This window comes from Palaemon carinicauda, unplaced genomic scaffold, assembly GCF_036898095.1.
Source record: "Palaemon carinicauda isolate YSFRI2023 unplaced genomic scaffold, ASM3689809v2 scaffold343, whole genome shotgun sequence".
NCBI lineage: Eukaryota > Metazoa > Arthropoda > Malacostraca > Decapoda > Palaemonidae > Palaemon > Palaemon carinicauda.
Window position 1 is genome coordinate 119,285 of NW_027171114.1, and position 50,715 is coordinate 169,999.

Sequence of the window (50,715 nt, forward strand, 5' to 3'; positions counted from 1 at the left end):
TACGAGGGTAGGAAGTGATTTGAAAAATAAGAAGTGGGATCAACATAAAAACTACAAAATATAAAAGCTACAATGAAGAGAATAAGTAGTAGTTTTGGAAAGAAGTGAAGAGAGTAAGGAAGGCTGGCTCAAGAATTGAAGAGACAGTGAAAGATGGAAATGGAAGGTTGTTAAAAGGAGAGGCGGCAAGGAAAAGATGGGCGGAATATTTTGAAAGTTTACTGAATGTTGAGGATAATAGGGAGGCAGATATAATTGCTGTTCCAAGTGTTGAGGTGCCAGTGATGGGAGATGAGAATGAGAGAGAGATTACAATGGGTGAAGTGAGGAGAGCACTAGATGAAACGAGAGTAGGAAACGCGTCTGGTATGGATGGTGTGAGAGCTCAGATGTTGAAGGAGGGGGGTGTGACTGTACTTGAATGGTTGGTGAGATTGTTTAATGTGTGTTTTGTGTTGTCAATGGTACCAGTAGATTGGGTTTGTGCATGTATTGTACCACTATATAAGGGTAAGGGAGATGTGCATGAGTGTTGTAATTCAAGAGGTATTAGTTTGTTAAGCGTAGTTGGAAAAGTGTATGGTAGAGTAATGATTAATAGGATCAAGGATAAAACAGAGAATGCAATCTTAGAAGTACAGGGTGGTTCAGATTTTTACAGTAAGGCAGATATGCAAGAAATATTTAGCAAAAGGTATGGAGGTGTATGTTGCGTTTATGGATCTGGAGTAAGCGTATGATAGAGTTGATAGGGAAGCAATGTGGAATGTGATGAGGTTATATGGAGTTGGTGGAAGGTTGTTGCAAGCAGTGAAAAGTTTCTACAAAGGTAGTAAAGCATGTGTTAGGATAGGAAATGAAGTGAGTGATTGGTTTCCGGTGAGAGTGGGGCTGAGACAGGGATGTGTGATGTCACTGTGGTTGTTTAACTTTATGTTGATGGAGTGGTGAGAGAGGTGAATGCTCGAGTGCTTGGACGAGGATTAAAACTGGTAGACGAGAATGACCATGAATGGGAGGTAAATCAGTTGTTGTTTGCGGATGATACTGTACTGGTTGCAGACAGAGAAGAGAAGCTTGGCCGATTAGTGACAGAATTTGGAAGTGTGTGTGAGAGAAGGAAGTTGAGAGTTAATGTGGGTAAGAGTAAGGTTATGAGATGTACGAGAAGGGAAGGTGGTGCGAGGTTGAATGTCATGTTAAATGGAGTTACTTGAGGAGGTGGATTAGTTTAAATACTTTGGGTCTGTTGTTGCAGCAAATGGTGACGTGGAAGCAGATGTACGTCAGAGTGAATGAAGGATGCAAAGTGTTGGGGGCAGTTAAGGGAGTAGTAAAAAATAGAGGGTTGGGCATGAATGTAAAGAGAGTTCTGTATGAGAAAGTGATTGTCCCAATTGTGATGTATGGATCGGAGTTGTGGGGAATGAAAGTGATGGAGAGACAGAAATTGAATGTGTTTGAGATGAAATGTCTAAGGCAGTGGTTCTTAACCCCTGGGTCGCGACCCAAATTTCGGTCGCCAAGCCATTTAAATGGGTCACCAAGGATTTGTGGACTTCCTATTTTCCCAATATTCCTATTCAAAATATCATCAAAGTATTAATCCTGAATGTAGAATTCTTAAGTCATTATTATCTTATGTTAAGCAAAACATTGAGACAGACGATTTGATCGAGGTGAAAAAACTACCAACATCTCCTCTTGCCTTTTAAATCTAACCGTTGGTGGAGGGAAGGAGGAGGGGGAGGTGGAGGAAGTCAGGAGCTGATGTGTCAGTGTCCAGAGTTGGCAACTGAGCGCTTTTGGTGCTAGATTTAGTGCTTTCAATGCAAGGTCGTGATCAGACATTGGTTGAGCTTTCTGAGAAGCTATTAGCATTCAAAGGAAAACTGAAGTTGTGGATGAATAAAATAAAATCTGGGAAGACTGCATCATTTCTATCTTTTAAACTACTTCTGGAGGATGACAGATTTTCTCTCATCCAAGTCCAAGGCATTATTGAGGGACATATATCTGAGCTAATTAGAGTGTTTGATCATTACATTCCAGAAAATACGCTCAACTACAGTTGGGTAAGATACCCCTTCAACATTGAAGCTGAAGACTTGACTGATGATATCGCAAACATCAGCAAGCTACAGGAGGAGCTTATCGAGATCCAAATGACGCAACACTTCATTACAATTTCAAAAGGCAAAAGGAATCACTGAGCTCATTTTGGATCAAAGTTCACAAAGAAAAGCCCAATCTTGGAGGTGAAGCCCTGAAAACGCTAATTCCCTTTGCTACAACTTTCCTGTGTGAGGCAGGATTTTCAGCTCTCACATTCATAAAGACAAAATACAGAAACCGTTTGCAACCAGAGGATGACCTAAGATGCAGCCTATCATCAAAATCATCCAGATTTGAAGAGCTGACCAAAACAATCCAGTGTCAAGGATCTCATTGATTTTAACCACTTCACTACGGACGAAGGGACGAGGAGGAGGAGGAATGGAGGGAGCGAAAGAAGGGGTGAAGGAAAGGAGACAGAGGGGTAAGGAATGGACAGATTGAAATGAGGGATGAAGGTAGGGAAAGGGACAATTAGGAACAGAGGAATCGGAGAAACAAAGGAAGGAAGAGAAGTGGAGGGCAGAAGCACGGATGGAAGGGGTTAATATGTTATTTTCATTAGTAAAATAAATTTTTGAATATACTTACCCGGTGATCATATAGCTGTCAGCTCTGCTGCCCGACAGAAAAACCTACGGACGGAATACGCCAGCAATCGCTATACAGGTGGGGGTGTACATCAACAGCGCCATCTGTCGAGCAGGTACTCAAGTACTCGATGTCAACACAGAACCAATTTTCTCCTCGGTCCACTGGGTCTCTATTGGGGAGGAAGGGTGGGTCCTTTAATTTATGATCACCGGGTAAGTATATTCAAAAATTTATTTTACTAATGAAAATAACATTTTTCAATATTAAACTTACCCGGTGATCATATAGCTGATTCACACCCAGGGGGGTGGGTAGAGACCAGCATATATGTTAACATTAAGAGCTAAGTATTTCGTATTTCATTTTAGCAGTTATTCAAAATAACAAACATAAAATTAATAAGTACCTGGTAAGGAAGTCGACTTGAACAATTACTCTGCCTTTTTAAGTACGTCTTCCTTACTGAGCCTCGCGATCCTCACAGGATGCTGAGCGACTCCTAGGAGCTGAAGTATGAAGGGTTGCAACCCATACTAAAGGACCTCATCAAAACCTCTAATCTAGGCGCTTCTCAAGAAAGAATTTGACCACCCGCCAAATCAACCAGGATGCGAAAGGCTTCTTAGCCTTCCGGACAACCCAAAAAACAACAATAAAAAACATTTCAAGAGAAAGATTAAAAAGGTTATGGGATTATGGGAATGTAGTGGTTTAGCCCTCACCCACTACTGCACTCGCTGCTACGAATGGTCCCAGGGTGTAGCAGTTCTCGTAAAGAGACTGGACATCTTTAAGGTAAAATGATGCGAACACTGACTTGCTTCTCCAATAGGTTGCATCCATTACACTCTGCAGAGATCTGTTTTGTTTGAAGGCCACTGAAGTCGCGACAGCTCTAACTTCATGTGTCCTTACCTTCAGCAAAGCATGGTCCTCCTCATTCAGATGGGAATGAGCTTCTCGAATCAAAAGTCTGATATAATAAGAAACTGCATTCTTCGACATAGGTAAAGAAGGTTTCTTAATGGCACACCATAAAGCTTCTGACTGTCCACGTAATGGTTTAGTACGTTTCAAATAGTACTTAAGAGCTCTTACAGGGCATAGTACTCTTTCTTGTTCATTTCCAACCAAATTAGAAAGGCTTGGAATCTCGAACGATTTGGGCCAAGGACGAGAAGGAAGTTCGTTTTTGGCTAAAAAACCAAGCTGTAAGGAACATGTAGCCGTTTCAGATGTAAATCCAATGTTCCTGCTGAAGGCGTGTATCTCACTGACTCTTTTAGCTGTTGCTAAGCAGACGAGGAAAAGAGTCTTCAAAGTAAGATCTTTAAAAGAGGCTGATTGAAGTGGTTCGAACCTTGCTGACATAATGAACCTTAGTACCACGTCTAAGTTCCAACCTGGTGTGGCCAACCGACGCTCCTTCGAGGTCTCAAAAGACTTAAGGAGGTCCTGTAGATCTTTGTTGTTGGAAAGATCTAAGCCTCTGTGACGGAAGACTGTTGCCAACATGCTTCTGTAACCTTTGATCATGGGAGCTGAAAGGGATCTTTCCTTCCTTAGGTATAAAAGGAAGTCAGCTATCTGAGTTACAGAGGTACTGGTTGAGGATACTGATTTTGACTTGCACCAGCTTCGGAAGACTTCCCACTTCGACTGGTAGACTTTGAGAGTGGATGTCCTCCTTGCTCTAGCAATCGCTCTGGCTGCCTCCTTCGAAAAGCCTCTAGCTCTCGAGAGTCTTTCGATAGTCTGAAGGCAGTCAGACGAAGAGCGTGGAGGCTTGGGTGTACCTTCTTTACATGCGGCTGACGCAGAAGGTCCACTCTTAGAGGAAGTGTTCTGGGAACGTCTACTAGCCATTGCAGTACCTCGGTGAACCATTCTTTCGCGGGCCAGAGGGGAGCAACCAACGTCAACCTTGTCCCTTCGTGAGAGGCGAACTTCTGCAGTACTCTGTTGACAATCTTGAACGGGGGGAATGCATAAAGGTCTAGATGGGACCAATCCAGAAGAAAGGCATCTATGTGAACTGCTGCTGGGTCCGGAATCGGTGAGCAATAATTTGGGAGCCTCTTGGTCATCGAGGTTGCGAACAGATCTATGGTAGGCTGACCCCATAAGGCCCATAGTCTGTTGCAAACATTCTTGTGAAGGGTCCACTCTGTTGGGATGATTTGACCCTTCCGGCTGAGGCGGTCTGCCATGACATTCATGTCGCCTTGAATGAACCTCGTTACTAGGGATATGTTTCGATCTCTTGACCAGGTGAGGAGGTCCCTTGCGATCTCGTACAACGTCATCGAATGAGTCCCTCCTTGCTTGGAGATGTACGCCAAGGCTGTGGTGTTGTCGGAGTTCACCTCCACCACCTTGCCTAGAAGGAGGGACTTGAAGCTTCTCAAGGCCAGATGAACTGCCAGTAGCTCCTTGCAGTTGATGTGCAACGTTCTTTGATCCGCATTCCACGGGCCCGAGCATTCCCGACCGTCCAATGTCGCACCCCAGCCCGTGTCCGATGCGTCCGAGAAGAGAAGGTGGTCGGGGGTCTGAACAGCCAGTGGCAGACCCTCCTTGAGGAGAATGTTGTTCTTCCACCAAGTCAGTGAAGACTTCATCTTCTCGGAAATAGGAACCGAGACCGCTTCTAGCGTCTTGTCCTTTCTCCAGTGAGCAGCTAGGTGAAACTGAAGGGGTCGGAGGTGGAGTCTCCCTAACGCGATGAACTGGTCCAGTGATGAAAGCGTCCCTATCAGACTCATCCACTGTCTGACTGAACATCGGTCCTTCTTCAGCATGGACTGGATGCATTCTTGGGCTTGACTGATTCTGGGGGCCGACGGAAAAGCCCGAAAAGCTTGACTCTGAATCTCCATTCCTAGGTATACTATAGATTGGGATGGGACGAGTTGGGACTTTTCCAAATTGACCAGGAGACCCAATTCCTTGGTCAGATCCAGAGTCCATTTTAGATTCTCCAGACAGCGACGACTTGACGCAGCTCTTAAAAGCCAGTCGTCCAAATAGAGGGAGGCTCTGATGTTTGCTAAATGCAGGAATTTGGCAATATTCCTCATCAGTTTGGTAAAAACTAGAGGTGCCATGCTTAGGCCAAAGCACAGGGCTTGGAACTGGTATACAACCTTCCCGAAAACGAACCTTAGAAAAGTTTGGGAATCTGGGTGGATGGGGACGTGAAAGTAAGCGTCCTTTAGGTCTAACGAGACCATCCAGTCTTCCTTCCTGACCGATGCTAGAACCGACTTTGTCGTCTCCATGGTGAACGTCTGCTTTGTGACAAAGACATTCAGAGCACTGACGTCTAGCACCGGTCTCCACCCTCCTGTCTTCTTCGCCACTAAGAAGAGACGGTTGTAGAAGCCCGGGGATTGATGGTCCCGGACTATGACTACCGCTCCCTTTTGTAGTAAGAGAGACACCTCTTGCTGTAAAGCTAGCCTCTTGTCCTCCTCTCTGTACCTGGGAGAGAGGTCGATGGGAGTTGTTGCTAGAGGGGGCTTGCGCAAGAATGGAATCCTGTACCCCTCTCTGAGTAACTTCACAGACTGGACGTCTGCGCCCCTGTTCTCCCAGGCCTGCCAGTAGTTCTTGAGCCTGGCTCCCACTGCTGTCTGAAGAAGGTGGCAGTCAGACTCTGCCTTTAGAGGACTTGGAACCCTTCTTCTTGCTCCCGCGTTGACTTCCGGCATGAGCACCTCCTCTGCCGGAGGCTCTGCCACGAAAGGGCGGAATGAACCTTGACGCTGGAGTGTCCATCCTGGGTCTAGGTACGGAGGGCAAAGGGTTGGCTTTGCGTGCGGATGACGCCACCAGGTCATGAGTGTCTTTCTGGATCAAGGAGGCGGCAATCTCCTTGATCAACTCTTCAGGGAAGAGACACTTCGAGAGCGGAGCAAACATAAGTTCCGACTTTTGACAAGGGGTGACTCCCGCTGACAAGAAGGAGCAAAGGTGATCCCGCTTCTTGAGGACCCCGGACACGAAAGAAGCCGCAAGCTCACTAGAACCATCCCGTATGGCTTTGTCCATGCAGGACATAATGAGCATGGAAGTTTCCTTATCAGAAGGGGAGGTCTTCCTGCTCAACGCTCCCAAACACCAGTCCAAGAAGTTAAAGACTTCGAATGCACGGAAAACTCCTTTCATAAGATGGTCCATATCCGAAGGAGTCCAGCAAATCTTGGAGCGTCTCATAGCCAGCCTGCGGGGAGAGTCTACCAGACTTGAGAAGTCGCCCTGGGCAGAGGCAGGAACTCCCAAGCCGAGAACTTCTCCCGTGGCATACCAGACGCTAGATCTGGAAGCAAGCTTGGCCGGGGGAAACATGAAGGTTGTCTTCCCAAGTTGCTTTTTGGACTGCAACCACTCTCCCAGTACCCTTAAAGCTCTCTTGGACGAGCGAGCGAGTACGAGCTTCGTAAAGGCAGGAGCTGCTGACTGCATGCCTAAAGCGAACTCAGAGGGAGGCGAGCGTGGTGCTGCAGACACAAACTGATCCGGATATAAATCCTTGAACAGCGCAAGCACTTTCCTAAAGTCTAAGGAGGGAGGCGTGGTCTTGGGTTCGTCGATGTCCGAGTGTTGGTCGTCAAGATGTGCAGCTTCGTCATCATCAGAGTCCATCGTCTGAATGTTGAGGAGGAAGAGGCAACGGAGTAGGTAAATGCTGGACGGCTGAGTCCGGCAGCACGGGTGCATGCGTGGCTGCACTGGACCCAACATCATGCCACTGTTGGTCAGTCTGAGAACTGGCAACAACCATAGCTGAGTGGGGGCGCAAAGCGTCTACTCCCGACTGTGGTCGGATAGCGGAGACCACCGTGGGTTGCGGAGGCTGACGCACCGCGTCAAAACACGGCAGCTTAACTCCACCCTCCTGTTGTTGTGGTAGCACACGCACGTCAACGGAGGGTTCCGTGCGTCTGTGAACGTCATCATGCGTCTGGCAGGGTCGACTGCGCATGGGTGGAGGAGCTCTCACAGCTGGAGTGTGGGAGCAGGCAGCCTCAGCGTCTGCTGGGCGCACAACCGTGGTTGGTTGTAGGCTAACGGGTGAAGCGTCAACCTTCTCCGCACGAAACTCCTGCATAACAGCAGCTAACTGAGTCTGCATAGACTGCAGCAAAGACCACTTAGGGTCTACAAGAGCTGGTGCGGCAACAGACGGAGTTACTGCCTGTTGCGGTACCACTTTGCCTCTCTTAGGAGGTGTGCAGTCGTCGGAGGACTGCAGCGAGTCCGAACTGACCCAGTGGCTACACCTGGGCCGTTGGACTTGCTCGGAAGGGACCTTGCGTTTAAGAGGCCGTGAGACCTTGGTCCATCGTTTCTGGCGAGAAACCTCTTCCGCAGACGAGGAATGAACGGGCTCACTCGTCTTCTTGTGGGTGGGACGATCTAGGAAAGATACATCCGAAACCACGGAGGGAACGTCTGTCCGCTGATTAAAGCCTGTCGAACCCTTTGGTCGTACGACATTGCTTCTCCCCTGGGCTTGGGAGCTTGCAAGAGGTCCCGGACTGGGAGGACGACAGGCATGAACAGACGCACCCTCATGCGTAACACTGACACTTTTCACTGCACTGACACTCACTTCACTTCCCACTGCACTTTTACCTTTCAACTCCCTGACGTCAGCCATGAGTTGATTGCGGTCATTCGCCAATGACTCGACTCTCTCACCTAGAGCCTGGATGGCACGCATCATATCTGCCATTGAAGGTTGATGAGAGCTAGCAGGGGGGTCGGGTGCAACCACTACAGGGGAAGGAATAGGTTGTGGGGCATGGGGAGAGGAAAAATCAATTGAGCGAGACGAACTCCTCCTGATCCTATCCTTCTCTAGCCTACGTGCATATTTCAGGAATTCTTGAAAATCGAATTCCGAAAGCCCAACGCATTCCTCACATCGATCTTCCAATTGACAGGCTTTACCCCTACAATTGGAACAAATGGTGTGCGGATCGATAGAGGCCTTCGGAAGACGCCTTGAACAGTCCCTAGCGCTACACTTCCTGTACTTGGGGACTTGAGAAGGGTCAGACATCTTGAATTAGTCAAAGGGGGGAATTCAAAATCTATCCAAGTCGTCAACAAATAATCCAAAATCCAATAAAAGAATGCAAGGAAGTATTGAAGATAACTTCTGCACAGCGATAGCTAATAACCAGAAATGAATACTTCACCAAATAACGTGAAAATCAATCCAGAAAACAAGAGCGTATTTAGCAGGTCTTGCCGGTGGCACGACAGAGAGAAAATTGGTTCTGTGTTGACATCGAGTACTTGAGTACCTGCTCGACAGATGGCGCTGTTGATGTACACCCCCACCTGTATAGCGATCGCTGGCGTATTCCGTCCGTAGGTTTTTCTGTCGGGCAGCAGAGCTGACAGCTATATGATCACCGGGTAAGTTTAATATTGAAAAACTATATTTCATGTCAAATAGTCTTGTATGAATAATTTCCCTTTTCAACAATGGTAAATTATAGCCTAATTATACATTTTTTTTATATTAAGAAACATTTTAATTTTTATTTAAAAAAATCTCAGTGCTCTGTTTTATTTCTCATGGATCATTATTATATAGATGCACTACTTGCATTAATAAAAATTTTGGCAAGTGATTTTTGTTTCTGTCACACGTTTTTGCAAGCACAAGTATTTTATAATTTAAATCAAAGTATTTATGAAGGTAAGGGTCGCCATGGTTGATCTGGACAGGATTTTGGGTCGCAGCCATAAAAGGTTAGGAACCACTGGTCTAAGGAGTATGGCAGGTGTATCTCGAGTAGATAGGGTTAAGAACGAAGTAGCGAGGGTGAGAACGGGTGTAAGAAATGAGTTAGCAGCTAGAGTGGATATGAATATGTTGAGGTGGTTTGCCCATGTTGAGAGAATGGAAAATGGCTGTCTGCTAAAGAAGGTGATGAATCCAAGAGTTGATGGGAGAAGTACAAGAGGAAGGCCAAGGTTTGGGTGGATGGATAGAGTGAAGGAAGCTCTGGGTGATAGGAGGATAGATGTGAGAGAGTCAAGAGAGCGTGCTAGAAACAGGAATGATGGCGAGCGATTGTGATGCAGTTCCAGTAGGCCCTGCCGCTTCCTGCGGTGCTTTGGATGACCGCGGAGGTACCAGCAGTAGGGGATTCAGTGTTATGAAGCTTCATCTGTGGTGGATAATGGGGGAGGGTGGGCTGTGGCACGCCTAGCAGTACAAGCCGAACTCGGCTGAGTCCCTTATCAGGCTGGGAGGAACGTAGAGAGGAGAGGTCCCCTTTTCTGTTGCATTTGTTTGATGTTGGCTAACCCCCAAAATTGAGGGAAAGTGCCTTGGTATATGTAGTTAACCCCTTCAGTGAAGAAGAATTGTTTGGTAATCTCATTGTTGTCAGGTGTATGAGGACAGAGGGGAATCTGTAAAGAATAGGCCAGACTATTCAGTGTATGTCTAGGCAAAGGGAAAGTGAACCGTAACCAGAGAGAAGGATCTAATATAGTACTGTCTGGCTAGTTAAAGGACCACATAACACTCTTAACGGGTGGCTGGTGCACTGGCCAACCCACTACCTACATTACAAGGTCTTCAGGGGATTATCTTTAATACTTCTCAGAAGTACCTGAAACCACAAATTAATTCATCATCATCATCATCGACTATGCCTATTGAAGCAAAGATCCTCATTAATTAAACAAACTAATAATGTTACCACATATCTTGCAGAATTTTAGAGAGAGAGAGAGAGAGAGAGAGAGAGAGAGAGAGAGAGAGAGAGAGAGAGAGAGAGAGAGAGAGAGAGAGAATTCCTAGCTATAAAGATCTAAATATTATACTCACTATGCAGTTATTGAGACTACCAGTCCTTTCAGATCCCAAGGTATTTTTTTTCATCTCTCAGTTCGAACCTTTTCCAAAAGATGAAGTTTGTCGATTCTTTGGCCTTCACTTCAGCAATGCCAATCTTCACGACCTGTAAATGAGAAAAATTGTCAATATTTCTCTCTTGAAAACCACAAGAATATTAAAACATGATCTTGCTATGATAACTGATCCAAGTACAGAACTTGTTCATGGTGTCTGTACATTACAAACAACACATGAAACGGCAAAGTATACTTTTTAAATGCATGTTCCATAGAGTACAAACCAATCTCTGCCTATTTTTTTTTACAAACCAATATCTGCCTTACTTTTGTAAACGCGTTGGACCAGAAAACTTTTTAAAGGAGAACCTCTAATATGATCTGGTCCATTAACTTAGACAATCATTGAAGATCCAAGAGAAGGAGGGCACTCCAAAATCAAACCATTGTTCTCTAGTCTCAGGTAGTGCCATAACCTCTGTACCATGGTCAACCTCCACTATCTTAGGTTGGAGTTCTCTTGCTTGAGGACATACTCAGGCAGACTATTCTATGTTTCCTTATTTCCTTTCATCACTGGACTATTTGTCATTTTGGGCTTATAGCCTCCTGCTTTCCTAACTAGGGTTGTAGCTTAGCTAGTAATAATAATAATAAAGACAAGAACAGTTATGAACTCAGGCTCAGCCAGGGGTAAAATGGCAGGACCAAGAGAAGTTGAAATTGCCCCAAAGACGATTTACCAGAAGATTGATACCTGAAGAATGCAGCAGTTTCCAAAAGCATATAACCAACAAAACCATTGGGATAGAAAGCAGAAAAAAGGAGGCAAAGATCTGTGTCATGGGGTTGGACATATTTCTATCTAAGGGATCAGATATATTACTGTATTAGATTTTGTATGATTACTGATGCACTTTCTCTTTAGATGATGATAATTTCAAATCACGACGGTATGGCGATTCCTTAAAATATACTAGACGCAGATGATTCTTGAGCTTCATATCCTGCATACTGTCTGAGGAGCAGTCAAACCAAGCAGAGTAAGATTACAGGCCAAAAAGTTACTGCTTATATTGCTTAACCCTTTTATCCCCAAAGGACGTACTGGTACGTTTCACAAAACTCGTCCCTTTACCCCCATGGACGTACTGCTATGTTCTTGCAAAAAACTGCTGTTTACATTTTTTTTTTTCCATATTTTTGATAATTTTTTGAGAAACTTCAGACATTTTCCAAGAGAATGAGACCAACCTGACCTCTCTATGACAAAAATTAAGGCTGTTAGAGCAATTTAAAAAAAATATACTGCAAAATGTGCTAAAAAAAAAAAAATAACCCCTAGGGGTTAGGGGTTGGAAATTTCCAAATAGCCCAATGACGGGTTAAGTAATTATCCTTAATTACAAGTTTAGAAAAACCAGATAGATTTCTAAAGTAATCACCCACCATATTGTGGTTCACCTATTGATTTCTCAGTAAATCTTGGATTTATGAATAACTGTAAATCTATATCAGACTTCTCTTTATATACCAACTATTTTATTGTTAAGTGACTTTATTGAGTTTATAAAAAGCTTCAAGTTATAAGGCTAATCAATAAAAATGAAAAATTATATAAAAAAATACGGAAAAAACCATCTTGGATATCTGCATGTACTTTAGAGCTTTCACAGAGGGACTTGGAACATAACACTGAGATAGCCGAGAGATTACTGTACTGCGCTGTGGGAATAAAAGGCACCTTTACTTTACTCACTAAAATAGAGGATGAGAAAGAAAAAATGCTGTTGGACCAACATAAGAAAATAATAACCGAATGTGATACAGGGAAGAAAAATTAAACATTAATTCTAGATTAACCAACAAATTAAAATAGATAGCAGTAACAGTTCTAGCTTAAGGTAACCAAAAGAGGATTATTTTGTATAAAAATTGCACCATAACATAGAGTTGGTACAAATAAGATAACCACCACTATGTAAGGATGCAAATTAATGAGGAAAACGATGTAGCTTGTGGCTATAACAAGACAGCATGCCAAGAGAAGATGGAAGCCTTTGAGGTCACAGGGGAAAGAGTTCATTATAAGGGTGATGTATCTGGACATTGCCAACTTACAAAAGGAATGAAGCTCCCAAGAGAATACCTTCAATTGAGAGTTCACAGAAAAACACATGTAACACCCAAGTACTGTATTGCTTAATAAAAGAAAAACTTCAATTAAATAAAAAATATCAGTCATGTTACATTAAGAGTGGCACTTCTCAATGGTAACGAGGATCAAATGGAAAGAATTAAAAGTTGAAAGGCAAAAAATTGAATAACATATTGCCAACTATTTTGGACCAAGCACCTTCAAAAATGAACAAGGAGAAGTTTATCCAAATGGGCTAAATCTTCATTTAGAGGGCAATCACATAAAAGACTGCCAAGTATATAACCCCTAAACATTTTACATTACCAACTGAATAGTCGACCAAAAGGAAACCAAATGAACCCAGAAGTTTATCAAGACAGAACTTGGAAAGACATAAGATGCAAAATTATCAAGACTGGTATGAGTCTTTCGGTCATACTGACATATACATACATACATATACCAAAGGCACTTCCCCCAATTTTGGGGGGTAGCCGACAACAACAAGAAACAAAACAAAAAGGGGACCTCTACTCTCTACGTTCCTCCAGCCTAACCAGGGACTCAGCCGAGTTCAGCTGGTACTGCTAGGGTGCCACAGCCCAACCTCCCACATTTCCACCACAGATGAAGCTTCATACTGCTGAGTCCCCTACTGCTGCTACCTCCGCGGTCATCTAAGGCACCGGAGGAAGCAGCAGGGCCTACCGGAACTGCGTCACAATCGCTCGCCATTCATTCCTATTTCTAGCACGCTCTCTTGCCTCTCTCACATCTATCCTCCTATCACCCAGAGCTTTCTTCACACCATCCATCCACCCAAACCTTGGCCTTCCTCTTGTACTTCTCCCATCAACTCTTGCATTCATCACCTTCTTTAGCAGACAGCTATTTTCCATTCTCTCAACATGGCCAAACCACCTCAACACATTCATATCCACTCTAGCCGCTAACTCATTTCTTACACCCGTTCTCTCCCTCACCACTTCGTTCCTAACCCTATCTACTCGAGATACACCAGCCATACTCCTCAGACACTTCATCTCAAACACATTCAATTTCTGTCTCTCCATCACTTTCATTCCCCACAACTCCGATCCATACATCACAGTTGTTACAATCACTTTCTCATATAGAACTCTCTTTACATTCATGCCCAATCCTCTATTTTTTACTACTCCCTTAACTGCCCCCAACACTTTGCAACCTTCATTCACTCTCTGACGTACATCTGCTTCCACTCCACCATTTGCTGCAACAACAGACCCCAAGTACTTAAACTGATCCACCTCCTCAAGTAACTCTCCATTCAACATGACATTCAACCTTGCACCACCTTCCCTTCTCGTACATCTCATAACCTTACTCTTACCCACATTAACTCTCAACTTCCTTCTCTCACACACCCTTCCAAATTCTGTCACTAGTCGGTCAAGCTTCTCTTCTGTGTCTGCTACCAGTACAGTATCATCCGCGAACAACAACTGATTTACCTCCCATTCATGATCATTCTCGCCTACCATTTTTAATCCTCGTCCAAGCACTCTAGCATTCACCTCTCTCACCACTCCATCAACATACAAGTTAAACAACCACGGCGACATCACACATCCCTGTCTCAGCCCCACTCTCACCGGAAACCAATCGCTCACCTCATTTCCTATTCTAACACATATATGATTTATGAATTTGGGCTATATAAGACAATACTGGGGTCTGTGAACCCATTTCCAGTGCAGGAAAACTGAGCAGCTGTGATAAACAGTAAAGGGTAAGAGACTGGACAGCAAAGACGGAAGAAAGGAACCCGAAATTGAGGTAAAGTAGAACAATACATGGAAGGTGCCGATGGAATGCTGCGAAGACTTAAGCAATGCCTACAGTGCCCTGGAGGAAGAGCACTGATGGCACTACTTTCCTAAGAGGGAACACACACATGGAATGTGTCAACGTGGTAGTCAAGACATCAATTTTATAGTAAACTGGAAGGAAAATATTTCCATTGTAGCTTAGGAGCTGTGATTTATGATACAGAATTTGAGCTATAAGACCCAGAGCTCTAAATGGGGAGATCCTTCAGAGCAGAGGTGCAACTTGGAGGAAATCCCCGCTGTTATACAATTAAGTTTAAAGACATCTGATAAAGAGGAGAGAAATTGTGAAAGGAAGTATGGAGCAGCCAAAATCCAAAATGACCCTTGTAACATGCAGTGCTATGATGTTGGACCCACACATGGCTAAGATTAAAATTATTTAACTTCAGTACTCACCAAATACACTGAAATAAACAGCCTATGATTGTTTGGAACTAATAAGATTGTCAGAGATCAATTCCCTCCTCACTAAAGTAAACTTTATAATCATAATTTATGTAATTATTACATTTTACCAAAGCATTAAAAGTTACAAAAATCTAGCATTTCTTAATCAAATATCAAAGGACATCAAGTGATGGAAAATATTAAAGGTAAAACCTTCATCAGACGTGGTGCCCCATGCTACAGTTACATTAAAGGAGATGAAATCCTTTAATATGTACCACCGCCAGGTTTCCACATGCAGAAGTCACCATCCAGGAGACACAAAATACTTTAAGGAAAAGCCAGCCTCGGAAATTAGTTTTAATCACATTGATTTATCTTTATTTGAAAGCCTTTTGTGTCTTCCTGGGGGACCACCACTACTGCCTGAAGGTAATAAACTCACCACTTTATGTTAAGATCCAATAGGTACTAGGCCCAGATCTGCCCCTGGTAGTATGCTGTTGGAGGTGGCTTCCTTAGACATTTGTCATAAATTTTAAAACAGGTTCACATAAGATTCATTAAAACTTCAAATGTGACAAAAAGCAAGATAATCCTCTGTTAACTTCCAATAATATTGAAACCTATCTTTCACTTGTTAAGATCAGACATTTAGTACTATAAAATTTAGTCATTACTGTATTGACAGGCTGTGGCTTGACACACAGCATAAACTAACAGGTTATAATAAAGTAAATGAAAACTTTAACATATGATGAATCAAAGAATACTAACTACGCCATCAGTGGATTCAAGGCAGAAATCTACGGTTCCTCCCCCTCGAGAAGCTTCGGCTTCTTCCTCCTCTCCCCTGAAGAGGAAGCGAGGAGTTCTTCATCAGGTACTCGCCTAGAGTCCAGCTGACTCGTTTACATCTAAGCGGAGGCTCAGCATAGTCGTTCCACTTCCAAAAGCTTGATAGTGTATAGATCTGAAAGTAAATAAATTATTACTCCAAATATTACATGTAAAGTACACTGTCAAGTGATTTACATAATTTATAAAGAAAAAATTAGTAATTTCTTCACACAGACCTTAATGACATTTTTGTCTTGATTTGTAATTTATCAAGTTTCATTCAGTATCATTAAATTAATTCATCTCAAATCTTGTATACTAGATGCAAACCTAGTTGGAAAATCAGGATGCTAAGCGCCCAAGGGCTCCAACAAGGAAAATAGCCCAGTGAGGAAAGGAAATAAGAGAAAGAACGTTGTGCCTAAATGTACCCTCTAGCACAAGAACTCTAACACAAGACAGTAAAAAACCATGGTGCAAAGACTACGGCATTACCCGAGACTAAAGAACAATGGTTTGATTTTCATACCCCACTCCATGTGAGGGACCTATACTGTTTTTCTTGAATGTTTCTTCTCCTCCTGCTGCCAAATCTTCCAATCAATCCATCTTAGTCATTTCTGGGCCAAATGACTTGAAATTTGGCACAGAGGTCGAGTGGGTAAATACCCAGATGAGTTTGCAGGGATGAGATTTTGGGGATGAGATTGCGGGGATGAGATTGCGGGGATGAGTTTGCAGGGATGAGAATATTGGGGATGAGATTTTGGGGATGAGATTGCGGGGATGAGATTTTGGGGATAAGATTGCGGGGATGAATTTGCAGGGATGAGATTTTGGGGATGAGTTTGCAGGGATGAGATTTTGGGGATGAGATTGCGGGGATGAGTTTACAGGGATGAGATTTTGGGGATGAGATTGCGGGGATGAGTTTACAGGGATGAGATTTTGGGGATGAGATTGCGGGGATGAGATTGCGGGGATGAGATTTTGGGGATAAGATTGCGGGGATGAATTTGCAGGGATGAGATTTTGGGGATGAGTTTGCAGGGATGAGATTTTGGGGATGAGATTTTGGGGATAAGATTGCGGGGATGAATTTGCAGGGATGAGATTTTGGGGATGAGTTTGCAGGGATGAGATTTTGGGGATGAGATTGCGGGGATGAGTTTACAGGGATGAGATTTTGGGGATGAGATTTTGGGGATGAGTTTGAAGGGATGAGATTTTGGGGATGAGATTGCGGGGATGAGTTTGCAGGGATGAGATTTTGGGGATGAGATTGCGGGGATGAGTTTACAGGGATGAGATTTTGGGGATGAGATTGCGGGGATGAGTTTACAGGGATGAGATTTTGGGGATGAGATTGAAGGGATGAGATTTTGGGGATGAGTTTGCAGGGATGAGATTTTGGGGATGAGATTGCGGGGATGAGTTTACAGGGATGAGATTTTGGGGATGAGATTGAAGGGATGAGATTTTGGGGATGAGTTTGCAGGGATGAGATTTTGGGGATGAGATTGCGGGGATGAGTTTACAGGGATGAGATTTTGGGGATGAGATTGCGGGGATGAGTTTACAGGGATGAGATTTTGGGGATGAGATTGAAGGGATGAGATTTTGGGGATGAGTTTGCAGGGATGAGATTTTGGGGATGAGATTGCGGGGATGAGTTTACAGGGATGAGATTTTGGGGATGAGATTGCGGGGATGAGTTTACAGGGATGAGATTTTGGGGATGAGATTGCGGGGATGAGTTTACAGGGATGAGATTTTGGGGATGAGATTGCGGGGATGAGTTTACAGGGATGAGATTTTGGGGATGAGATTGCGGGGATGAGTTTACAGGGATGAGATTTTGGGGATGAGATTGCGGGGATGAGTTTACAGGGATGAGATTTTGGGGATGAGATTGAAGGGATGAGATTTTGGGGATGAGTTTGCAGGGATGAGATTTTGGGGATGAGATTGCGGGGATGAGTTTACAGGGATGAGATTTTGGGGATGAGATTGCGGGGATGAGTTTACAGGGATGAGATTTTGGGGATGAGATTGCGGGGATGAGTTTACAGGGATGAGATTTTGGGGATGAGATTGAAGGGATGAGATTTTGGGGATGAGTTTGCAGGGATGAGATTTTGGGGATGAGATTGCGGGGATGAGTTTAAAGGGATGAGATTTTGGGGATGAGATTTTGGGGATGAGATTGCGGGGATGAGTTTGCAGGGATGAGATTTTGGGGATGAGATTGCGGGGATGAGTTTACAGGGATGAGATTTTGGGGATGAGATTGCGGGGATGAGTTTACAGGGATGAGATTTTGGGGATGAGATTGAAGGGATGAGATTTTGGGGATGAGTTTGCAGGGATGAGATTTTGGGGATGAGATTGCGGGGATGAGTTTACAGGGATGAGATTTTGGGGATGAGATTGAAGGGATGAGATTTTGGGGATGAGTTTGCAGGGATGAGATTTTGGGGATGAGATTGCGGGGATGAGTTTACAGGGATGAGATTTTGGGGATGAGATTGCGGGGATGAGTTTACAGGGATGAGATTTTGGGGATGAGATTGAAGGGATGAGATTTTGGGGATGAGTTTGCAGGGATGAGATTTTGGGGATGAGATTGCGGGGATGAGTTTACAGGGATGAGATTTTGGGGATGAGATTGCGGGGATGAGTTTACAGGGATGAGATTTTGGGGATGAGATTGCGGGGATGAGTTTACAGGGATGAGATTTTGGGGATGAGATTGCGGGGATGAGTTTACAGGGATGAGATTTTGGGGATGAGATTGCGGGGATGAGTTTACAGGGATGAGATTTTGGGGATGAGATTGCGGGGATGAGTTTACAGGGATGAGATTTTGGGGATGAGATTGAAGGGATGAGATTTTGGGGATGAGTTTGCAGGGATGAGATTTTGGGGATGAGATTGCGGGGATGAGTTTACAGGGATGAGATTTTGGGGATGAGATTGCGGGGATGAGTTTACAGGGATGAGATTTTGGGGATGAGATTGCGGGGATGAGTTTACAGGGATGAGATTTTGGGGATGAGATTGAAGGGATGAGATTTTGGGGATGAGTTTGCAGGGATGAGATTTTGGGGATGAGATTGCGGGGATGAGTTTAAAGGGATGAGATTTTGGGGAAGAGATTTTGGGGATGAGATTGCGGGGATGAGTTTGCAGGGATGAGATTTTGGGGATGAGATTGCGGGGATGAGTTTACAGGGATGAGATTTTGGGGATGAGATTGCGGGGATGAGTTTACAGGGATGAGATTTTGGGGATGAGATTGCGGGGATGAGTTTGCAGGGATGAGATTTTGGGGATGAGATTGCGGGGATGAGTTTACAGGGATGAGATTTTGGGGATGAGATTGAAGGGATGAGATTGCGGGGATGAGTTTGCAGGGATGAGATTTTGGGGATGAGATTGCGGGGATGAGTTTGCAGGGATGAGATTTTGGGGATGAGATTGCGGGGATGAGTTTACAGGGATGAGATTTTGGGGATGAGATTGCGGGGATGAGTTTACAGGGATGAGATTTTGGGGATGAGATTGAAGGGATGAGATTGCGGGGATGAGTTTGCAGGGATGAGATTTTGGGGATGAGATTGCGGGGATGAGTTTGCAGGGATGAGATTTTGGGGATGAGATTGCGGGGATGAGTTTGCAGGGATGAGATTTTGGGGATGAGATTGCGGGGATGAGTTTACAGGGATGAGATTTTGGGGATGAGATTGAAGGGATGAGATTGCGGGGATGAGTTTGCAGGGATGAGATTTTGGGGATGAGATTGCGGGGATGAGTTTGCAGGGATGAGATTTTGGGGATGAGATTGCGGGGATGAGTTTACAGGGATGAGATTTTGGGGATGAGATTGCGGGGATGAGTTTACAGGGATGAGATTTTGGGGATGAGATTGCGGGGATGAGTTTACAGGGATGAGATTTTGGGGATGAGATTGCGGGGATGAGTTTACAGGGATGAGATTTTGGGGATGAGATTGCGGGGATGAGTTTACAGGGATGAGATTTTGGGGATGAGATTGCGGGGATGAGTTTACAGGGATGAGATTTTGGGGATGAGATTGCGGGGATGAGTTTACAGGGATGAGATTTTGGGGATGAGATTGCGGGGATGAGTTTACAGGGATGAGATTTTGGGGATGAGATTGCGGGGATGAGTTTACAGGGATGAGATTTTGGGGATGAGATTGCGGGGATGAGTTTACAGGGATGAGATTTTGGGGATGAGATTGCGGGGATGAGTTTACAGGGATGAGATTTTGGGGATGAGATTGAAGGGATGAGATTTTGGGGATGAGTTTGCAGGGATGAGATTTTGGGGATGAGATTGCGGGGATGAGTTTACAGGGATGAGATTTTGGGGATGAGATTGCGGGGATGAGTTTACAGGGATGAGATTTTGGGGATGAGATTGCGGGGATGAGTTTACAGGGATGAGATTGCGGGGATGAGTTTACAGGGATGAGATTTTGGGGATGAGATTGCGGGGATGAGTTTACAGGGATGAGATTTTGGGGATGAGATTGCGGGGATGAGTTTACAGGGATGAGATTTTGGGGATGAGATTGCGGGGATGAGTTTACAGGGATGAGATTTTGGGGATGAGATTGCGGGGATGAGTTTACAGGGATGAGATTTTGGGGATGAGATTGCGGGGATGAGTTTACAGGGATGAGATTTTGGGGATGAGATTGCGGGGATGAGTTTACAGGGATGAGATTTTGGGGATGAGATTGCGGGGATGAGTTTACAGGGATGAGATTTTGGGGATGAGATTGCGGGGATGAGTTTACAGGGATGAGATTTTGGGGATGAGATTGCGGGGATGAGTTTACAGGGATGAGATTTTGGGGATGAGATTGCGGGGATGAGTTTACAGGGATGAGATTTTGGGGATGAGATTGAAGGGATGAGATTTTGGGGATGAGTTTGCAGGGATGAGATTTTGGGGATGAGATTGCGGGGATGAGTTTACAGGGATGAGATTTTGGGGATGAGATTGCGGGGATGAGTTTACAGGGATGAGATTTTGGGGATGAGATTGCGGGGATGAGTTTACAGGGATGAGATTTTGGGGATGAGATTGCGGGGATGAGTTTACAGGGATGAGATTTTGGGGATGAGATTGCGGGGATGAGTTTACAGGGATGAGATTTTGGGGATGAGATTGAAGGGATGAGATTTTGGGGATGAGTTTACAGGGATGAGATTTTGGGGATGAGATTGCGGGGATGAGTTTACAGGGATGAGATTTTGGGGATGAGATTGAAGGGATGAGATTTTGGGGATGAGTTTGCGGGGATGAGTTTACAGGGATGAGATTTTGGGGATGAGATTTTGGGGATGAGTTTGCAGGGATGAGATTTTGGGGATGAGATTGCGGGGATGAGTTTACAGGGATGAGATTTTGGGGATGAGATTGCGGGGATGAGTTTACAGGGATGAGATTTTGGGGATGAGATTGCGGGGATGAGTTTACAGGGATGAGATTTTGGGGATGAGATTGCGGGGATGAGTTTACAGGGATGAGATTTTGGGGATGAGTTTGAAGGGATGAGATTTTGGGGATGAGATTGCGGGGATGAGTTTACAGGGATGAGATTTTGGGGATGAGATTGCGGGGATGAGTTTACAGGGATGAGATTTTGGGGATGAGATTGCGGGGATGAGTTTACAGGGATGAGATTTTGGGGATGAGTTTGCAGGGATGAGATTTTGGGGATGAGATTGCGGGGATGAGTTTACAGGGATGAGATTTTGGGGATGAGATTGCGGGGATGAGTTTACAGGGATGAGATTTTGGGGATGAGATTGCGGGGATGAGTTTACAGGGATGAGATTTTGGGGATGAGATTGCGGGGATGAGTTTACAGGGATGAGATTGCGGGGATGAGTTTACAGGGATGAGATTTTGGGGATGAGTTTGCAGGGATGAGATTTTGGGGATGAGATTGCGGGGATGAGTTTACAGGGATGAGATTTTGGGGATGAGATTGCGGGGATGAGTTTACAGGGATGAGATTGCGGGGATGAGTTTACAGGGATGAGATTTTGGGGATGAGTTTGCAGGGATGAGATTTTGGGGATGAGATTGCGGGGATGAGTTTACAGGGATGAGATTTTGGGGATGAGATTGCGGGGATGAGTTTACAGGGATGAGATTTTGGGGATGAGATTGAAGGGATGAGTTTACAGGGATGAGATTTTGGGGATGAGTTTGCAGGGATGAGATTTTGGGGATGAGATTGCGGGGATGAGTTTACAGGGATGAGATTTTGGGGATGAGATTGCGGGGATGAGTTTACAGGGATGAGATTTTGGGGATGAGATTGCGGGGATGAGTTTACAGGGATGAGATTTTGGGGATGAGATTGCGGGGATGAGTTTACAGGGATGAGATTTTGGGGATGAGATTGCGGGGATGAGTTTACAGGGATGAGATTTTGGGGATGAGTTTGCAGGGATGAGATTTTGGGGATGAGATTGCGGGGATGAGTTTACAGGGATGAGATTTTGGGGATGAGATTGCGGGGATGAGTTTACAGGGATGAGATTTTGGGGATGAGTTTACAGGGATGAGATTTTGGGGATGAGATTGCGGGGATGAGTTTACAGGGATGAGATTTTGGGGATGAGATTTTGGGGATGAGTTTACAGGGATGAGATTTTGGGGATGAGATTTTGGGGATGAGTTTACAGGGATGAGATTTTGGGGATGAGATTGCGGGGATGAGTTTACAGGGATGAGATTTTGGGGATGAGATTGCGGGGATGAGTTTACAGGGATGAGATTTTGGGGATGAGATTGCGGGGATGAGTTTACAGGGATGAGATTTTGGGGATGAGTTTGCAGGGATGAGATTTTGGGGATGAGATTGCGGGGATGAGTTTACAGGGATGAGATTTTGGGGATGAGATTGCGGGGATGAGTTTACAGGGATGAGATTTTGGGGATGAGATTGCGGGGATGAGTTTACAGGGATGAGATTTTGGGGATGAGATTGAAGGGATGAGATTTTGGGGATGAGTTTGCGGGGATGAGATTTTGGGGATGAGATTGCGGGGATGAGATTTTGGGGATAAGATTGCGGGGATGAGTTTACAGGGATGAGATTTTGGGGATGAGATTGCGGGGATGAGTTTACAGGGATGAGATTTTGGGGATGAGATTGCGGGGATGAGTTTACAGGGATGAGATTTTGGGGATGAGATTGCGGGGATGAGTTTACAGGGATGAGATTTTGGGGATGAGATTTTGGGGATGAGATTGCGGGGATGAGTTTACAGGGATGAGATTTTGGGGATGAGATTGCGGGGATGAGTTTACAGGGATGAGATTTTGGGGATGAGATTTTGGGGATGAGTTTACAGGGATGAGATTTTGGGGATGAGATTGCGGGGATGAGTTTACAGGGATGAGATTTTGGGGATGAGATTGCGGGGATGAGTTTACAGGGATGAGATTTTGGGGATGAGATTTTGGGGATGAGTTTACAGGGATGAGATTTTGGGGATGAGATTGCGGGGATGAGTTTACAGGGATGAGATTTTGGGGATGAGATTGCGGGGATGAGTTTACAGGGATGAGATTTTGGGGATGAGTTTGCAGGGATGAGATTTTGGGGATGAGATTGCGGGGATGAGTTTACAGGGATGAGATTTTGGGGATGAGTTTGCAGGGATGAGATTTTGGGGATGAGATTGCGGGGATGAGTTTACAGGGATGAGATTTTGGGGATGAGATTGCAGGGATGAGTTTACAGGGATGAGATTTTGGGGATGAGATTGCGGGGATGAGTTTACAGGGATGAGATTTTGGGGATGAGATTGCGGGGATGAGTTTACAGGGATGAGATTTTGGGGATGAGTTTGCAGGGATGAGATTTTGGGGATGAGATTGCGGGGATGAGTTTACAGGGATGAGATTTTGGGGATGAGTTTGCAGGGATGAGATTTTGGGGATGAGATTGCGGGGATGAGTTTACAGGGATGAGATTTTGGGGATGAGTTTGCAGGGATGAGATTTTGGGGATGAGATTGCGGGGATGAGTTTACAGGGATGAGATTTTGGGGATGAGATTGCGGGGATGAGTTTACAGGGATGAGATTTTGGGGATGAGTTTGCAGGGATGAGATTTTGGGGATGAGATTGCGGGGATGAGTTTACAGGGATGAGATTTTGGGGATGAGATTTTGGGGATGAGTTTACAGGGATGAGATTTTGGGGATGAGATTTTGGGGATGAGTTTACAGGGATGAGATTTTGGGGATGAGATTGCGGGGATGAGTTTACAGGGATGAGATTTTGGGGATGAGATTGCGGGGATGAGTTTACAGGGATGAGATTTTGGGGATGAGATTGCGGGGATGAGTTTACAGGGATGAGATTTTGGGGATGAGATTGCGGGGATGAGTTTACAGGGATGAGATTTTGGGGATGAGATTGCGGGGATGAGTTTACAGGGATGAGATTTTGGGGATGAGATTGCGGGGATGAGTTTACAGGGATGAGATTTTGGGGATGAGTTTGCAGGGATGAGATTTTGGGGATGAGATTGCGGGGATGAGTTTACAGGGATGAGATTTTGGGGATGAGATTTTGGGGATGAGTTTACAGGGATGAGATTTTGGGGATGAGATTTTGGGGATGAGTTTACAGGGATGAGATTTTGGGGATGAGATTGCGGGGATGAGTTTACAGGGTTGAGATTTTGGGGATGAGATTGCGGGGATGAGTTTACAGGGATGAGATTTTGGGGATGAGATTGCGGGGATGAGTTTACAGGGATGAGATTTTGGGGATGAGTTTGAAGGGATGAGATTTTGGGGATGAGATTGCGGGGATGAGTTTTCCTTTTGATACATACCAAAATAATTTTAGTTTTTCTGCCATTTTCTGACAAAAAAAAAAAATATAATTTGATCTCCTGTGCCCTGGTATCACAACCAAATGAATTGAAATTTGATGCCGAGGTGCCCTAGATAAATACAAATAGAAAGTCTCAAGATTTTTGGAACAGGTTTCTTCAAAATGGTTAATTTTGCAATTTTTGTTAATTTTTAGACAAAAAATTTACATTTTCAGCTCATGTGCCCTCACATGTAAACCAAATGATCTGAAATTTCGTATGATATATGTCCACAAGATGTAAGTCACATTTTTTTTACATTAATTTAAAATTATTATTTTTAGATTTTCGACTTCCTATAGACCTGCCCTGGTATTTGAATCACATGACCTGAAATTTGATATGGAAATACCTATAATATACGCCCACAGGACTTTAATCACGACTTTTGCTTACTCCACTTCAGAGTGATTTCTTGTAACTCTATCGGGGATCAATTTCTGGAAAAGATTAATATAGTCCAGTATATGGTTGCATGGAGAGGGAGATGTTGCCTTTCTAGTGAAGTGTCCTTTTTCTAGAAGAGTTGCTTACCATAATTGAAAATCTATTCTACTTCTACCAAGCGAGAAGCAGCCACTGAACAATTACAGTGCAGCTCTTCTAGAAGGACACTACAAAATCAAACGATTGTTCTCTGATCTTGGATAGTGCCATAGCCTCTTTACAATGGTCTTTCACTGTCTTGGGGTAGAGTTCTCTTGCTTGAGGGTGCACTTGGGCACACTATTCTATTTTATTTCTCTTCCCCTTGTTTTTCCTAAGTTTTTATAGTTTATATATGAAATATTCTAATGTTGTTATTGTTCTTGAAATATTCTATATTAATTTTCAATTACTTTTCTTGAAGTTTTCTTATTTCCTTTCCTCACTGGGATATATTCCCTGTTGGAGCCCTAGGGCTTATAGCATTCTGCTTTTCCAATGAGGGATGTAGTTTAGCAAGTAACAATAATAATAATAATAATAATAATAATAATAATAATAATAATTAGTTGAAAAGCCAACAACACTCATTCCAGTGTGGGCAAAGATACCTAATTTTCCTTAAACCATTTGTATTTTACTCTTCCCGACCACACACCCCCACACGAATATGGAGTTACCAACCCAAAATCAATGATACTCTTGTTTTGACAAAGATGATCAAACAGTAAGCGAACAATGTGCATTGCGAAATGTTAAATATTCCCGAATGAACATAATACGACCGTGGAGGTCCAGTAGAGAGTAGGGTTCCCCCTGCTGTACGGGACCAGATAAGCAGCCCTTAACCCTTTTACCCCCAGGGTATTTGGAAATTTCCAACCCTTAACCCCCAGGGGTTATTTTTTTTCAAGCACATTTTGCAGTATATATTCTTAAAATTGCTCTAACTGCCTTAATTTTTGTCATAGAGAGGTCAGGTTGGTCTCATTCTCTTGGAAAATGCCTGAAGTTTCTCAAAAAATTTTCAAAAATATGCAAAAAATTTTTTAAATAGCAGTTTTTTGCAAGGATGTACCGGTGCGTCCATGGGGGTAAAGGGATGAGTTTTGTGAAACGTACCAGTACGTCCTTTAGGGGGTAAAAGGGTTAAAGTAAAGAAAAGTCAGTCATTCCTGACACTTTCATCCGAGACTGCTTTAAAAGATTTTTGTCTGGATTTTAGGGTTTAAAGGCCACTCACGAATGGCAGAAGCAAGGGACATTAACAATAACCTAGCAAGACAAAGCTCCTGAGAATTTCCATATATACATATGATCAGTACCAAATGCCCTCTTCACCCAAGCTAGGACCAGGGAGGGAAAAGGAATGGTAGACCAGTAGGTTCCCAAAAACCCTCATCCTTAGCTCTCAAGGATGGTGAGGTTGCAGACACTACAAGAAACTATCGTGCTTGAGCAGGTATTGAAAACCTGTCCAGCAGATCACCTGGCAGAGGCGTTTTCAATAGGCTAATTCCCTAGTACTATCGCAAAGGGTTTTGGTAGCATATTGGAAATGTCTCTGCCTGCCAATCTACTGGACTAGGGTTTTAGACCAAGACAGTGGAAAACCATGGTTCAGATGCTATGACACTACCCAAGACCAAAGAACAATGGTTAGATTTTGGAGTATCCTTCACTTAAGAGCTGCTTACCATAGCTAGTCTCTCTTCTACCAAGAGAAAAATAGCCACTAAACAATTACCGTGCAATAGTAAACACCCCTTTCAAAATTGCTGGAATATGTCATTCTTGAACAACTATAGTCCATTTTTTTTAGCGAGGCAGATTTGCACTGTGTCGCAGCGGTGCCCTTTTAGCTCGTTAAAGTTTCCTGATCGCTGATTGGTTAGAATTATCTTGTCCAACCAATCAGCGATCAGGAAACTTTTCCGAGCTAAAAGGGCACCACTGCGAGTCGATGCAAATCTGCCTCGCTAAAAAAATTTTACTATAGTTCGTCACTTTTAAGATTCGAAGTATTGCCAGACAACCGTTCAGCATACAGACAATTATATTTCATTTGCTGTTGTAAATGATCGGCTGGAAACGATGGATGTAAACAAATTTGGTATCTTGATATTACCTTGATCTTAGCGCTACTTTCGATAGTTGTGCACGAACTGCTACTCAATGATTTAAGGCCCAATGGTATCGAAGATGAAGCCTTTGAGTATCTAAAAGATTACTTGGTTGACAAACTACTGTCTACGAATTGGGAACTCATTTATCCTAAGAACAATTAAAAAGAAGGGTACCCAAGGGAAGTGTACTAGGCCCAGTCTTATTCTGTACCTATACTTTAGATCTATCAAATGTATGAAGTGGAGTTTAAACTGTTTGCGGATGATACACAACTCTACTTTTCATAAATGACATTGATGATACCGCTGATACTTTAAATCAGGTTCTTACCAGTGTTAGGGAATAGATGACAAATATACAACTAAATTAAAGAAAAACTTAGGAACTTTTGGCGACATACACAAATATTAACTTGATCCCAATATAAAGTAAATTTTGTGACCTAGAGGTATCACTTGACTGTAATGTATCTCTTAGTGCTTAAAGTCATGATGTAGTAAGAAACACTACATATCACCTTAGAAACACTGCTTTTGCAAAGAAGTAACTGGATGAATATTTTGTACAGAAACCCGTGATTAACTGTGTTCTTACCAAGATTGACTATTGGAACTCCATCCACAAGAATCTACCCAAAGTGCAACTTATGGAATTACATAGAATTACAAAACATATTGAACAAGAGGAGCAAGATTGATAAAATGTGTCCCACCCTGAGAAAGGATCATTCCTATACTAATTGAATTAAATTGGCTATTCAAGCTAGAAAAGTTTAAGATAATGTTTGTGCAATAACCCATCAAGTTATCAGACATCCAAAATATCAAAAGAGAATTGCTACATATTGTGCAGCCAATGAATCATGTAAACACAAGAATAGTTAAAGATAGTTTCAAATTATTGGAGCCAAGATGCATGTCTACAGCAGGATCTACAGCTTTCAAACATGAGGCTCTAAGACTTTATAACAAGCTTCCACTAAGCATCCAAAAGACTGAAGACAAAACTTTAAAGAAGAAACTGAAGACATTCTTGTTTTTTAAGTGCTTCAATAATCTGGATTTGACAATAAACATGGAATAAGCTGTGTATTACTCTAAATACATAAGACTGTAAATGACAAATTTCTTGTTGTGCATAAGGTTCCCGTGCTATAGGACCAGGAAACCAGCCCTTAAAATAAAGTAAAACTGAAGTAAATTTATGAATAATTAGTAATTTACATTTTAGGACAATAAGGATCACAATTCCATCAAAATAAAAGACATCAAATCAACCAAAAATGGAAGTGAGAAAATTTTCTGCTCGACAATGCATGACCACAACACCTAAACAGGATTAGAATTGCATTAAAGAAACTTGGCCCATATGAAGTACAAAGAGGTAAGACAGCAAGCTGGGAGAAAGGAAGAATAGTAATACATTAGAAGGGTGAGAATTAGATGGGACTACAGACCGGATGCAACAGCGACCCCAAACAGAATTAGTTCAAAGGAACCATAAAAAACAAGTGAATAAACAGACGAAGGAAGAATATGAAATTCAATCAGTTTGCCTCATTCTAATGTCTACAACATTGTACTGGCTGCTAAAAGAAGTACCATACCCACTGCAAACAGGTATTTAAAATACAGTACTTCTTACTAACCCTTTTACCCCCAAAGAACGTACTGGTACGTTTCACAAAAGCCATCCCTTTACCCCCATGGACGTACCGGTACGTCCTTGCGAAACAATGCTATAAAATTTTTTTTTTTTTCATATTTTTGATAATTTTTTGAGAAAATTCAGGCATTTTCCAAGAGAATGAGACCAACCTGACCTCTCTATGACAAAAATTAAGGCTGTTAGAGCAATTTAAAAAAAATATACTGCAAAATGTGCTGGGGAAAAAATAACCCCTTGGGGGTTAAGGGTTGGAAATTTCCAAAGAGCCTGGGGGTAAAAGGGTTAAGTCTTTTTATAGTTTATATATGAAATGTTTTAATGTTGCTAATGTTTTTAAAATATTTTATTTCTATTGTTCATAAAGTTTCATATATTTATTCACTAATTTCCTTTCCTCACTGGGTAATTTTTCCCTGTTGGAGCCCCTGGGCTTATGGAATCTTGCTTTTCCAAGTAGGGTTGTAGCTTAGCTAGTAAAAATAATAATAATAATAATAATAATAATAATAATAATAATAATGTGGGTCACACATTTCCAAACTGTGAACTACCGAATGCCTTGGATTATAAATGATAAAATGTCTATGAAGGTCCTGTAGGGAGTGGGGTTCCCCTGCAGCATACGACCAGAAAAGCAGCCCTTAAAGTAAATGTAGAGTAAATCGGTTGCCGTTTTGGTATGCGATCTCAAAGTCATGCTTTTGTTTTGGTATGCAATCTCACCTGATAGTAGTGATCACATTTCACTTCATGACGAAGTAAGAACCATTAGATTTTCTAAAATAATATATATATAATGGAAATAATTATCTAAGAAATAATAATCAATCATTTTTGTTAGCGTATACTGTACAGCTAAACATTACCGCTTGCCAGTACATGTTTTTATTATTTCACGAGCAAAGTGAGCGCATGGCGAAGCAAGAACCATTAGATTTTCTATTATTCTTTAGTTTTTATTTTTACCTATTCAAAATACTGAGATCGCATACCAAAGCAAAACAATAACTTCCGAGATCACACCATAAATGAGATCGCATACCAAATCAGCATGGTAAATCGAGTAAACCTGTACTTAAAAAAAACTCAGAAGACATACTTTAATATCTTGACTACTGAAAACTCATACGAACCAATAACACAGAGAAAACAAAAAAGGGATTTTGACGAAGCAAAAATCTATTTCTGGGTCGACCTGTGACGCCTGGTGAAAAGGGTCCTTCTTATCTCTTTTCTGATATAAATTCTTCCAAATATACCAGAGAAACTTAAAGGATGGAATGCAGAGGTTACTACCCTCGCCCGAGCACCCTACGGGCGTTGTGTATAAAGATAGGGCGTGTGAAAACCACTATTCACAGGTCATCTTCCATTTAGATAAATCCTTCATCAAAAGGGGGAGCCGCCACAGCAGCACTAACCAAACTCACCTGAACCACTCAGCGACGCCCGCCTCGAGCGCCATCTATACATCCTTCTTTTGGACTTGTGTTTGACGATTACCCTGTTTTTGTGCTCTTGTGTTTTGGCTGTTTTTTGGATTTCTTCGCCATGGCTGAAGCTCTCCTTACCCCTACGCCAATGTTAAGTACCATAGATTGTTTTGACATTTTTAGTACCGGGCAAGTTAATGTTAAGTAATAGGAAGTATTCTAGTGCGTTCAGCTTTATGCCTTCCCGAGGCCCTCGCGGCCATTTTTGTTGTTTACGCTCAGTACGTTTCAGTTTTGCTTGATTTGTTGCCCTTTTGGTACTTTTGTCATTCTTGGTTCCTTTTAATCTTATACTAGATTATAGGCTTGATGCCACTTATTTTGAACCGTTTTATTATTATTATTTATTGGTTCTTATTAGTCATTTACGAGTCCGTATCTTGTTATCGAAGAATAGCGTTCGGGGTTTTATTAGTTTAGTACCGCCAACCAAAAAGTTGGCATTTTTTCGTTACGATTCGATATGTTTTTGACTGTTTGTTACCTCCCCCCTTTTCGCTATTCTTCGTTACATTTCTTTTTTATTATAACAAAAATGTATGCACTGATCAAGGTGTGCATGTTGGTCTTATAGCATCCTGCTTTTCTAAGTAGGGGTGTAGCTTAGCTAGTAATAATAACAGCAGCAGCAGCTCAGTAACTTAGGCAGATATGATTCAGCACCGTCAGCCCGGATCAAGTCGAAGTATAATGCTAAAAGCAAATGCAAGGCCTATACTATTTTAGGAAGTACAGAAATACGACTTGAGAAAAATATGGAGCTCATCTTGACTTTCCTAATAAGAATGAATTTAACAAAAGGATTTGTTTAGCAAAACCTTCTTCTTTGAAGTTCCTTCACAGTGAAAAGGAAGAAGATTTCATAACTTCTCTGAATGATTCTTTCCTTTCAGTTTTCATTTTTTCCAATATCCTCTTTCTTTATTGTAATTTAGTAGCAGATGGTTTGCAATGCTGTTGGGATTCACAGCTGCTGTTCAAACTACATTATTATTATTATTATTACTTGGTAAGCTACAACCCTAGTTGGAAAAGCAAAATGCTTAAAGCCCAGGGGCTCCAACAGGGAAAACTGCCCAGTGAAGAAAGGAAGCAAGGAAAAATAAAATATTTTAAGAACAGTAACATTGAAATAAATATTTCCTCTAAAAACAATAATTAATTTAACAAAAACTGGGTAGTAGGTTGGCCAGGTCACCAGCTGCCCGTTGAGATACTACCGCTAGAGAGTTATGGGGTCCTTTGACTGGCCAGGTAGTACTACATTGGATCCTTCTCTCTGTTTACGGTTCTTTCCCTTTGCCTACACAGACACCGAATAGTCTGGCCTATTCTTTACAGATTCTCCTTTGTCCTCATACATCAGACAACACTGAGATTACTAAACAATTCTTCTCTCAAGGGGTTAACTACTGCACTTTAATTGTGCAGTGGCTATATTTTCCTCTTGGTAAGGGTAGAAGAACTCTTTAGCAATGGTAAGCAGCTCTTCTACGAGAAGGACACTTCAAAATCAAACCATTGTTCTCCAGTCTTGGGTAGTGCCATAGCCTCTGTACCATGGTCTTCCACTGACTTGGGTTAGAGTTCTCTTGCTTGAGGGTACACTTGGACACACTGTTTTATCTAGTTTCTCTTCCTCTTCTGTTAAATTTTTTATTGTTTATAAAGGAAATATTTATGTTAATGTTGTTACTGTTCTTAAAATATTTAATTTTTCCTTGTTTCCTTTCCTCACAGGGCTATTTTCCCTATTGGGGCCCCTGGGCTTATAGCATCCTGCTTTTCCAACCAGGATTGTAGCTTAGCATTTAATAATAATGAGCATTTAATAATAATAAGAGAAATAAGATAGAATAGTGGGCCCCAAGTGTACCCTTAAGCAAGAGAACTCTAACCAAAGGCATTGGAAGACCATGGTACAGAGGCTATGGCACTACCCAAGACTAGAAAAAAAGGTTTCATTTTGGAGTGTCCTTCTCCTTGAAGAGCTGCTTACCATAGCTAAAGTCTGTCTTCTATCCTTACCAAGAGGATAAGTAGCCACTGAAAAATTACAAAGCATTAGTTAACCCCTTGAGTAAAGAAGAATTGTTAGGTGACCTCAGTGTTGTCATGTGTATGAGGACAGGAGAATGTATAAATAATATGCCAGACTACTAGGTGCATGTGTCAGCAAAGGGGAAATGAACCGTAACCAGAGAGAAGGATCCAATGTAGTACTGTCTGACCAGTCAAATGACCCCATAACTCTTTAGCGGTAGTATCTCAACGGGTGGCTAGTCTATGTCAACTTGGCCCATGAAAGTGTCACAAAGGCAACTTTCAAGGCCTGGCCAGGTTCTCAGAACCGCTTACTTAACACTCATACTAGTTATAAGAAAACGATTATAACACAAAACACTGCAAGGTGGTCAATAACGGACAGATAAAATTCGTAGCGGCTGGGAGCAAAGTGAGCACACAGCTGCTAGCATCACCACACCCAAGGGCATGGTGGGCCCACAAGGCAGCCATACTAGACTGCCAGTCCCATGATAATTCTTCAATTTGGACGTAACAAAGCTGTACCAGAACTAACCCATATAAATGACAAAGGTTTGTATCCAATTAGGAACATATTTTTTCATACTTAAATATACTTTTACCCTGATCCTCAAATATCCACACAATTTAGTCAACTGAAATTTACAAATGTTGAAAGGTAGTTTAAAAATCTTACCCGATATTCAAGTTGTATAAAATCTACCATCGGGTGTCATTTGCTTGGAGGGTCCTCTTGCCTAGAACTGGACTGGGGCCATCCATTTAATTGTATTGAATTAGGGTTGGCGGCATCCTCTTTAGTTGACATAAACGGCCGCAACCGCTAACCACTGTCTAGAGTGCATAACCTACCTGTGAGTAGAAAGGTGTTAATATACATTGTGTACAAATATTTATATTTATAACACCGTGAACAAAAAAGATTTCTAGTTCCATCTACTGTTTCAGTGTAAAACCAGAAAATCATTTCATGCAGAATAATGAAACTAGCATTATTCTAAGATTAAAATTGTGCCTAGGAAGCCCACACAAACAGGGGGTAAAACATAACCTTCCAAACTTTGTTGGCAGAGGTGAAAAAAAGGTCATATCCTTTTTGTGCATGTAACTACAGAGGTTAATTTTAACATCATTCAATGCACTGCAGACACACATTTTCATTGATTTAATATTCAAACTTAACTGACACACCTACCCAGATGTCATTTACAAATCTTAACACTAGAGCAGCGATTTATTCAACAGTTTACTTCCGGCACTCGGTTTCATACCAAGTAATATTTACTCAAAAGACGATGACATACGGTAGCTTGAAAAAGTTTTTTTTAATGGTATCTGCTTTTAAATGCTAGCTAAGTCATGACCTGGATGTTGTTTTAAATGACCATTCTTCCTCCCTCCTCCCAGTTCCATCTGCTACAAGAGGATGTCTCCCCAGAGGGACATTCAATCTACAGAATTACGGAAATTTATTGTAAATTCATTGATTGATTGAAAGTTTTCTGGCATCCTGACATCTAAGGTCATTGACGCTGATAGCATTTATATATGAAAAATAAAAGAGAATTCAATTAAAACCATAAAAGCTAAGATATTATAAAAGTTAAATAGTTTTCATTAGACCTGCTTCTGAAATAAATCTAAAAATGCTGCTCGCATAGTAGGATCTATTTCAGTATTTAACTAAATGGGAACTTGGTAAAGAGCATGCCTTTGCCATGCCAAGCCGTCTTGTTTTGCTCTCAACTCCACTGCATACTTATACTTTGACGTATTTTCTTCAACATCTAATGGAAACGTCCTTGGATCATACCTCACATGTCCATCAATGTTTGTTAAAATTGGTTCTGTAGTTTATGTGCAATGTTGCTCACAAACAAATTATTTGTCATGTAATTAACATTGTGATTATTTCAAAGTACTGCTGTGTACCTGTACTTTGACGCACTATTTAAAATGTTACAAATTCCTCCTTGGGTACTAACCATCACGACTACCAACTTTGGTCAAAATCAGAACTGTACTTTTTGTGTAAAATTGATTGATTGATTGATTGAAAGTTTTCTGGCATCCTGACATCTAAGGTCATTGACGCCGATACCATTTACTGTATATGAAAATTAAAAGAGAATTCGATTAAAACCATAAAAATTAAGAAGTCATTAAAATAGTTAAATAGTTTTCAGAAGACCTGCTTCTGAAATAAATCTAAAAATTCCGCTCGCATAGTAAGACACATCATGTCCAAGAATCTTGGCAAGGATAAACCTGCCATCCTCACCTCGAGCCTCAAACAGATATCTATTTCTCAAGTTAGTAAAATTAGGGCATTCAGTCAACAAATGCCTCACTGTTAAAGGTAATAAGCAGTCCTCGCAATACGGTTGGTGTTGGCCCTTCAGCAGAAACTCGTGTGTCAACCGTGTGTGACCAATACGGAGACGACAAAGAGTCGTCTCCCATTTTCGGGGAATCATGTTATACTTCCAAGGTGATATGATATTTGTTACTTCCCTCATTTTATTGCCGTCTTGACTGTCCCAGTGCTGTTGCCATTTATCACAAACCAATTTCTTGATGTAAGGTAGGAGATCGTTACATGGAATGGGATACCTCCTTGGTAGCAACTCGGATGCCGCATTCTTCGCCAGTAAATCTGCCTTCTCATTCCCAGACACACCTACATGTGCTGGAACCCAACAAAATCGAACAGTTATACCTTTCCGTCCAATAATAAAAAGCCATTCTAAAATCTTTAAAACTAGAGGGTTACTAGAATTAAAAACTTCTAAAGCTTGAAGAACACTCCTTGCATCACTAAAAATTGTAAAATTACCCTCCTTTTCCAAAGCTATTTTCTCAATAGCGGTTAATATGCCATACAGTTCGGCAGTAAATATGGAAGCTGTTAGAGGAAGTGCACCTCTACAATTAAAATCATTACTATGTACTCCAAATCCAACGCCAGCATCAGATTTGGAGCCATCAGTATATATAAAAGTCGATCCCCTATGTTCTTCGACATGTTCCATAAAAAGAGACCTGGATTCTAAGTCAGTCATATTCTTCTTAACTCCAATAAAGTATTTACAAAAAGATATGTCAGGTAATTTCCATGGAGGCGTTGATGATACCTTGAATGGAAGTACCTTATTTCTAATTATATCCAGACTATTTAAAAATCGTTTCACCCGAAAGCCATAAGGTTGAGGAGATTTTGGGTGCAACTCAAAGTATGATGCGTGTCTTACAAGGCTTGCAGTCTGAAAGGCTAGAGAGCTAGGGAGTCTTTGCAATCTAAACCAATACCGAAGAATGGAAGACATTCGGTAAAGGTCTAGAGGTAACTCTCCAGCATCAACAAGGAGACTTGGGATAGGCGAGGTTTTAAAAGCTCCAGTAGATAATCTAATACCTGCATGATGTATCGAGTCTAATATTTTTAACCGGCTTGGGGTGGCTGAAGAATATACCTCACAACCAAAACTAATTTTGGAAAAAATCAAGGCCTTGTATAATTTTAAAATAGTATTGCGGTCTGCCCCCCATGATGTATGGGACAATACTTTTAAGATATTCAGAGCTTCAACACATTTAGCTTTTAGCGCTTTTAGGTGAGAAACCCATGTAAGTCTACAGTCAAATATCAAACCTAAAAATTTGGTTTCCGATACACATGGTATCCGTTGACCTTTAATGTATATATCCGGGTCTGGATGTACTCCCCGGATACGACAAAAATGGACAATGGTAGTTTTACTTGTCGAGAACTTAAATCCATTCATGTCAGCCCACTGGATAATTTTATCAATAGAGAGTTGGATTTTTCTCTCAACCATTGCCATTCTAGTGCCAGCAAATGATATTGAGAGATCATCCACAAATAGTGTTGAGAGAACATCCTGGGGAATGGCTGAGGATATCCCATTAATTGCTAGTGCAAAAAGGGTTACACTCAGCACACTACCCTGAGGAACTCCTTCTTCCTGGCATTTACTCTCTGATAGAGTTTCCCCCACTCTCACTTGAAAAACTCTACGTGAAAGAAATGCCTGAATAAATAGTGGCAGCTCTCCTCTCAATCCCAATTCATGAATGGTTTTAAGAATACCATATCTCCATGTGGTATCATATGCCTTTTCAAGGTCAAAAAATACTGTAACATGGTGCTGTTTGGAAGCAAACGCTTCACAAATAGATGACTCAAGTCGTATCAACACATCAGTCGTTGAGTGCATTTTTCGGAATCCACATTGAATCGGTGATAAAATACCTTTCTTTTCAAGGTACCATATCAGCCTTGCATTGACCATCTTCTCCATGATTTTACATAAACAAGATGTCAATGCAATAGGACGATAGTTTGCTGCTAAAAACTTGTCTTTACCGGGTTTTAAAAAGGCTAAAATAATGGCTAGTTCCCAAACACTTGGGTAACTATGATCATGCCATATTCTATTAATAATGCTTAAAATAAATAGCTTTGTATTAAAATGTACATGTTTAATCATTGCATATGGAATTCCATCGGGTCCAGGGGCTGTATCGTTGCAATGAGCAAGTGCGGAATCAAATTCTCTTTCAGTGAAAGGAGAATTATACGATTCTTCCCTTCTTGTTGCAAAATTTAAAATTTTCTTTTCTTCAGTGCTCCTATACTGGTGACCAGGGGCTCCTTCACACTTGCTGGATACATTTGAAAAATGATTAGCCAGGGCATTGCTAACTTCATTTGCTTCAGTTACATACTGGCCATTCACCCTCAACACTGGTGGTGGGTTGGGGGTGAATTTGCCAGCTATCTTTTTTACTTTCCTCCACACAGAAGATGGTGGTGTTCTACTGTTAATGGAGAAAACAAAAGACATCCATGACTGGCGCCTTGCTTCTTTCATGGCACGACGGAACTGTGCTCTACATTTCTTGTACATTATTAAATTCTCATCAGTTCTGCGTCTACGCAATCGTGTTAGAGATCTTCTTGTGGCTCTGTGGAGTGCAGTTAGTTCTGAAGACCACCACGGGACTGGTCGTCGTTTGAATAACCCTGTTGTTTTGGGAATTGAATTGACTCCTGCTGTATGAAGAGTTCCATTCAGTAGGTCTATGGCATCATCAACACTTTCAAACTGTTCTGCTCTCCCTTCGATTTCACTTAGCTCACAAAATTTAACCCAGTCTGCCTTGTCTAGATTCCAACGTGGCGATCTTTGCAAAGGCGGACCCTTGTTGGTGTTTATAATGATTGGTGCATGATCACTAGTATGCCAATCATCTAATGTCCTCCAATCAAAATCAAGAAGGCAGTTAGAGCTTGCAATTGAAAGGTCAATGCATGACAAAGTACCTGTCTGAACATGAAAGTGTGTGGGCTCTCCTGTATTAAGGAGCCCCACATCCTCATTCTCCACAATTGATGAGATAATATTGCCCCTTGTGTTGGCCAAAACATCACCCCATAAAGGATGTCTACCATTCATATCTCCCAGTAAGAGAAAAGGTTGAGGGAGTTGTTGAATGACCTCTGCTAAATCATCATATAAAATATTATCATTTGGAGGTAAGTACAGAGAGCATATTGTATATTTTCTCCCTATATCAATTTGTACAACAACTGCCTGCAGGGTTGTACGTATAGACATGGGTATTTGGGGAACATCTCGACGAATGTACATGAGACTTCCGCCATGGCTCCCTGCTTGTTGATTATATGGTGTTCTATAGCTAACATACTCTCGAGGACTAGGAGTGTTAGAATCAAGCATACTTTCCTGTAGACATACAATTATGGGGGAATGCTCATGAATTAGGAGCTTAAGTTCTTCATATTTCGCCCTCAAACCCTGACAGTTCCATTGCAAAATGGAGGAGAAAACTATGGATTATTTCTGGAAGACATCTTGGATGAGGTCTTCCCATTAGCAGTTTTTAATGTAACATTATTACCAGTATGTTTCTTCAGAGGTGGTCTTGTTATGTTGGGTTTAACGTTGGTGATTTTCTTTGTATTCTTTTTATCTATTTGTTGAGGTGGATGGTGGACCTCAACTTGAATTTCTGATTTATTCAGTCCATCTTCTGGTTCATTAGAAACATCAACAGACAAAACATCAAATTTATTTGATGTCATAACCTTAACGTTTCTAATGGAGGGTGGAGAGAGAGATGGAGGTCTCTCTCTTTTGCGATTAATAGATGGTGGGATTCGAGGTTTTTGCACCTTTCCCACAACAGGTGCATCAGGTAAGTTAGTCTTAAGTGGAACCTCCATCAGATCAGGCAAGGACATGGCCTGAGAGAGGTTTGTATTACTTTTTGTAATGGCGGCTGAAGGCTGTACAGCAATGGGCAATGACCTAGTGTTAATACACCGTGGTAAAGCCTCAGGAGGTGATAAGGTTACCTCGTTATTTGACATTTTGTCAGATAGTATACTTTTTTTTGAGCTATTGGCAGTGCTAGGTTGGTTTGATTTTAATGCCTTAGCATATGTATTTGATTTATTTAATAGTCTTTTGGCATGGGTCACACTTATGTGTTCTAAGTTTGATTTGTTGAGGGCAGCTTCCTCCAACTTATATAGCTCGCAAATCTTGTCTGTGGATTTGTGATTCGAGCTGCAATTTAAACACCTGGCTCCAAGTGCACACTCTCCATGGTAAGATTTGGAGCAAATACCACACATCTTCTCATTTTTGCAAACTTTGGACGGGTGCCCAAATTTAAAACAATTAAAGCATTGCAATGGCTTCTGCTTGAAGGGTCTTACTTTAATCCTTTCGTTCTCGATAATAATGTGAAAAGGTACATCAGCATCCTGGAACGTAAGGATTATCATTGATGTACCTGGGACTTTATGAACTTTCCAAACATTTAATGGACACATGGCCAGTATCTCCTCCTCTGTAAAATCATATAGGTCTCTGTTAAAAACTACGCCCCTTCCGTAGCTAAAATTTAGGTGGGGTTTGACATCTAACTTAATGTCATCATTATTTATTTTCATATTGGACAATATTACCGACTGTGTACTGGATTTGGCATGGATAAGGAAACTATTTTTTCCGAAACGAGATATATCGCCTGGTGCAATAGTTCCTACTTTTTTCTGAATCAATTTGCATATTTTAAAATAATTCCCTGTAACCCCCTTTGATTCAGCTATAAGCCACATCGGTGGTTTTGGATTTCTCTGGGAGGGCATGACTAAATCTGTGCCTTTTTCCAACCAATCGGCAGGCCTGTACACATCTAAATCTTTTGGTACCTTATCGCAGAGAGCAGCCGCGACATTCAAGTTATTAATTTTAATATTATTCAAATTACTTATTGCACTAAATGCTTCGTCATAACTACTATAAGATATCCATGAATCCCAAGTTTCAGCTTCAAGTTTCATCCTTATTTCTTTTATGCATCCATAGCATTCAAATGCTTTACATAGATCATCATAATTTGTTTCTATTGAAATTTGTGTAACATGGAGGATTCGAAGTTTCCTCGTGTTACCCAAATTACTCGATTTAGAAATATCAGTAGAATGGTCCTTTCCCGTTCCGAGGTCATCAACAGAGCTATCCCTTATCACATTAGCAGAGGTCGTCAACAGTGCCGGGGGAGAGTCAGCGTATCCAGGGGATGGGGGTTCGTTCCTTAAAGAATCCATAATAGTAAAGAGAGGGAAAAGAGTTAGTTTGATGTACCTGCTCGAGAATGTTAGGCCATCACGCGTCGGAAAGGAAATTTGCACTCTCTACTATCGGCACAATGAGAGTATACTTCCCAGATGGTCCACTCCATACCCTACCCGAAGGATAGCATCAAAACAGATATAGAGGCACAGGTGTAAGCTGAACCCGCCTGTTAGGACTGAGACCAAGAAATTATGGAATCATCCTCCCCATATCTATAATGACGGGCTTCCGGCCAAAAGCCGAGAGTCCTACCCCAAGCATTGGATCCCCCTGGATTCCGAAGACCCAACACTTGAGAATAGTTCCGCCAAAAAGGTCCAAACCATCTTCGGGATGGCTGAAATCATCCAATACTCTCATATATAGCTTTGAATGCAAACACCTCCCAACCGTGATACCTCCTCCCACTCATCAAAGCAGGCAGCAATAAAGGATGTATGAACATCCCCGCCGGGGCTACAATGGATGTGAAAACATCCAAGCCATAGGAGAAAAGAAAAAAAAATGAATAAATATATATGTACATATTATATACACATATGAGGGAAATTTTTCTCATAGAGTTTGGAAAGCAAGACTAAAGAAAGTTTGTGAAATTAGGATAAGGTTGAAGTAGTATTGAGAAAAAGAAAAAGGTAAAAGAGAGAAATTTAGATTCGAACTGGGGGAGCAATTTCCCCAAGTTCGAGAGCCCTCTTGCCCGTCACCAAGTTTCAGCACGGGAATTAAATGCCGTGCTGAAGCTTAATGACTTCATCAAGGCATTCTCTCATTAAGAGGGTGTGTAAAATTGCACAGAAACAAACAACGCCAGAGGGAATCCATAACCTTCGCAAAATCTAAGATTCTGGCGACGACAATTATTCAATATTTATAATTCTGCTCCCTAAAATGTACAGCATAGCTGTTCCTGTTCAAAAGACATATCACATAAATAATCACCCACATGGATAAAGAACAGATAGAACAGAGATGAGAAAGCTAAGGTGGTTTATGGGAATATCACTGTTTGAAAGATTGGAAAATGATGAAATAAATTTTGTATTTCTGACCATTATTATTGCTGCAAATCACTCATTTATGGCCTTTCCTCACCCCCCCCCCAAAAAAACCCAGTTTCTGACTGGTGTCCCCTGTAATTGTCTTTGTACAAGGGTGGTCCAAAAACTCATGAATGGGTGGTTTGCCCCAATAATCAATGTCAGAAATGCTTAAAACACAGGATAAGTGTAGGATAAATATATGGTTCATGTATTTGGCTAGAAATTAAAGTTTCTGTTCAGTTTCGCCTCTCCAGTTCACCAATCGGGGACGTTACCACACCGGCCACAACAACCCTGTAGTTTTATTATTTTCATTCTATCGTCGCTAAGGTCTGGACAGTAAAGAATGAAATGAGAGAGGTCTTCAGTTTCTGCCCCCACACAGTTCACATTCTACCCTTGCTACTAATTCGTGTTCTTCTATGATTTCTAATATGATTTCAGTGATCCCTTATGGTAAAGGACACACGGCAAATGAAGTAGGGTTAGGTAGGGAGTATCCTACAGGAGGTTAGAACATATCCACTAAGCTAACAGTAACATACTTTAGAAATACCTTAAAATATTCTATTTTTTCCTTATTTCCTTTCCTCACTGGGGTATTTTCCCTGTTGGAGCCCCTGGGTTTATAGTATCCAACTTTTCCCACTAGGGTTATGGCTCAGCAATTAATTTTAATAATTGTAATTATAATTTTAATAAAAATAATTTAATTTTTTTTTTAATAAAAGGGTTCTCAATTTAAACATTTGGAGGCAAACTCAAATGAAATCAAATCTCTTATATTGTATCAATATTCATAATAAATTTATCATCTGGTAGTTTACAATTGATATACTAAAAATAAAATGTATAATAAATTTAATAAAAAGTTTCTACAGCGAGTGACAATGTACGGTCCATAAAAATGGGCTTTACTGAAATGGCTACCCGTGGCCATATAGGGTTACTTCCCACTGGATAATTCACATTAATAATTAAAAATGGCGAGTTTCATTTGACATGACTAAAGCACGAACTAAGACACCTTTGACAAGACATTCATGCAAATTTAAATAGATACGATATAGAAGGAACAGGCCTTGTTGTCACAATTTCATACATTATGTATACAACACTTATTTGACAATATGGATGGTATGTATGTATACCATCCAAAAATATTAGGAAATCACTTACATAATGGAATTTTTTGGCAGGACACGTGGCATAAGAAAGTGGAATTAAAACCTTCCGTATTTCACTGTTTTCACAGACTGACTGACTGACAGTTCCAGTCAGGGTTGCCAGGTTTTCTAAATGAGAAAAGGTCAATTTCTAATCAACAGAGGCTTTAAAAGGTCAACCCATTAATAGAAAAAGGTCAAAAATGTAGTATTTAAGGCTCGGCTTTTTTCATATTACTAAAGGCCAACCTATTTAAATACAAAAGGTCAAATTTGAGTTTTTTTTTTGGCCGGAAAAAAGGCCAAACTGGCAACCCTGGTTCCAGTGAGCGCCTGAGCCTGGTTCAAACTTCAACCTGTCCCACCTTTCAGGTTCATCTTTACAACGGCTCTTCTAGTAATCTTGGGACGTATTTTAGAGTTTATTCTTTTTAATGTTATATGAATTTAACTTGAGTAACTCTTTATAGTCTAATCTCAAGATATTTTATAGTCTTTTTTCATTAATTCTCCCTTAGTGTTTCTTATAATAATAATAATAATAATAATAATAATAATAATAATAATAATAATATTTTGTGGATAGAGTAATATAGGACGGATATATTAAAAGATAAAATTACTTTAACTAGTAGTCATGATTTTATTCAATTGTTAAAATAAAAATTGATAATATAAATAAGTTAAAACTGCTTGCTGCTCTTCTCTTGTAAGGTTCATTCATAGAAAAACTATTGTCTAAGCTTTAGAATTCTTTCATATAAAATATATTCTTTTGTAAACTGATACAACAAAATACGATTATATACAAGAAATGGAATGTTTTATATCCCATTTATGTTTTATTTGACTATAAAATTAGATATCATGAAAGGGTTTTAATAATCTTGTTTGGTAACACAAGTGGAAAAAGCATTTTCAGAATGCTATTGGTGACGTGGCCAAAAAAGACTTTGGTGTTATGGCTTATAAAACATTAAAATACTATTCTAAAGGAAATGCTAAGTCTTAAGATTTAATATAGATGATAATTAAGGAATATTCCATCCTAGAGATAGCTAATTATAGATGAAAACCGTAAAATTTGAGATTTGTTGTTAGCAGACAAATTAATTTAGGGAAACTAAACTAAATTAATAAAACAATATCTTATAAATTGGCCCATTCTATCATGCAAATTTCGACTTTAATTTTGATACTACTGTTCCTGTATTCTATTAAATGATTAATATATGTTTATAATTCAATACAGGCTCGTAATTTCAAGAAATTCATGGACACGGCGATGGTATGGGCACCTATTGGCAGTAGAAGTAACTATTTATATAACTATATAGACATATATTAGATACTATATGGCAACTTTATATATCCAAAGAAGGTATCTAGTGCAAGACATGGACTATTCTATCATTGCAATATAAGACGAATACATTAAACAATAAAATTACTTTTATTTGGAGTTATAATATATCCAATTGTGAAGACAAATACTGAGAAGAAAATCAAAATAGAAAATTTACTAGCCACTTCTAGCAACTTTATACTTCCCCATGTTAGTCATCAAAAGAGCTATTGTTCAAGTTTTAAAATTCTTATAGATAAAATATACTTTATGGATAGAACTAATACAAATATATCTATGTAAGATTATAAATTCTTTTAGATACCATTAAAGCCCTATTTGATTGTAAAATTAAATATCTTGAAGATATTTTGCTCATTTCTTTTGGTAACACAAGTGGCTGACTCTGTTTCAGAATTCCGTCTGCTATCTATTGTACCAAATATGATTTAGCAAAACACCTTTAAGATTTCTAATTTTACAACCAAATGGAGCTTCAATCGTAGCTATGGAAATTTTATTATGTGAAACAAATATATTTTGTATTATTATTATACATAAAATATATTTTATATAGAAAGAATTTAAAGCTTAGACTATGGGTATTTTTATGAATACTCTCAGATGGAAAAGTTACTAATAGTTTTTTAAATTCAATATTTAAATAGTTTTCCTCTTAGTAATTGCATACATTATTACTCCAAAGAAAAGTAATATTATTTCTTAATATATTCGTCTTACATTGCAATGATTGAATAGTGTATGTCTTGCACAAAATAGCCTCTTTGATATACAAAATTGCAACTCGTATTATTTTTTTGCAATATTTTAGTTACTTTTACTGTCAGCAGATGTCCATACTATCACTGTGTCCATGAATTTTTTGAGATTACAAGCCTATTATGAATAATATATATCGATAAATCATTCATTCGAATAGACGACCAATGTCTAAAGAATTAAAAATCAAGTTCACGAATTACAATTAGACAATTAGTAATATTCTATTTTAACAATTTAGTTTCGTTTCCCAAAATAAATTCGTCTGCTAACAATAAAACTCGATTTTTTAATGTTTTCACCTAGATACGGTTGTCTCTAGATTGGAATATCCTTGAATGATTAATTATATTAAATTCTAAGGCTTTATATTGCCTTTATAATGGTTTATTAATGTTTTATAAACCAAATTCTATTTTTGACACGTCACCATCACCCTTGGAAAATGCTTTACCACTTGTGTTACCAAACACGACGACTAAAACCTCCTTCATAATTTCTAATTTTACAGCCAAATCAAACATTAATTTCATCTAATACATATTTCTCTAATATACAAATCTATTTTGTAGTACTATTCTCTAAAAAATATATTTCATATGAAAGAATTTTAAAGTTTAGACAATAGGTATTTTGATGAAAAATCTTTCTAGCGATTTTTTTTCCAATTTAATTATACTATCCGATGTAATTTTAACACCTGGCTTGATTATGTTTCCAAATTAAAGTAATTTTACATGTTAATAAATTATTTTTATTATTATTTATTTTCTGAAGCTCTCATTGTGAGGAAAAATAGCCCAGGGAAGAACATATGTACATGAGCATAGATACACACGAATGATGTATATATATATATATATATATATATATATATGTGTGTGTGTGTGTGTGTGTGTGTGTGCGGATATCCTAACATGGTGAAAAGGTTTGCGTATTATTATTATTATTATTATTATTATTACTTGCTAAGCTACAACTATAGTTGGAAAAGCAGGATGCTATAAGCCCAGGGGCCCCAACAGGGAAAATAGCTCAGTGAAAAAGGAAACAATGAATAATAAAATATCTTAAGAATAGCAATAACATTAAAATAAATATTTCCTATATAAACTATAGAGCTATGATAGCTATGCTATAAGAGTCAAAGCCACCCATACTAGTATGGTTTGCTGTGAGCGATCAGACAAAAATCTCCCACCATCACTAAGCCGCAGTTGGCCAATGTGGTGAAAAAAAAGACTTGCTAAACCCCAGACATGAATAAGGACATGTCTTAGACATTTGTCCTCCAGTGGACTAATAGCGGCTATATTTGTTGTTTGATATATATATATATATATATATATATGTATATATATATATATATAGAGAGAGAGAGAGAGAGAGAGAGAGAGAGAGAGAGGCCAATATAACAACAATGTTAATGACTGAAATTAGACAATGGAAGGAAACAGTCATAGAAAAGTAGATTTATCATATATCTATATATATCTATATATATATATATATATATATAGACCTAAGTACGTATAAATGTGTGTTTATATATTTTCATACCTATATGTGTGTATTATTATCATTATTATTATTATTTGCTAAGCTACAACCCTAATTAGAAAAGCAGAATGCTATAAGCCCAGGGGGCTCCAACAGGGAAAATAGCCCAGTGAGGAAAGGAAAGAAGGAAAAAATAAAATTTTAAGAATAACATCAAAATAAATATCTCCTATATAAACTATAAAAACTTTAAAAAAAAACAAGAGGAAGAGAAACTAGATAGAATAGTGTGCCCGAGTGTACTCTCAAGCAAGAAAACTCTAACCCAAGATAATGGAAGGCCATGGTACAGAGGCTATGGCACTACCCAAGACTAGAGAACAGTGGTTTGAATTTGGAGTGTCCTTCTCCTAGAAGAGCTGCTTACCATAGCTAAAGCGTCTCCTCTACCCTTAGGTAGTAAGTTGGCCTGGGCACCAGCCGCCCGTTGAGATACTACCGCTAGAGAGTTATGTGATCCTTTGACTGGCCAGACAGTACTATATAAGGACCCTTCTCTCTGGTTACGGTTCTTTTCCTTTGCCTACACAGACACCGAATAGTCTGGCCTATCCTTTACAGATTCTCCTCTGTCCTCATTTACCTGACAGCATTGTGATTACTAGACAATTCTTCTTCACCCAAGGGGTTAACTACTGCACTGTAGTTGTTCAGTGGCCACTCTCCTCTTGGTAAGGGTAGAAGAGACTCTTTAGCTATGGTAAGCAGCTCTTCTAGGAGAAGGACACTCCAAAATGAAACCATTGTTCTCTATTCTTGGGTAGTGCCATAGCCTCTGTACCATGGTCTTACACTGCCTAGGGTTAGAGTTCTCTTGCTTCAGGGTACACTCGGGCACACTTTTCTATCTAGTTTCTCTTCCTCTTGTTCTGTTAAAGTTTTTATAGTTTAAATAGGAAACATTTATTTTAATATTGTTACTATTCCTAAAATATTTTATTTTTCCTTATTTCTTTTCCTCACTGGGCTATTTTCCCTGTTGGGGCCCCTGGGCTTATAGCATCCTGCTTTTCCAACTAGGGTTGTAGCTTAGCATTTAATAATAATAATAATAATAATAATAATAATAATAATAACAAGAGGAGAGTAGCCACTGAACAATTACAGTGCAGTAGTTAACCCCTTTAGTGAAGAAGAATTTTTTGGTAATCTCAAGAGTTGTCAGGTGTGTGAAGACAGAAGAGAATCTGTAAAGAATATGCCAGGCTATTCAGTGTATGTGTCGGCAAAGGGAAAGTGAACCGTAACCAGAGAGAGGGATCCAATGTAATACTGTCTGGCCAGTCAAAAGACCACATAAGTCACTAGCGGTAGTATCTCAACGGGTGGCTGGTGCCCTGGCCAACCTACTTTCTAAGCCCTAGTTCTTTAACGTATGTGAAGCGCGAAATAATAATAATAATAATAATAATAATAATAATAATAAACAAAAAGCAGGAGGACATGGGAAAGGTGGGGTGGCTAAGCCATGACTCAGCTCAGCCGTGTGTGCGTGTGTACGGGTATACATATGTGTACGTATGTGTGTGTGTATATGTATATATATATATATATATATATATATATATATATATATATATATAAAGAGAGAGAGAGAGAGAGAGAGAGAGAGAGAGAGAGAGAGAGAGAGAGAGAGAGAGAGAGAGAGAGAGAGAGATTTTTTGCTTGATCACTCACAGCAAACTAACCTAGTTTTGCTTTTAAGCCTTTGGGGGTCGCGGTTAAAGGTTTGGTTCTTATTAAGTAGCCTACTTATATTCATTCCCTATTCTATTTATTCCTTCCCATATATGTATTTTTTTGCATATATTTTATATCATTCTATGGATAAAGGCATTAAACGTATCATCTTTATATGTATATATATATATATATATATATATATATATATATATATATATATATATATATATATCCCATACCTCTTCCCCTAATAAGTATTGTTGAAATAATACCTAATAAACGTAAATAAACAAGAGGCCAATAAAACAACAATGTTAATGACTGGAATTAGACAATGGAAAGAAACACTGGCATAGAAAAGTAGATTTATCACACACACACACACACATATATATATATATATATATATATATATATATATATATATATATATATATATATATATATATATATATAATATATATATAGACCTAAGTATGTATATATGTGTATGTATATATGTATATACTGTATTTACATACTTACATGTGTGTGAAGTTTATCTCTCTACGCCCTGGCTCTTTAACGTATGTGTAGCCCGAAATAATAATAAAAATAATAGTATAATAACAATAATAATAATAATAATAATAATGTGTGTATAAGCCTATATATATACTTAGTGGTCAAGTCTGTCCATCTGCGCCTTCAATCATTAATATTTGTACCCAGAAATAATAATAATAATACTAATGAGAGAGAGAGAGAGAGAGAGAGAGAGAGAGGGGGGGCCTGTTTTAGACATGAAAGAATATCTGTATTAATATTATTAGCTAATCTCCAACTCTAGTTGGAAAAGCAGGATGTTATAAACCCAATAAGACCTCCAACGGAGAAAACACCCCAATGAGGAAAGGAAATAAGGAAATAGATAAATTACAGAAGTGAAAAATTCGAATAAAATATTCTATGAACAATAACAACATTAAAATAAAGTATATAAAGTATAAAAACTTAATAGAAGCTAACAACAACAACAATAATAATTTCCTATAAATATTGTGAAAGTAATTCATGTGAAGCAACATTCCACATTATAAAGTAATACCACAAGAATGTACAGTACAGTAGAGTACATCACATGGGATTTAAAGTACTTAAAAGTACTTTGGTAATGTTCTTAAATAGTCACTTATCTACAGATCTCGAAATTGAACGGCCCATGGGAATTGAGAAGAAGCACTCAAAGAGAAGTTGAATAACTTTAATCGGAAATAAACAATGGAATATCAACAGATATGTCAAGAAATAATAGAATTCTCGAAGATAAATGATATATTTCAGGGAGGTAATAATAAGATAGTGAATTATAATTAATACGAAATAAGGACACAAAGAGAGACAGCTGATTTCCGCCCCCTTCGGCCTTCGGGTGTCGGAGTGAAGAAGTAATAAGTTTCCCGGCAGGCCACGAGACATGAGTAACGATCTCTCTCTCTCTATCTCTCTCTCTCTCTCTCTCTCTCTCTCTCTCTCTCTCTCTCTCTCTCTCTCTCTCTCTCTCTCTCTTTTATGAATACCTTAGATGTGAAACCTTGTATATACAATAATTTATATATCAACGCTCTTATATCTTATAGATATGTTTTCTTTTTTTATATTAAAATAAGGTTTTTAACTAAATGCCAGAGAAAATAGAACCATATGTCATATACGCGATTTTTATAAAGGATGGACCGATAATTGAGAGAGAGAGAGAGAGAGAGAGAGAGAGAGAGAGAGAGAGAGAGAGAGAGAGAGAGAGAAACAGGCGACGTAAATTGTGTTGTCTAGGGAACATGGTAACGAGAAGATTTGCCTTCTGCCGCCAAGATATAAAAAAAAACTCCTATTTCAAACCTACTGCTATAACATGTACGGCTGCTCGATGAGACGTATCACAGTCATTCACAATGATATCCTAAGACGCCTCACCAATACCCCGAGGCACCATTGAGCTTCAGCGATGTTTGTTGAAAATAGACTGGATAATCTAAAAACCATCATTCGTCGCTCTATAGTAAGTCTCACCTCCCGCCTACGATCTAGTGAAAATCCCCTAATTCAAAATGTGCTTGCAAGTGCAGCGAGAATAAAATCCAAAATTGTGGGAAACCTGGAATACGGAAGCTTCCAGTACAATGAATTGTATTCACTAATCTTTGATAGTGTGGCCGTGCCAAATTTTCAACACTAAATATTCTGAGTTATTCGGCGAAGAGGAATTAACAAATTTTCCCCGAAAGTTGGATAATTTAAATATTTTTCATTAAGTTTAAATGTTGATATTTCAGTATTACGGTGATGCTTAGAATGAAGAATAAAATGTTTAAATATTTTAAATAAAAAAATATATTTAAATATGGCAATTGATATAACTGGTGTATATATATATATATATTATGTATATATATAAATAAATTTATATATACACACACACATATATATATATATATATATATATATAAATTTATGTATATATATGTATATACATACCATATGTATATATATTTATATAAATAAATAAATAAATATGATACCCAGTAATGTTATGATAACGTGTTTTATTATGTTATATCTTTGTTGCCTAGAAGTCCTGTATTTCCTTCACACCACCTGCTCTGTGACTAGATTTTTTTCCCCAGAGCTCTATCATTATTCAAGCAATTATTGTTCCAACATAATTATCATTGTCATCGCCATTTTTTTTCCTCCCTCTCTTTTTGTTTGCTGATATGCATGTTATCATCATTATTAAGCGTTAATGCTATTATGATTTTGTTACCCAGACCTTAGAACTCTGTGGTCAACCTGCTAATTGATGTTTGTAATATATCACTGATATTATTGCATATCTCATCTTTTTTTTTTACTGGTGTCAAAAA

At 40.1% G+C, this 50,715-nt stretch overlaps 1 long non-coding RNA gene across 3 annotated transcripts; it reads right to left on the bottom strand.

Moving 5' to 3' along the window:
- Positions 1-10,565: 10,565 nt before the first annotated feature.
- On the bottom strand, positions 10,566-42,746 carry LOC137636621 (uncharacterized). Of its 3 annotated transcripts, none has more exons than XR_011043173.1 (5): positions 42,458-42,746; positions 33,218-33,393; positions 15,775-15,970; positions 15,443-15,514; positions 10,575-10,703 (listed from the first exon to the last, which is right to left on the bottom strand). It is a non-coding gene; the product is annotated as an uncharacterized lncRNA (long non-coding RNA). The 3 variants fall into 3 exon arrangements; XR_011043171.1 differs by having other exon boundaries at positions 15,443-15,497; positions 42,458-42,725; XR_011043172.1 differs by lacking the exon at positions 15,443-15,514 and having other exon boundaries at positions 10,566-10,703; positions 42,458-42,711.
- Between the last annotated feature and the right edge of the window lie 7,969 nt (positions 42,747-50,715).